Here is a 72,089-nt window from a genome sequence, read left to right as displayed (position 1 = left end):
TATAAGTATTAGTACCTTTTTCTGTAACGAAGTTTGTGAGGAGAATTTTCAGTGACAACGAGAAATATACTTCTTATGTACCTCAGTAAAAAATCCAGTCAGCAGTCAGAGAAAGTTCCCGACTTTCAACCCACAGTGAATTGCCATTTTGAACTGATATTACCTCAGGGTAGTGAATAAAGAGAACAGTGCATAGAATCATTGGAGTGGGGCAGAACTCCCTCTTTAGTAGCGATAAGAGACTCCCAAGAAGCCTCTTAGGAATCCTTCAGTTGAGTTGAAATAGGAGCAATGACACGAGGAGGAATGAGAAAAGAAAAACATGGTAGCAGCATTCAATAAGTAGAAGAAGAAGAAGAACTCCCCAACCAGAATCCAGTTAGAGGCGCCGTCAGTGGTATCTAGGGTAAGCGAGTCTGTAGAAGCAAGAAATAAAAGCCTAGTGGAGGGAGAGAGAGTAGGGTAACTAAGAGAGATCATTTGTATTGCAGAAAAAACTACACCACAAGGCGACACCACCACCACACAACAGAAGAGGAGCATCGGTCACTAAAAGTTAGGGTGGGTATAACCTAGGAAAAGTCACTTAGGGCAGAGTAGAAATGAGAGTAGAGTAGAGCGCTTAATTAACGATTATTCTTTTCCTCACAGTACATCCACTTCAATCACAGCAGTGGAAGATAGGAAGAGCGACAACACTCAAGAAAGAAAAAGACGTAGTGACTGTCTCTTCTCTGTCCAATTCCCCTTTCCCCCCACCGGTTCACTTGGGCTTACTTGTATCAATCGGCGAGTGGCCCGGAGAGCTGGGAAGGGGCGTTGGGAACATTCTGCTCCCGAGCGAAAACGAAGAGCCTGACAGAGTGAAGTGCCCACGTTTTTTATTCGCTCTTGAGCAGAATGGCTGAAGGTTTGGACTTGAAAAAATTAGGAGAGGTTTTAGAAGGAATCCAAAGAGAGTTAATTTCCGTTAGAGAGGAGAATAGGGAATTGCGGAAGGAAACCACAGATTTAAACTTAAAAATGAGTGGCATAGCCTCGGACCCAAGTTTTAGGTACCCAGTTAATTCAGAAGGAGCTTCCAGTGAGTCTTCGGGCACTCAGCCTAAAGTTACGACACAAGTAATTCATTCCTTGTCACCTGTAATCCCCTTGGCGCCCCCAGAGCGTTTTAGTGGAGATCCCCAGAAGGCACAGGTATTTTTGACCCAATGCACGTTACATTTTATGTGTCGTTCGGCATTATTTCCCGATGCGCAGTCTAGAGTGGCCTTCATATTGTCGTACTTAAGTGGAGATGCGGCGTCGTGGTCAATGCCTCTGGTCACCTGCAACGCTCCATTGTTATATGATCTGGATGAATTCAAGAAAGAATTCCTTCGCATTTTTGACAGAAGAAGAGTATCCCAGGCCACAGACAATGAACTATTGGAAATTAGACAGGGAAGCAGAGACCTAGTAGCTTACTTGGCTCAATTTAATAAGTTGGTGGTAGAAACGGACTGGCCAGAGAACAAGAGAGCTGCTGTGTTTTATCGAGGCCTAAAGGACGAGTTGAAGGACGCATTAGCACAAGTACCCAATCGACCCACGGAGATATCAGCATTGATCGATCTAGTTTTAGAAATTGACTTCCGTCAAGGAGAGAGAAGAGGAGAAAGGAGGCGAGATTATCGTCCAAGTGTGCCTCGGTTTGATCGGGTGAGAACAGAAGGCAGTAAGGAAGGTGACGTTGCCCGTGGGGGAGAGCCCATGCAGATTGGGACAATTCGAGGTCCACTTTCCAAGGAAGAGAAGGAAAGAAGGAGGCTGAACAAGCAATGTTTATATTGTGGAGGATCTGGGCATTTTGTTCGGGATTGCCAGAAGAAGCCCAAGCAGAAGCCGGCGGGAAACGCCTTGCACCACCAGTAAGCGGAGTTGGACTGGTGGTTGCAGATGAAGAAACAGCTCCAAATGCTCATACCCTGGCGAATACCTTGCAGTCTGCAGCTCCCCACTTAATCTTAATGATGACGCTGCGTTACCGGGAACAAACATTACGGCGAGTCGCAGTGATGTTAGATTCGGGAGCAACAGGCAATTTCTGTGACCTGAAGTTTGCGGAAAAAATTGGATTGAGGGCCATCAAAAAGGAAAGAAGTGAGGCTGTTCGAGCAGTAGATGGCACGAATCTTTCATCTGGACCCATAGTGAGTCATACTGAAATCGTGGAGTTGGAATCTGAAGAAGGTCATCGAGAAGATATCCAATTCAATTTAATCGATGCTCCGCAGTTCCAATTAATCCTGGGGTTACCTTGGCTAACCGAACACAACCCAACGATAGACTGGGGAGCTCGAACGGTGTCCTTGAACTCAGAGTATTGCAAGGAACACTGTTATTTGGGAGGTCTCGGACATCCAGAAAAAACCCAGGCCCTTCTTTTAAGCGAAGGAAAATCCACAATCTGTGTGATCAACACCGTAGAACTACCTGAGGAATATGAAGAGTACCAAGATGTATTTAGTGAAATGGAGGCGGAAAGACTTCCTCCGCATCGAAACTTCGATTGCAAGATAGAATTGGAACCCGGATCCAATCTTCCATGTAGTAGAATCTATGCTCTAACTGAGAAGGAGGATGAGCACTTGAAGGAGTATCTGCACAAATATCTGGAGAACGGTTTCATAAGACCGTCGCAGTCCCCCGTGTCATCGCCACTTTTTTTTATTCCAAAAAAGAATGGGGAATTAAGAACCTGCATTGACTACAGGGCAATAAACAGAATAACGGTTAAGAATCGGTATCCCTTGCCCTTGATTTCTGTATTACTGGATCAGGTGAAGGAGGCAAAAATTTATACAAAATTGGACTTGAGAGGGGCCTACCACCTGGTCCGAATTCGGGAAGGGGATGAGTGGAAGACGGCATTTCGGACAAAACATGGCCTATTTGAATATCAAGTGATGCCGTATGGCCTATGTAATGCCCCAGCAGCTTTTCAGCATTTCATCAATGATGTCTTGAAGGAGTTTATCGATCGGCATGCATTGGTGTATATAGATGACATCCTCATTTATTCGAGCAATGTGGAAGAACATGAAGAGCATGTCAAGAAGGTGTTGCGGAAACTGCGAGAGCACCGTCTTTATGTCAAGCTGGAAAAATGCGCCTTTGGAGTATCATCCGTGGAATTCTTGGGTTTTGTGCTCGCCCCCAGTGGGGTGACTATGGACGATAGTAAAATCAAGGCAGTTCTGGAGTGGGAATCTCCGAAATCTGTGAAGGAAATCCAAAGCTTTATCGGATTTGCCAATTTTTACAGGAGGTTCATTCAAAATTTCTCTCAGAAGTTAATTCCAATGACAAGGCTGCTAAGGAAAGGTGTCAAATTTGAGTGGTCAGAGGAGGCAGAAGAGTCATTCAAACAGTTAAAAAGAGATTTTACTTCCGCCCCAATTCTATTGCATCCAGATCCATCAGAGCCATTTTTTGTAGAGACAGATGCCTCCAATTGGGCCTTAGGAGGAGTGCTATCACAGAGACACAAATCAACTGGTCAACTGCACCCAGTGGCCTATCGTTCGAGGAAGTTGACGGCACCAGAAGTTCATTATACCATCACTGAGAAGGAGTTGTTGGCCATTAAGGATGCCTTCAAGGACTGGAGACACTACCTAATGGGGGCCAGACATGTGGTAACCGTCTACACAGATCACCGAAATCTGAAATTCTTGAAGTCTGCGAGAACTTTGACACCAAGACAGTTGAGATGGTCATTATATTTTGCGGACTATGACTTCATAATTACTTACCGTCCAGGGGCTCAGAATGGTAAGGCGGATGCCCTATCTAGGAGAGGAACTGAAGAAGTCATGGAGGAGGTGAAGGATCAGACCATCATCCCATCCGAGAAAATAATTGGAGCAGTTTTACGAGAATCACAGGACAAGAAGAAGCAATTCTCTATGACCAAAGAGGAATTGGAAGAATGGGTGAGAGAAGATTCTGGTCGAGAGGTGCGGGAAGGTTTACCATATCATCATGGGGTCCTTTACTTGCCGACAACAGAAATGCAGCAACAGGCCTTGAAGGAAAGTCACGATGATCTGTTGGCAGGCCATAAAGGAATAACTAAGACCGAAGATCTAGTGAGGCGACGCTTTTGGTGGCCCAGTTTGGCAAAGGATGTGCGACAATATGTGGCCACTTGTGACATTTGCGCTAGGGGAAAGCCGGAAAGGCAAGCTCCGCAAGGGTTACTTCAACCTTTGCCTACACCACCACACCCATGGCACACGATAACCTTGGATTTAATAGTAGATTTACCATCCAGTAAGGGTTATGATACTATTTTGGTGTGTGTAGACGCATTTACGAAGATGGCACATTTTGTACCATTGAAGGGAGTACCCACGGCAGTAATTCTGGCGCATGCCTTTAGCCAACACATAGTTCGAGCCCATGGCATACCCAGGGTGGTGATATCCGATAGGGGATCCCAATTTTTATCCCATTTCTGGAAGGCCTTCACTAAAAAATTAAGTATTGACTCTAGGTACACGACTAGTTATCACCCAGAGACAGATGGCCAAACGGAGCGCACAAACCAAGAGTTAGAGCAGTATCTAAGGCTCTGCTTATTAGAACAGGAAGGAGATTGGCCGGATTATCTGTGGGCAGCGGAGTTTGCCCACAATAATGCAAAAAACATGTCCACAGGTTATTCCCCCTTTTATTTAAATACAGGAAGACATCCCCATCAAGCTGTAGATTTTCAAGAGGTAGATGTTCCAGCAGTAACAAATTTAGTTGATCACATGACGAGAGTGCATTCACTAGCCACAGACAATTTAACCAAGGCAAAGGCGACTTACAAATTCCATTCTGATAAAAGAAGAAGGAAGGAACCTGATTTACTAGTTGGAGAGAAGGTTTGGCTAAACACAAAAAACCTTAGGCTCAAGGGGGTTAGGAAGTTTCAACCCAGATTTGTAGGGCCTTATGAGATTGAGAAAAAACTAAGTACAGTAAACTATCAGTTGAAGTTACCCAAAGGATTGCGGGTGCATCCCGTTTTTCATGTTTCCTTATTGAAAAAGGTTTCAAGAGACCTACGAGTTAAAATACCCCCAAAACCAATCCAAACTGAATTGGGGGAAGAATTTGAGGTACAGCGAGTCTTGGACTCCAAGATACGAAATGGCCAAATGTACTATTTATTGGATTGGAAAGGTTATGGGCCCGAAGAAAGAGCGTGGGAAGTTTCTTCAAACATCCATGCTCCTCGTTTAATTAGGGAATTTCACAGGAGATTTCCTAATAAGCCCAGGATGGTAGGACGCCCTTTGAGAGGGGGTACTGTCAGGATCAGCAGAGCAGGCGCTACAGTGATCCCCAAGCTAAAAGGAGTAAGACTGGAATCTAAGATGGCCGCCGCTGTTGGAACGCTTGAGCAGCAAGTTAGCGCTCTAGCGTTCCAGGACAATTAGTAGGATCCAGGTGTCAGCCCGGTGGAGAGGCGCACTTCACCGGAGTCGTGAGGAGAAAGAGTCGTTATTTGTGCCACGCGTCAGAGAAGAGAATTCATCGTCGAGTTTTGAGAGGAAATCAAGTCCAAGTTTCCAGAGCACTAAGTAAGACTGTTCCGTAACTCCCTTCGGAGTATATTAGTGAGAGTTACTTGCCTACAAAAAACGAACTTAGCGGAAGAAGACAAAACTCATGTTGTATCTCGTCATCCTAGGATAATATGTTATAAGTATTAGTACCTTTTTCTGTAACGAAGTTTGTGAGGAGAATTTTCAGTGACAACGAGAAATATACTTCTTATGTACCTCAGTAAAAAATCCAGTCAGCAGTCAGAGAAAGTTCCCGACTTTCAACCCACAGTGAATTGCCATTTTGAACTGATATTACCTCAGGGTAGTGAATAAAGAGAACAGTGCATAGAATCATTGGAGTGGGGCAGAACTCCCTCTTTAGTAGCGATAAGAGACTCCCAAGAAGCCTCTTAGGAATCCTTCAGTTGAGTTGAAATAGGAGCAATGACACGAGGAGGAATGAGAAAAGAAAAACATGGTAGCAGCATTCAATAAGTAGAAGAAGAAGAAGAACTCCCCAACCAGAATCCAGTTAGAGGCGCTGTCAGTGGTATCTAGGGTAAGCGAGTCTGTAGAAGCAAGAAATAAAAGCCTAGTGGAGGGAGAGAGAGTAGGGTAACTAAGAGAGATCATTTGTATTGCAGAAAAAACTACACCACAAGGCGACACCACCACCACACAACAGAAGAGGAGCATCAGTCACTAAAAGTTAGGGTGGGTATAACCTAGGAAAAGTCACTTAGGGCAGAGTAGAAATGAGAGTAGAGTAGAGCGCTTAATTAACGATTATTCTTTTCCTCACAGTACATCCACTTCAATCACAGCAGTGGAAGATAGGAAGAGCGACAACACTCAAGAAAGAAAAAGACGTAGTGACTGTCTCTTCTCTGTCCAATTCCCCTTTCCCCCCACCGGTTCACTTGGGCTTACTTGTATCAATCGGCGAGTGGCCCAGAGAGCTGGGAAGGGGCGTTGGGAACATTCTGCTCCCGAGCGAAAACGAAGAGCCTGACACTCTTTGAACTACAATTCACATTTGTACGTGGAAAATCACTTTTAAAGATAAAATGAGATGTTTAAAGTGATTTTCATGCTTCCAGGGGCCTTAAACACAAGATTTGAGGAATGGGTAGAAGTGAATGAAAATGGCCAATTTACTCATTTTGAGGCCTTAAAAAGTGTTTCTCCTCCACGGGAAGTGAATTAAATAACATTTGTAGGCCTTTATTGTTCAAGCGAATATGCCCGATTTTTGACGAAAGAGATAACCACCCCCCCTTACGACATGCTTCAGAAACTAAAAAAATGGTCCGTTTTCAAATGTTGCCTCTTTGAACTACAATTCACATTTGTACGTGGAAATCGTATTTTAAAGATAAAATGAGATGTTTAAAGTGATTTTCAAGCTTCCAGGGGACCTAATTACAAGATTTGAGAAATGGGTAAACGTGAATGAAAATGGCCAATTTATTCACTCTGAGGCCTTAAAAAGTTTTTCTCCACCCAAGAAAGTGAATTAAATGACATTTGTAGGCTTTATTGTTCAATCAAAAACGCCCGATTTTTGATGAAAGAGATAACCACCCTCCCTTACGACATGCTTCAGAAACGAAAAAAATGGTCGATTTTCAAATGTTGCCTCTTTGAACTACAATTCACATTTGTACGTGGAAAATCACTTTTAAAGATAAAAATGAGATGTTTAAAGTGATTTTCATGCTTCCAGGGGCCTTAAACACAAGATTTGAGGAATGGGTAAAAGTGAATGAAAATGGCCAATTTACTCACTCTGCGGCCTTAAAAAGTGTTTCTCCTCCACGGGAAGTGAATAAAATACCATTTGGAGGCCTTTATTGTTCAATCAAAAACGACTGTTTTTTGGAGAAAGAGATAACCACCCCCCTTACGACATGCTTCAGAAACTAAAAAAATGGTCCATTTTCAAATGTTGCGTCTTTGAACGACAATTCACATTTGTACGTGGATAATCACTTTTAGAGATAAAATTAGATGTTTAAAGTGATTTTCAAGCTTCCAGGGGCCCTAAACACAAGAATTGAGAAATGGGTAAACGTGAATGAAAATGGCCAATTTACTCACTCTGTGGCCTTAAAAAGTGTTTCTCCTCCACGGGAAGTGAATAAAATAACATTTGGAGGCTGTTATTGTTCAAGTGAAAACGCCTGATTTTTGATGAAAGAGATAACCACCCCCCCTTACGAGATGCTTCTGAAACTAAAAAAATGGTTCATTTTCAAATGTTGCGTCTTTGAACTACAATTAACATTGTACTTGGATAATCATTTTTGAGATAAAATGAGATGTTTAAAGGGATTTTCAAGCTTCCAGGGGACCTAAACACAAGATTTGAGAAATGGGTAAACGTGAATGAAAATGGCCAATTTATTCACTCTGAGGCCTTAAAAAGTTTTTCTCCACCCAAGAAAGTGAATTAAATGACATTTGTAGGCTTTTATTGTTCAATCAAAAACGCCCGATTTTTGATGAAAGAGATAACCACCCTCCCTTACGACATGCTTCAGAAACGAAAAAAATGGTCGATTTTCAAATGTTGCCTCTTTGAACTACAATTCACATTTGTACGTGGATAATCACTTTTAGAGATAAAATTAGATGTTTAAAGTGATTTTCAAGCTTCCAGGGGCCCTAAACACAAGATTTAAGAAATGGGTAAATGTGAATGAAAATGGCCAATTTATTCACTCTGAGGCCTTAAAAAGTTTTTCTCCACCCAAGAAAGTGAATTAAATACCATTTGTAGGCCTTTATTGTTCAATCAAAAACGCCCGATTTTTGATGAAAGAGATAACCACCCCCCCTTACGACATGCTTCAGAAACTAAAAAAATGGTCAGTTTTCAAATGTTGCCTCTTTGAACTACAATTCACATTTGTACGTGGAAAATCACTTTTAAAGATAAAATGAGATGTTTAAAGTGATTTTCATGCTTCCAGGGGCCTTAAACACAAGATTTGAGGAATGGGTAAAAGTGAATGAAAATGGCCAATTTACTCACTCTGCGGCCTTAAAAAGTGTTTCTCCTCCACGGGAAGTGAATAAAATACCATTTGGAGGCCTTTATTGTTCAATCAAAAACGACTGTTTTTTGGAGAAAGAGATAACCACCCCCCCTTACGACATGCTTCAGAAACTAAAAAAATGGTCCGTTTTCAAATGTTGCCTCTTTGAACTACAATTCACATTTGTACGTGGAAAATCACTTTTAAAGATAAAATGAGATGTTTAAAGTGATTTTCATGCTTCCAGGGGCCTTAAACACAAGATTTGAGGAATGGGTAGAAGTGAATGAAAATGGCCAATTTACTCATTCTGAGGCCTTAAAAAGTGTTTCTCCTCCACGGGAAGTGAATTAAATAACATTTGTAGGCCTTTATTGTTCAAGCGAAAACGCCCGATTTTTGACGAAAGAGATAACCACCCCCCCTTACGATATGCTTCAGAAACTAAAAAAATGGTCCGTTTTCAAATGTTGCCTCTTTGAACTACAATTCACATTTGTACGTGGAAAATCACTTTTAAAGATAAAATGAGATGTTTAAAGTGATTTTCATGCTTCCAGGGGCCTTAAACACAAGATTTGAGGAATGGGTAGAAGTGAAAGAAAATGGCCAATTTACTCATTCTGAGGCCTTAAAAAGTGTTTCTCCTCCACGGAAAGTGAATTAAATAACATTTGTAGGCCTTTATTGTTCAAGCGAAAACGCCTGATTTTTTACGAAAGAGATAACCACCCCCCCTTACGACATGCTTCAGAAACTAAAAAAATGGTCAGTTTTCAAATGTTGCCTCTTTGAACTACAATTCACATTTGTACGTGGAAAATCACTTTTAAAGATTAAATGAGATGTTTAAAGTGATTTTCATGCTTCCAGTGGCCTTAAACACAAGATTTGAGGAATGGGTAGAAGTGAATGAAAATGGCCAATTTACTCATTCTGAGGCCTTAAAAAATGTTTCTCCACCACGGGAAGTGAATTAAATAACATTTGTAGGCCTTTATTGTTCAAGCGAAAATGCCCGATCCGATTTTTGACGAAAGAGATAACCACCCCCCCTTACGACATGCTTCAGAAACTAAAAAAATGGTCAGTTTTCAAATGTTGCCTCTTTGTCAGGATCAGCAGAGCAGGCGCTACAGTGATCCCCAAGCTAAAAGGAGTAAGACTGGAATCTAAGATGGCCGCCGCTGTTGGAACGCTTGAGCAGCAAGTTAGCGCTCTAGCGTTCCAGGACAATTAGTAGGATCCAGGTGTCAGCCCGGTGGAGAGGCGCACTTCACCGAAGTCGTGAAGAGAAAGAGTCGTTATTTGTGCCACGCGTCAGAGAAGAGAATTCATCGTCGAGTTTTGAGAGGAAATCAAGTCCAAGTTTCCAGAGCACTAAGTAAGACTGTTCCGTAACTCCCTTCGGAGTATATTAGTGAGAGTTACTTGCCTACAAAAAACGAACTTAGCGGAAGAAGACAAAACTCATGTTGTATCTCGTCATCCTAGAATAATATGTTATAAGTATTAGTACCTTTTTCTGTAACGAAGTTTGTGAGGAGAATTTTCAGTGACAACGAGAAATATACTTCTTATGTACCTCAGTAAAAAATCCAGTCAGCAGTCAGAGAAAGTTCCCGACTTTCAACCCACAGTGAATTGCCATTTTGAACTGATATTACCTCAGGGTAGTGAATAAAGAGAACAGTGCATAGAATCATTGGAGTGGGGCAGAACTCCCTCTTTAGTAGCGATAAGAGACTCCCAAGAAGCCTCTTAGGAATCCTTCAGTTGAGTTGAAATAGGAGCAATGACACGAGGAGGAATGAGAAAAGAAAAACATGGTAGCAGCATTCAATAAGTAGAAGAAGAAGAAGAACTCCCCAACCAGAATCCAGTTAGAGGCGCCGTCAGTGGTATCTAGGGTAAGCGAGTCTGTAGAAGCAAGAAATAAAAGCCTAGTGGAGGGAGAGAGAGTAGGGTAACTAAGAGAGATCATTTGTATTGCAGAAAAAACTACACCACAAGGCGACACCACCACCACACAACAGAAGAGGAGCATCGGTCACTAAAAGTTAGGGTGGGTATAACCTAGGAAAAGTCACTTAGGGCAGAGTAGAAATGAGAGTAGAGTAGAGCGCTTAATTAACGATTATTCTTTTCCTCACAGTACATCCACTTCAATCACAGCAGTGGAAGATAGGAAGAGCGACAACACTCAAGAAAGAAAAAGACGTAGTGACTGTCTCTTCTCTGTCCAATTCCCCTTTCCCCCCACCGGTTCACTTGGGCTTCCTTGTATCAATCGGCGAGTGGCCCGGAGAGCTGGGAAGGGGCGTTGGGAACATTCTGCTCCCGAGCGAAAACGAAGAGCCTGACAGAGTGAAGTGCCCACGTTTTTTATTCGCTCTTGAGCAGAATGGCTGAAGGTTTGGACTTGAAAAAATTAGGAGAGGTTTTAGAAGGAATCCAAAGAGAGTTAATTTCCGTTAGAGAGGAGAATAGGGAATTGCGGAAGGAAACCACAGATTTAAACTTAAAAATGAGCGGCATAGCCTCGGACCCAAGTTTTAGGTACCCAGTTAATTCAGAAGGAGCTTCCAGTGAGTCTTCGGGCACTCAGCCTAAAGTTACGACACAAGTAATTCATTCCTTGTCACCTGTAATCCCCTTGGCGCCCCCAGAGCGTTTTAGTGGAGATCCCCAGAAGGCACAGGTATTTTTGACCCAATGCACGTTACATTTTATGTGTCGTCCGGCATTATTTCCCGATGCGCAGTCTAGAGTGGCCTTCATATTGTCGTACTTAAGTGGAGATGCGGCGTCGTGGTCAATGCCTTTGGTCACCTGCAACGCTCCATTGTTATATGATCTGGATGAATTCAAGAAAGAATTCCTTCGCATTTTTGACAGAAGAAGAGTATCCCAGGCCACAGACAATGAACTATTGGAAATTAGACAGGGAAGCAGAGACCTAGTAGCTTACTTGGCTCAATTTAATAAGTTGGTGGTAGAAACGGACTGGCCAGAGAACAAGAGAGCTGCTGTGTTTTATCGAGGCCTAAAGGACGAGTTGAAGGACGCATTAGCACAAGTACCCAATCGACCCACGGAGATATCAGCATTGATCGATCTAGTTTTAGAAATTGACTTCCGTCAAGGAGAGAGAAGAGGAGAAAGGAGGCGAGATTATCGTCCAAGTGTGCCTCGGTTTGATCGGGTGAGAACAGAAGGCAGTAAGGAAGGTGACGTTGCCCGTGGGGGAGAGCCCATGCAGATTGGGACAATTCGAGGTCCACTTTCCAAGGAGGAGAAGGAAAGAAGGAGGCTGAACAAGCAATGTTTATATTGTGGAGGATCTGGGCATTTTGTTCGGGATTGCCAGAAGAAGCCCAAGCAGAAACCGGCGGGAAACGCCTTGCACCACCAGTAAGCGGAGTTGGACTGGTGGTTGCAGATGAAGAAACAGCTCCAAATGCTCATACCCTGGCGAATACCTTGCAGTCTGCAGCTCCCCACTTAATCTTAATGATGACGCTGCGTTACCGGGAACAAACATTACGGCGAGTCGCAGTGATGTTAGATTCGGGAGCAACAGGCAATTTCTGTGACCTGAAGTTCGCGGAAAAAATTGGATTGAGGGCCATCAAAAAGGAAAGAAGTGAGGCTGTTCGAGCAGTAGATGGCACGAATCTTTCATCTGGACCCATAGTGAGTCATACTGAAATCGTGGAGTTGGAATCTGAAGAAGGTCATCGAGAAGATATCCAATTCAATTTAATCGATGCTCCGCAGTTCCAATTAATCCTAGGGTTACCTTGGCTAACCGAACACAACCCAACGATAGACTGGGGAGCTCGAACGGTGTCCTTGAACTCAGAGTATTGCAAGGAACACTGTTATTTGGGAGGTCTCGGACATCCAGAAAAAACCCAGGCCCTTCTTTTAAGCGAAGGAAAATCCACAATCTGTGTGATCAACACCGTAGAACTACCTGAGGAATATGAAGAGTACCAAGATGTATTTAGTAAAATGGAGGCGGAAAGACTTCCTCCGCATCGAAACTTCGATTGCAAGATAGAATTGGAACCCGGATCCAATCTTCCATGTAGTAGAATCTATGCTCTAACTGAGAAGGAGGATGAGCACTTGAAGGAGTATCTGCACAAATATCTGGAGAACGGTTTCATAAGACCATCGCAGTCCCCCGTGTCATCGCCACTTTTTTTTATTCCAAAAAAGAATGGGGAATTAAGAACCTGCATTGACTACAGGGCAATAAACAGAATAACGGTTAAGAATCGGTATCCCTTGCCCTTGATTTCTGTATTACTGGATCAGGTGAAGGAGGCAAAAATTTATACAAAATTGGACTTGAGAGGGGCCTACCACCTGGTCCGAATTCGGGAAGGGGATGAGTGGAAGACGGCATTTCGGACAAAACATGGCCTATTTGAATATCAAGTGATGCCGTATGGCCTATGTAATGCCCCAGCAGCTTTTCAGCATTTCATCAATGATGTCTTGAAGGAGTTTATCGATCGGCATGCATTGGTGTATATAGATGACATCCTCATTTATTCGAGCAATGTGGAAGAACATGAAGAGCATGTCAAGAAGGTGTTGCGGAAACTGCGAGAGCACCGTCTTTATGTCAAGCTGGAAAAATGCGCCTTTGGAGTATCATCCGTGGAATTCTTGGGTTTTGTGCTCGCCCCCAGTGGGGTGACTATGGACGATAGTAAAATCAAGGCAGTTCTGGAGTGGGAATCTCCGAAATCTGTGAAGGAAATCCAAAGCTTTATCGGATTTGCCAATTTTTACAGGAGGTTCATTCAAAATTTCTCTCAGAAGTTAATTCCAATGACAAGGCTGCTAAGGAAAGGTGTCAAATTTGAGTGGTCAGAGGAGGCAGAAGAGTCATTCAAACAGTTAAAAAGAGATTTTACTTCCGCCCCAATTCTATTGCATCCAGATCCATCAGAGCCATTTTTTGTAGAGACAGATGCCTCCAATTGGGCCTTAGGAGGAGTGCTATCACAGAGACACAAATCAACTGGTCAACTGCACCCAGTGGCCTATCGTTCGAGGAAGTTGACGGCACCAGAAGTTAATTATACCATCACTGAGAAGGAGTTGTTGGCCATTAAGGATGCCTTCAAGGACTGGAGACACTACCTAATGGGGGCCAGACATGTGGTAACCGTCTACACAGATCACCGAAATCTGAAATTCTTGAAGTCTGTGAGAACTTTGACACCAAGACAGTTGAGATGGTCATTATATTTTGCGGACTATGACTTCATAATTACTTACCGTCCAGGGGCTCAGAATGGTAAGGCGGATGCCCTATCTAGGAGAGGAACTGAAGAAGTCATGGAGGAGGTGAAGGATCAGACCATCATCCCATCCGAGAAAATAATTGGAGCAGTTTTACGAGAATCACAGGACAAGAAGAAGCAATTCTCTATAACCAAAGAGGAATTGGAAGAATGGGTGAGAGAAGATTCTGGTCGAGAGGTGCGGGAAGGTTTACCATATCATCATGGGGTCCTTTACTTGCCGACAACAGAAATGCAGCAACAGGCCTTGAAGGAAAGTCACGATGATCTGTTGGCAGGCCATAAAGGAATAACTAAGACCGAAGATCTAGTGAGGCGACGCTTTTGGTGGCCCAGTTTGGCAAAGGATGTGCGACAATATGTGGCCACTTGTGACATTTGCGCTAGGGGAAAGCCGGAAAGGCAAGCTCCGCAAGGGTTACTTCAACCTTTGCCTACACCACCACACCCATGGCACACGATAACCTTGGATTTAATAGTAGATTTACCATCCAGTAAGGGTTATGATACTATTTTGGTGTGTGTAGACGCATTTACGAAGATGGCACATTTTGTACCATTGAAGGGAGTACCCACGGCAGTAATTATGGCGCATGCCTTTAGCCAACACATAGTTCGAGCCCATGGCATACCCAGGGTGGTGATATCCGATAGGGGATCCCAATTTTTATCCCATTTCTGGAAGGCCTTCACTAAAAAATTAAGTATTGACTCTAGGTACACGACTAGTTATCACCCAGAGACAGATGGCCAAACGGAGCGCACAAACCAAGAGTTAGAGCAGTATCTAAGGCTCTGCTTATTAGAACAGGAAGGAGATTGGCCGGATTATCTGTGGGCAGCGGAGTTTGCCCACAATAATGCAAAAAACATGTCCACAGGTTATTCCCCCTTTTATTTAAATACAGGAAGACATCCCCATCAAGCTGTAGATTTTCAAGAGGTAGATGTTCCAGCAGTAACAAATTTAGTTGATCACATGACGAGAGTGCATTCACTAGCCACAGACAATTTAACCAAGGCAAAGGCGACTTACAAATTCCATTCTGATAAAAGAAGAAGGAAGGAACCTGATTTACTAGTTGGAGAGAAGGTTTGGCTAAACACAAAAAACCTTAGGCTCAAGGGGGTTAGGAAGTTTCAACCCAGATTTGTAGGGCCTTATGAGATTGAGAAAAAACTAAGTACAGTAAACTATCAGTTGAAGTTACCCAAAGGATTGCGGGTGCATCCCGTTTTTCATGTTTCCTTATTGAAAAAGGTTTCAAGAGACCTACGAGTTAAAATACCCCCAAAACCAATCCAAACTGAATTGGGGGAAGAATTTGAGGTACAGCGAGTCTTGGACTCCAAGATACGAAATGGCCAAATGTACTATTTATTGGATTGGAAAGGTTATGGGCCCGAAGAAAGAGCGTGGGAAGTTTCTTCAAACATCCATGCTCCTCGTTTAATTAGGGAATTTCACAGGAGATTTCCTAATAAGCCCAGGATGGTAGGACGCCCTTTGAGAGGGGGTACTGTCAGGATCAGCAGAGCAGGCGCTACAGTGATCCCCAAGCTAAAAGGAGTAAGACTGGAATCTAAGATGGCCGCCGCTGTTGGAACGCTTGAGCAGCAAGTTAGCGCTCTAGCGTTCCAGGACAATTAGTAGGATCCAGGTGTCAGCCCGGTGGAGAGGCGCACTTCACCGGAGTCGTGAGGAGAAAGAGTCGTTATTTGTGCCACGCGTCAGAGAAGAGAATTCATCGTCGAGTTTTGAGAGGAAATCAAGTCCAAGTTTCCAGAGCACTAAGTAAGACTGTTCCGTAACTCCCTTCGGAGTATATTAGTGAGAGTTACTTGCCTACAAAAAACGAACTTAGCGGAAGAAGACAAAACTCATGTTGTATCTCGTCATCCTAGAATAATATGTTATAAGTATTAGTACCTTTTTCTGTAACGAAGTTTGTGAGGAGAATTTTCAGTGACAACGAGAAATATACTTCTTATGTACCTCAGTAAAAAATCCAGTCAGCAGTCAGAGAAAGTTCCCGACTTTCAACCCACAGTGAATTGCCATTTTGAACTGATATTACCTCAGGGTAGTGAATAAAGAGAACAGTGCATAGAATCATTGGAGTGGGGCAGAACTCCCTCTTTAGTAGCGATAAGAGACTCCCAAGAAGCCTCTTAGGAATCCTTCAGTTGAGTTGAAATAGGAGCAATGACACGAGGAGGAATGAGAAAAGAAAAACATGGTAGCAGCATTCAATAAGTAGAAGAAGAAGAAGAACTCCCCAACCAGAATCCAGTTAGAGGCGCCGTCAGTGGTATCTAGGGTAAGCGAGTCTGTAGAAGCAAGAAATAAAAGCCTAGTGGAGGGAGAGAGAGTAGGGTAACTAAGAGAGATCATTTGTATTGCAGAAAAAACTACACCACAAGGCGACACCACCACCACACAACAGAAGAGGAGCATCGGTCACTAAAAGTTAGGGTGGGTATAACCTAGGAAAAGTCACTTAGGGCAGAGTAGAAATGAGAGTAGAGTAGAGCGCTTAATTAACGATTATTCTTTTCCTCACAGTACATCCACTTCAATCACAGCAGTGGAAGATAGGAAGAGCGACAACACTCAAGAAAGAAAAAGACGTAGTGACTGTCTCTTCTCTGTCCAATTCCCCTTTCCCCCCACCGGTTCACTTGGGCTTACTTGTATCAATCGGCGAGTGGCCCGGAGAGCTGGGAAGGGGCGTTGGGAACATTCTGCTCCCGAGCGAAAACGAAGAGCCTGATACTCTTTGAACTACAATTCACATTTGTACGTGGAAAATCACTTTTAAAGATAAAATGAGATGTTTAAAGTGATTTTCATGCTTCCAGGGGCCTTAAACACAAGATTTGAGGAATGGGTAGAAGTGAATGAAAATGGCCAATTTACTCATTTTGAGGCCTTAAAAAGTGTTTCTCCTCCACGGGAAGTGAATTAAATAACATTTGTAGGCCTTTATTGTTCAAGCGAATATGCCCGATTTTTGACGAAAGAGACAACCACCCCCCCTTACGACATGCTTCAGAAACTAAAAAAATGGTCCGTTTTCAAATGTTGCCTCTTTGAACTACAATTCACATTTGTACGTGGAAAATCGTATTTTAAAGATAAAATGAGATGTTTAAAGTGATTTTCAAGCTTCCAGGGGACCTAATTACAAGATTTGAGAAATGGGTAAACGTGAATGAAAATGGCCAATTTATTCACTCTGAGGCCTTAAAAAGTTTTTCTCCACCCAAGAAAGTGAATTAAATGACATTTGTAGGCTTTATTGTTCAATCAAAAACGCCCGATTTTTGATGAAAGAGATAACCACCCTCCCTTACGACATGCTTCAGAAACGAAAAAAATGGTCGATTTTCAAATGTTGCCTCTTTGAACTACAATTCACATTTGTACGTGGATAATCACTTTTAGAGATAAAATTAGATGTTTAAAGTGATTCTCATGCTTCCAGGGGCCTTAAACACAAGATTTGAGGAATGGGTAAAAGTGAATGAAAATGGCCAATTTACTCACTCTGCGGTCTTAAAAAGTGTTTCTCCTCCACGGGAAGTGAATAAAATACCATTTGGAGGCCTTTATTGTTCAATCAAAAATGACTGTTTTTTGGAGAAAGAGATAACCCCCCCCCCCTTACGACATGCTTCAGAAACGAAAAAAATGGTCCATTTTCAAATGTTGCGTCGTTGAACGACAATTCACATTTGTACGTGGATAATCACTTTTAGAGATAAATTTAGATGTTTAAAGTGATTTTCAAGCTTCCAGGGGCCCTAAACACAAGATTTGAGAAATGGGTAAAAATGAATGAAAATGGCCAATTTACTCATTCTGAGGCCTTAAAAGTGTTTCTCCACCCAAGAAAGTGAATTAAATAACATTTGTAGGACTTTATTGTTCAAGTGAAAACGCCTGATTTTTGATGAAAGAGATAACCACCCCCCCTTACGACATGCTTCTGAAACTAAAAAAATGGTTCATTTTCAAATGTTGCGTCTTTGAACTACAATTAACATTGTACTTGGATAATCATTTTTGAGATAAAATTAGATGTTTAAAGTGATTTTCAAGCTTCCAGGGGCCCTAAACACAAGATTTGAGAAATGGGTAAATGTGAATGAAAATGGCCAATTTATTCACTCTGAGGCCTTAAAAAGTTTTTCTCCACCCAAGAAAGTGAATTAAATGACATTTGTAGGCTTTTATTGTTCAATCAAAAACGCCCGATTTTTGATGAAAGAGATAACCACCCTCCCTTACGACATGCCTCAGAAACGAAAAAAATGGTCGATTTTCAAATGTTGCCTCTTTGAACTACAATTCACATTTGTACGTGGATAATCACTTTTAGAGATAAAATTAGATGTTTAAAGTGATTTTCAAGCTTCCAGGGGCCCTAAACACAAGATTTAAGAAATGGGTAAATGTGAATGAAAATGGCCAATTTCTTCACTCTGAGGCCTTAAAAAGTTTTTCTCCACCCAAGAAAGTGAATTAAATACCATTTGTAGGCCTTTATTGTTCAATCAAAAACGCCCGATTTTTGATGAATGAGATAACCACCCCCCCTTACGACATGCTTCAGAAACTAAAAAAATGGTCAGTTTTCAAATGTTGCCTCTTTGAACTATAATTCACATTTGTACGTGGAAAATCACTTTTAAAGATAAAATGAGATGTTTAAAGTGATTTTCATGCTTCCAGGGGCCTTAAACACAAGATTTGAGGAATGGGTAGAAGTGAATGAAAATGGCCAATTTACTCATTCTGAGGCCTTAAAAAGTGTTTCTCCTCCACGGGAAGTGAATTAAATAACATTTGTAGGCCTTTATTGTTCAAGCGAAAACGCACGATTTTTGACGAAAGAGATAACCACCCCCCCTTACGACATGCTTCAGAAACTAAATAAATGGTCCGTTTTCAAATGTTGCCTCTTTGAACTACAATTCACATTTGTACGTGGAAAATCACTTTTAAAGTTAAATGAGATGTTTAAAGTGATTTTCATGCTTCCAGGGGCCTTAAACATAAGATTTGAGGAATGGGTAAAAGTGAATGAAAATGGCCAATTTACTCACTCTGCGGCCCTAAAAAGTGTTTCTCCTCCACGGGAAGTGAATAAAATAAAATTTGGAGGCCTTTATTGTTCAATCAAAAACGACTGTTTTTTGGAGAAAGAGATAACCACCCCCCCTTACGACATGCTTCAGAAACTAAAAAAATGGTCCATTTTCAAATGTTGCGTCTTTGAACGACAATTCACATTTGTACGTGGATAATCACTTTTAGAGATAAAATTAGATGTTTAAAGTGATTTTCAAGCTTCCAGGGGCCCTAAACACAAGATTTGAGAAATGGGTAAAAATGAATGAAAATGGGCAATTTACTCATTCGGAGGCCTTAAAAGTGTTTCTCCTCCATGGGAAGTGAATTAAATACCATTTGGAGGCTGTTATTGTTCAAGTGAAAACGCCTGATTTTTGATGAAAGAGATAACCACCCCCCCTTACGACATGCTTCTGAAACTAAAAAAATGGTTCATTTTCAAATGTTGCGTCTTTGAACTACAATTAACATTGTACTTGGATAATCATTTTTGAGATAAAATGAGATGTTTAAAGTGATTTTCAAGCTTCCAGGGGACCTAATTACAAGATTTGAGAAATGGGTAAACGTGAATGAAAATGGCCAATTTATTCACTCTGAGGCCTTAAAAAGTTTTTCTCCACCCAAGAAAGTGAATTAAATGACATTTGTAGGCTTTTATTGTTCAATCAAAAACGCCCGATTTTTGATGAAAGAGATAACCACCCTCCCTTACGACATGCTTCAGAAACGAAAAAAATGATCGATTTTCAAATGTTGCCTCTTTGAACTACAATTCACATTTGTACGTGGATAACCACTTTTAGAGATAAAATTAGATGTTTAAAGTGATTTTCAAGCTTCCAGGGGCCCTAAACACAAGATTTGAGAAATGGGTAAATGTGAATGAAAATGGCCAATTTACTCACTCTGAGGCCTTAAAAAGTTTTTCTCCACCCAAGAAAGTGAATTAAATAACATTTGTAGGACTTTATTGTTCAATCAAAAACGCCCGATTTTTGATGAAAGAGATAACCACCCCCCCTTACGACATGCTTCAGAAACTAAAAAAATGGTCCGTTTTCAAATGTTGCCTCTTTGAACTACAATTCACATTTGTACGTGGAAAATCGTATTTTAAAGATAAAATGAGATGTTTAAAGTGATTTTCATGCTTCCAGGGGCCTTAAACACAAGTTTTGAGGAATGGGTAAAAGTGAATGAAAATGGCCAATTTACTCACTCTGCGGCCTTAAAAAGTGTTTCTCCTCCACGGGAAGTGAATAAAATACCATTTGGAGGCCTTTATTGTTCAATCAAAAACGACTGTTTTTTGGAGAAAGAGGTAACCACCCCCCCTTACGACATGCTTCAGAAACTAAAAAAATGGTCCGTTTTCAAATGTTGCCTCTTTGAACTACAATTCACATTTGTACGTGGAAAATCGTATTTTAAAGATAAAATGAGATGTTTAAAGTGATTTTCAAGCTTCCAGGGGACCTAATTACAAGATTTGAGAAATGGGTAAACGTGAATGAAAATGGCCAATTTATTCACTCTGAGGCCTTAAAAAGTTTTTCTCCACCCAAGAAAGTGAATTAAATAACATTTGTAGGCTTTTATTGTTCAATCAAAAACGCCCGATTTTTGATGAAAGAGATAACCACCCTCCCTTACGACATGCTTCAGAAACGAAAAAAATGGTCGATTTTCAAATGTTGCCTCTTTGAACTACAATTCACATTTGTACGTGGATAATCACTTTTAGAGATAAAATTAGATGTTTAAAGTGATTCTCATGCTTCCAGGGGCCTTAAACACAAGATTTGAGGAATGGGTAAAAGTGAATGAAAATGGCCAATTTACTCACTCTGCGGCCTTAAAAAGTGTTTCTCCTCCACGGGAAGTGAATAAAATACCATTTGGAGGCCTTTATTGTTCAATCAAAAACGACTGTTTTTTGGAGAAAGAGATAACCCCCCCCCTTACGACATGCTTCAGAAACGAAAAAAATGGTCCATTTTCAAATGTTGCGTCTTTGAACGACAATTCACATTTGTACGTGGATAATCACTTTTAGAGATAAATTTAGATGTTTAAAGTGATTTTCAAGCTTCCAGGGGCCCTAAACACAAGATTTGAGAAATGGGTAAAAATGAATGAAAATGGCCAATTTACTCATTCTGAGGCCTTAAAAGTGTTTCTCCTCCATGGGAAGTGCATTAAATAACATTTGGAGGCTGTTATTGTTCAAGCGAAAACGCCTGATTTTTGATGAAAGAGATAACCACCCCCCCTTACGACATGCTTCTGAAACTAAAAAAATGGTTCATTTTCAAATGTTGCGTCTTTGAACTACAATTAACATTGTACTTGGATAATCATTTTTGAGATAAAATGAGATGTTTAAAGTGATTTTCAAGCTTCCAGGGGACCTAATTACAAGATTTGAGAAATGGGTAAACGTGAATGAAAATGGCCAATTTATTCACTCTGAGGCCTTAGAAAGTTTTTCTCCACCCAAGAAAGTGAATTAAATGACATTTGTAGGCTTTTATTGTTCAATCAAAAACGCCCGATTTTTGATGAAAGAGATAACCACCCTCCCTTACGACATGCTTCAGAAACGAAAAAAATGGTCGATTTTCAAATGTTGCCTCTTTGAACTACAATTCACATTTGTACGTGGATAATCACTTTTAGAGACAAAATTAGATGTTTAAAGTGATTTTCAAGCTTCCAGGGGCCCTAAACACAAGATTTGAGAAATGGGTAAATGTGAATGAAAATGGCCAATTTATTCACTCTGAGGCCTTAAAAAGTTTTTCTCCACCCAAGAAAGTGAATTAAATAACATTTGTAGGACTTTATTGTTCAAGTGAAAACGCCTGATTTTTGATGAAAGAGATAACCACCCCCCCTTACGACATGCTTCTGAAACTAAAAAAATGGTTCATTTTCAAATGTTGCGTCTTTGAACTACAATTAACATTGTACTTGGATAATCATTTTTGAGATAAAATGAGATGTTTGAAGTGATTTTCAAGCTTCCAGGGGACCAAAACACAAGATTTGAGAAATGGGTAAACGTGAATGAAAATAGCCAATTTATTCACTCTGAGGCCTTAAAAAGTTTTTCTCCACCCAAGAAAGTGAATTAAATGACATTTGTAGGCTTTTATTGTTCAATCAAAAACGCCCGATTTTTGATGAAAGAGATAACCACCCTCCCTTACGACATGCCTCAGAAACGAAAAAAATGGTCGATTTTCAAATGTTGCCTCTTTGAACTACAATTCACATTTGTACGTGGATAATCACTTTTAGAGATAAAATTAGATGTTTAAAGTGATTTTCAAGCTTCCAGGGGCCCTAAACACAAGATTTAAGAAATGGGTAAATGTGAATGAAAATGGCCAATTTATTCACTCTGAGGCCTTAAAAAGTTTTTCTCCACCCAAGAAAGTGAATTAAATACCATTTGTAGGCCTTTATTGTTCAATCAAAAACGCCCGATTTTTGATGAATGAGATAACCACCCCCCCTTACGACATGCTTCAGAAACTAAAAAAATGGTCAGTTTTCAAATGTTGCCTCTTTGAACTATAATTCACATTTGTACGTGGAAAATCACTTTTAAAGATAAAATGAGATGTTTAAAGTGATTTTCATGCTTCCAGGGGCCTTAAACACAAGATTTGAGGAATGGGTAAAAGTGAATGAAAATGGCCAATTTACTCACTCTGCGGCCTTAAAAAGTGTTTCTCCTCCACGGGAAGTGAATAAAATACCATTTGGAGGCCTTTATTGTTCAATCAAAAACGACTGTTTTTTGGAGAAAGAGATAACCACCCCCCCTTACGACATGCTTCAGAAACTAAAAAAATGGTCCGTTTTCAAATGTTGCCTCTTTGAACTACAATTCACATTTGTACGTGGAAAATCACTTTTAAAGATAAAATGAGATGTTTAAAGTGATTTTCATGCTTCCAGGGGCCTTAAACACAAGATTTGAGGAATGGGTAGAAGTGAATGAAAATGGCCAATTTACTCATTCTGAGGCGTTAAAAAGTGTTTCTCCTCCACGGGAAGTGAATTAAATAACATTTGTAGGCCTTTATTGTTCAAGCGAAAACGCACGATTTTTGACGAAAGAGATAACCACCCCCCCTTACGACATGCTTCAGAAACTAAAAAAATGGTCCGTTTTCAAATGTTGCCTCTTTGAACTACAATTCACATTTGTACGTGGAAAATCACTTTTAAAGATAAAATGAGATGTTTAAAGTGATTTTCATGCTTCCAGGGGCCTTAAACACAAGATTTGAGGAATGGGTAGAAGTGAATGAAAATGGCCAATTTACTCATTCTGAGGCCTTAAAAAGTGTTTCTCCTCCACGGAAAGTGAATTAAATAACATTTGTAGGCCTTTATTGTTCAAGCGAAAACGCCCGATTTATGACGAAAGAGATAACCACCCCCCCCTTACGACATGCTTCAGAAACTAAATAAATGGTCCGTTTTCAAATGTTGCCTCTTTGAACTACAATTCACATTTGTACGTGGAAAATCACTTTTAAAGTTAAATGAGATGTTTAAAGTGATTTTCATGCTTCCAGGGGCCTTAAACACAAGATTTGAGGAATGGGTAAAAGTGAATGAAAATGGCCAATTTACTCACTCTGCGGCCCTAAAAAGTGTTTCTCCTCCACGGGAAGTGAATAAAATAAAATTTGGAGGCCTTTATTGTTCAATCAAAAACGACTGTTTTTTGGAGAAAGAGATAACCACCCCCCCTTACGACATGCTTCAGAAACTAAAAAAATGGTCCATTTTCAAATGTTGCGTCTTTGAACGACAATTCACATTTGTACGTGGATAATCACTTTTAGAGATAAAATTAGATGTTTAAAGTGATTTTCAAGCTTCCAGGGGCCCTAAACACAAGATTTGAGAAATGGGTAAAAATGAATGAAAATGGGCAATTTACTCATTCGGAGGCCTTAAAAGTGTTTCTCCTCCATGGGAAGTGAATTAAATAACATTTGGAGGCTGTTTTTGTTCAAGTGAAAACGCCTGATTTTTGATGAAAGAGATAACCACCCCCCCTTACGACATGCTTCTGAAACTAAAAAAATGGTTCATTTTCAAATGTTGCGTCTTTGAACTACAATTAACATTGTACTTGGATAATCATTTTTGAGATAAAATGAGATGTTTAAAGTGATTTTCAAGCTTCCAGGGGACCTAATTACAAGATTTGAGAAATGGGTAAACGTGAATGAAAATGGCCAATTTATTCACTCTGAGGCCTTAGAAAGTTTTTCTCCACCCAAGAAAGTGAATTAAATGACATTTGTAGGCTTTTATTGTTCAATCAAAAACGCCCGATTTTTGATGAAAGAGATAACCACCCTCCCTTACGACATGCTTCAGAAACGAAAAAAATGGTCGATTTTCAAATGTTGCCTCTTTGAACTACAATTCACATTTGTACGTGGATAATCACTTTTAGAGATAAAATTAGATGTTTAAAGTGATTTTCAAGCTTCCAGGGGCCCTAAACACAAGATTTGAGAAATGGGTAAATGTGAATGAAAATGGCCAATTTATTCACTCTGAGGCCTTAAAAAGTTTTTCTCCACCCAAGAAAGTGAATTAAATACCATTTGTAGGCCTTTATTGTTCAATCAAAAACGCCCGATTTTTGATGAAAGAGATAACCACCCCCCCTTACGACATGCTTCAGAAACTAAAAAAATGGTCCGTTTTCAAATGTTGCCTCTTTGAACTACATTCACATTTGTACATGGAAAATCACTTTTAAAGATAAAATGAGATGTTTAAAGTGATTTTCATGCTTCCAGGGGCCTTAAACACAAGATTTGAGGAATGGGTAGAAGTGAATGAAAATGGCCAATTTACTCATTCTGAGGCCTTAAAAAGTGTTTCTCCTCCACGGAAAGTGAATTAAATAACATTTGTAGGCCTTTATTGTTCAAGCGAAAACGCCCGATTTTTGACGAAAGAGATAACCACCCCCCCTTACGACATGCTTCAGAAACTAAATAAATGGTCCGTTTTCAAATGTTGCCTCTTTGAACTACAATTCACATTTGTACGTGGAAAATCACTTTTAAAGTTAAATGAGATGTTTAAAGTGATTTTCATGCTTCCAGGGGCCTTAAACACAAGATTTGAGGAATGGGTAAAAGTGAATGAAAATGGCCAATTTACTCACTCTGCGGCCCTAAAAAGTGTTTCTCCTCCACGGGAAGTGAATAAAATAAAATTTGGAGGCCTTTATTGTTCAATCAAAAACGACTGTTTTTTGGAGAAAGAGATAACCACCCCCCCTTACGACATGCTTCAGAAACTAAAAAAATGGTCCATTTTCAAATGTTGCGTCTTTGAACGACAATTCACATTTGTACGTGGATAATCACTTTTAGAGATAAAATTAGATGTTTAAAGTGATTTTCAAGCTTCCAGGGGCCCTAAACACAAGATTTGAGAAATGGGTAAAAATGAATGAAAATGGGCAATTTACTCATTCGGAGGCCTTAAAAGTGTTTCTCCTCCATGGGAAGTGAATTAAATAACATTTGGAGGCTGTTATTGTTCAAGTGAAAACGCCTGATTTTTGATGAAAGAGATAACCACCCCCCCTTACGACATGCTTCTGAAACTAAAAAAATGGTTCATTTTCAAATGTTGCGTCTTTGAACTACAATTAACATTGGACTTGGATAATCATTTTTGAGATAAAATGAGATGTTTAAAGTGATTTTCAAGCTTCCAGGGGACCTAATTACAAGATTTGAGAAATGGGTAAACGTGAATGAAAATGGCCAATTTATTCACTCTGAGGCCTTAAAAAGTTTTTCTCCACCCAAGAAAGTGAATTAAATGACATTTGTAGGCTTTTATTGTTCAATCAAAAACGCCCGATTTTTGATGAAAGAGATAACCACCCTCCCTTACGACATGCTTCAGAAACGAAAAAAATGGTCGATTTTCAAATGTTGCCTCTTTGAACTACAATTCACATTTGTACGTGGATAACCACTTTTAGAGATAAAATTAGATGTTTAAAGTGATTTTCAAGCTTCCAGGGGCCCTAAACACAAGATTTGAGAAATGGGTAAATGTGAATGAAAATGGCCAATTTATTCACTCTGAGGCCTTAAAAAGTTTTTCTCCACCCAAGAAAGTGAATTAAATAACATTTGTAGGACTTTATTGTTCAATCAAAAACGCCCGATTTTTGATGAAAGAGATAACCACCCCCCCTTACGACATGCTTCAGAAACGAAAAAAATGGTCCGTTTTCAAATGTTGCCTCTTTGAACTACAATTCACATTTGTACGTGGAAAATCACTTTCAAAGATAAAATGAGATGTTTAAAGTGATTTTCATGCTTCCAGGGGCCTTAAACACAAGATTTGAGGAATGGGTAGAAGTGAATGAAAATGGCCAATTTACTCATTCTGAGGCCTTAAAAAGTGTTTCTCCTCCACGGGAAGTGAATTAAATAACAATTGTAGGCCTTTATTGTTCAAGCGAAAACGCCCGATTTTTGACGAAAGAGATAACCACCCCCCCCTTACGACATGCTTCAGAAACTAAAAAAATGGTCCGTTTTCAAATGTTGCCTCTTTGAACTACAATTCACATTTGTACGTGGAAAATCACTTTTTAAAGATAAAATGAGATGTTTAAAGTGATTTTCATGCTTCCAGGGGCCTTAAACACAAGATTTGAGGAATGGGTAGAAGTGAATTAAAATGGCCAATTTACTCATTCTGAGGCCTTAAAAAGTGTTTCTCCTCCACGGGAAGTGAATAAAATACCATTTGGAGGCCTTTATTGTTCAATCAAAAACGACTGTTTTTTGGAGAAAGAGATAACCACCCCCCCTTACGACATGCTTCAGAAACGAAAAAAATGGTCCATTTTCAAATGTTGCGTCTTTGATCGACAATTCACATTTGTACATGGATAATCACTTTTAGAGATAAAATTAGATGTTTAAAGTGATTTTCAAGCTTCCAGGGGCCCTAAACACAAGATTTGAGAAATGGGTAAATGTGAATGAAAATGGCCAATTTATTCACTCTGAGGCCTTAAAAAGTTTTTCTCCACCCAAGAAAGTGAATTAAATAACATTTGTAGGTCTTTATTGTTCAATCAAAAACGCTTGTTTTTTGGTGAAAGAGATAACCACACCCCCTTACGACATGCTTCAGAAACGAAAAAAAATGGTCCATTTTCAAATGTTGCCTCTTTGAACTACAATTCACATTTGTATGTGGATAATCACTTTTAGAGATAAAATTAGATGTTTAAAGTGATTTTCAAGCTTCCAGGGGCCCTAAACACAAGATTTGAGAAATGGGTAAAAATGAATGAAAATGGCCAATTTACTCATTCTGAGGCCTTAAAAGTGTTTCTCCTCCATGGGAAGTGAATTAAATACCATTTGGAGGCCGTTATTGTTCAAGCGAAAACGCCTGATTTTTGATGAAAGAGATAACCACCCCCCCTTACGACATGCTTCTGAAACTAAAAAAATGGTTCATTTTCAAATGTTGCGTCTTTGAACTACAATTAACATTGTACTTGGATAATCATTTTTGAGATAAAATGAGATGTTTAAAATGATTTTCAAGCTTCCAGGGGACCTAATTACAAGATTTGAGAAATGTGTAAACGTGAATGAAAATGGCCAATTTACTCACTCTTCGGCCTTAAGAAGTGTTTCTCCTCCACGGGAAGTGAATAAAATACCATTTGGAGGCCTTTATTGTTCAATCAAAAACGACTGTTTTTTGGAGAAAGAGATAACCACCCCCCCTTACGACATGCTTCAGAAACGAAAAAAATGGTCCATTTTCAAATGTTGCGTCTTTGAACGACAATTCACATTTGTACGTGGATAATCACTTTTAGAGATAAAATTAGATGTTTAAAGTGATTTTCAAGCTTCCAGGGGCCCTAAACACAAGATTTGAGAAATGGGTAAATGTGAATGAAAATGGCCAATTTATTCACTCTGAGGCCTTAAAAAGTTTTTCTCCACCCAAGAAAGTGAATTAAATAACATTTGTAGGACTTTATTGTTCAATCAAAAACGCCCGATTTTTGATGAAAGAGATAACCACCCCCCCCTTACGACATGCTTCAGAAACGAAAAAAATGGTCCATTTTCAAATGTTGCCTCTTTGAACTACAATTCACATTTGTACGTGGAAAATCGTATTTTAAAGATAAAATGAGATGTTTAAAGTGATTTTCATGCTTCCAGGGGCCTTAAACACAAGATTTGAGGAATGGGTAAAAGTGAATGAAAATGGCCAATTTACTCACTCTGCGGCCTTAAAAAGTGTTTCTCCTCCACGGGAAGTGAATAAAATACCATTTGGAGGCCTTTATTGTTCAATCAAAAACGACTGTTTTTTGGAGAAAGAGATAACCACCCCCCCTTACGACATGCTTCAGAAACGAAAAAAATGGTCCATTTTCAAATGTTGCGTCTTTGAACGACAATTCACATTTGTACGTGGATAATCACTTTTAGAGATAAAATTAGATGTTTAAAGTGATTTTCAAGCTTCCAGGGGCCCTAAACACAAGATTTGAGAAATGGGTAAATGTGAATGAAAATGGCCAATTTATTCACTCTGAGGCCTTAAAAAGTTTTTCTCCACCCAAGAAAGTGAATTAAATAACATTTGTAGGACTTTATTGTTCAATCAAAAACGCCCGATTTTTGATGAAAGAGATAACCACCCCCCCCTTACGACATGCTTCAGAAACGAAAAAAATGGTCCATTTTCAAATGTTGCCTCTTTGAACTACAATTCACATTTGTACGTGGAAAATCGTATTTTAAAGATAAAATGAGATGTTTAAAGTGATTTTCATGCTTCCAGGGGCCTTAAACACAAGATTTGAGGAATGGGTAAAAGTGAATGAAAATGGCCAATTTACTCACTCTGCGGCCTTAAAAAGTGTTTCTCCTCCACGGGAAGTGAATAAAATACCATTTGGAGGTCTTTATTGTTCAATCAAAAACGACTGTTTTTTGGAGAAAGAGATAACCACCCCCCCTTACGACATGCTTCAGAAACGAAAAAAATGGCCCATTTTCAAATGTTGCGTCTTTGAACGACAATTCACATTTGTACGTGGATAATCACTTTTAGAGATAAATTTAGATGTTTAAAGTGATTTTCAAGCTTCCAGGGGCCCTAAACACAAGATTTGAGAAATGGGTAAAAATGAATGAAAATGGCCAATTTACTCATTCTGAGGCCTTAAAAGTTTTTCTCCTCCATGGGAAGTGCATTAAATAACATTTGGAGGCTGTTATTGTTCAAGCAAAAACGCCTGATTTTTGATGAAAGAGATAACCACCCCCCCTTACGACATGCTTCTGAAACTAAAAAAATGGTTCATTTTCAAATGTTGCGTCTTTGAACTACAATTAACATTGTACTTGGATAATCATTTTTGAGATAAAATGAGATGTTTGAAGTGATTTTCAAGCTTCCAGGGGACCAAAACACAAGATTTGAGAAATGGGTAAACGTGAATGAAAATAGCCAATTTATTCACTCTGAGGCCTTAAAAAGTTTTTCTCCACCCAAGAAAGTGAATTAAATGACATTTGTAGGCTTTTATTGTTCAATCAAAAACGCCCGATTTTTGATGAAAGAGATAACCACCCCCCCTTACGACATGCTTCAGAAACGAAAAAAATGGTCCATTTTCAAATGTTGCGTCTTTGAACGACAATTCACATTTGTACGTGGATAATCACTTTTAGAGATAAAATTAGATGTTTAAAGGGATTTTCAAGCTTCCAGGGGCCCTAAACACAAGATTTGAGAAATGGGTAAATGTGAATGAAAATGGCCAATTTATTCACTCTGAGGCCTTAAAAAGTTTTTCTCCACCCAAGAAAGTGAATTAAATAACATTTGTAGGCCTTTATTGTTCAATCAAAAACGCCCGATTTTTGATGAAAGAGATAACCACCCCCCCTTACGACATGCTTCAGAAACTAAAAAAATGGTCCGTTTTCAAATGTTGCCTCTTTGAACTACAATTCACATTTGTACATGGAAAATCACTTTTAAAGATAAAATGAGATGTTTAAAGTGATTTTCATGCTTTCAGGGGCCTTAAACACAAGATTTGAGGAATGGGTAGAAGTGAATGAAAATGGCCAATTTACTCATTCTGAGGCCTTAAAAAGTGTTTCTCCTCCACGGGAAGTGAATTAAGTAACATTTGGAGGCCTTTATTGTTCAAGCGAAAACGCCCGCTTTTTGACGAAAGAGATAACCACCCCCCCTTACGACATGCTTCAGAAACTAAAAAAATGGTCCGTTTTCAAATGTTGCCTCTTTGAACTACAATATACATTTGTACGTGGAAAATCACTTTTAAAGATAAAAGGAGATGTTTAAAGTGATTTTCATGCTTTCAGGGGCCTGAAACACAAGATGTGAGGAATGGGTAGAAGTGAATGAAAATGGCCAATTTACTCATTCTGAGGCCTTAAAAAGTGTTTCTCCTCCACGGGAAGTGAATAAAATACCATTTGGAAGCCTTTATTGTTCAATCAAAAACGACTGTTTTTTGGAGAAAGAGATAACCACCCCCCCTTACGACATGCTTCAGAAACTAAAAAAATGGTCCGTTTTCAAATGTTGCCTCTTTGAACTACAATTCACATTTGTACGTGGAAAATCACTTTTAAAGATAAAATGAGATGTTTAAAGTGATTTTCATGCTTCCAGGGGCCTTAAACACAAGATTTGAGGAATGGGTAGAAGTGAATGAAAATGGCCAATTTACTCATTCTGAGGCCTTAAAAAGTGTTTCTCCTCCACGGGAAGTGAATTAAATAACATTTGTATGCCTTTATTGTTCAAGCGAAAACGCCCGATTTTTGACGAAAGAGATAACCACCCCCCCTTACGACATGCTTCAGAAACTAAAAAAATGGTCCGTTTTCAAATGTTGCCTCTTTGAACTACAATTCACATTTGTACATGGAAAATCACTTTTAAAGATAAAATGAGATGTTTAAAGTGATTTTCATGCTTTCAGGGGCCTTAAACACAAGATTTGAGGAATGGGTAGAAGTGAATGAAAATGGCCAATTTACTCATTCTGAGGCCTTAAAAAGTGTTTCTCCTCCACGGGAAGTGAATTAAGTAACATTTGGAGGCCTTTATTGTTCAAGCGAAAACGCCCGATTTTTGACGAAAGAGATAACCACCCCCCCTTACGACATGCTTCAGAAACTAAAAAAATGGTCCGTTTTCAAATGTTGCCTCTTTGAACTACAATATACATTTGTACGTGGAAAATCACTTTTAAAGATAAAAGGAGATGTTTAAAGTGATTTTCATGCTTTCAGGGGCCTGAAACACAAGATTTGAGGAATGGGTAGAAGTGAATGAAAATGGCCAATTTACTCATTCTGAGGCCTTAAAAAGTGTTTCTCCTCCACGGGAAGTGAATAAAATACCATATGGAGGCCTTTATTGTTCAATCAAAAACGACTGTTTTTTGGAGAAAGAGATAACCACCCCCCCTTACGACATGCTTCAGAAACTAAAAAAATGGTCCGTTTTACAAATGTTGCCTCTTTGAACTACAATTCACATTTGTACGTGGAAAATCACTTTTAAAGATAAAATGAGATGTTTAAAGTGATTTTCATGCTTCCAGGGGCCTTAAACACAAGATTTGAGGAATGGGTAAAAGTGAATGAAAATGGCCAATTTACTCACTCTGCGGCCTTAAAAAGTGTTTCTCCTCCACGGGAAGTGAATAAAATACCATTTGGAGGCCTTTATTGTTCAATCAAAGACGACGGTTTTTTGGAGAAAGAGATAACCACCCCCCCTTACGACATGCTTCAGAAACTAAAAAAATGGTCCATTTTCAAATGTTGCGTCTTTGAACGACAATTCACATTTGTACGTGGATAATCACTTTTAGAGATAAAATTAGATGTTTAAAGTGATTTTCAAGCTTCCAGGGGCCCTAAACACAAGATTTGAGAAATGGGTAAACGTGAATGAAAATGGCCAATTTACTCACTCTGCGGCCTTAAAAAGTGTTTCTCCTCCACGGGAAGTGAATAAAATAACATTTGGAGGCCTTTATTGTTCAATCAAAAACGCCCGATTTTTGATGAAAGAGATAACCACCCCCCCTTACGACATGCTTCAGAAACTAAAAAAATGGTCAGTTTGCCTCTTTGAACTACAATTCACATTTGTACGTGGAAAATCACTTTTAAAGATAAAATGAGATGTTTAAAGTGATTTTCATGCTTTCAGGGGCCTTAAACACAAGATTTGAGGAATGGGTAGAAGTGAATGAAAATGGCCAATTTACTCATTCTGAGGCCTTAAAAAGTGTTTCTCCTCCACGGGAAGTGAATTAAGTAACATTTGGAGGCCTTTATTGTTCAAGCGAAAACGCCCGATTTTTGACGAAAGAGATAACCACCCCCCCTTACGACATGCTTCAGAAACTAAAAAAATGGTCCGTTTTCAAATGTTGCCTCTTTGAACTACAATATACATTTGTACGTGGAAAATCACTTTTAAAGATAAAAGGAGATGTTTAAAGTGATTTTCATGCTTTCAGGGGCCTGAAACACAAGATTTGAGGAATGGGTAGAAGTGAATGAAAATGGCCAATTTACTCATTCTGAGGCCTTAAAAAGTGTTTCTCCTCCACGGGAAGTGAATAAAATACCATATGGAGGCCTTTATTGTTCAATCAAAAACGACTGTTTTTTGGAGAAAGAGATAACCACCCCCCCTTACGACATGCTTCAGAAACTAAAAAAATGGTCCGTTTTACAAATGTTGCCTCTTTGAACTACAATTCACATTTGTATGTGGAAAATCACTTTTAAAGATAAAATGAGATGTTTAAAGTGATTTTCATGCTTCCAGGGGCCTTAAACACAAGATTTGAGGAATGGGTAAAAGTGAATGAAAATGGCCAATTTACTCACTCTGCGGCCTTAAAAAGTGTTTCTCCTCCACGGGAAGTGAATAAAATACCATTTGGAGGCCTTTATTGTTCAATCAAAGACGACGGTTTTTTGGAGAAAGAGATAACCACCCCCCCTTACGACATGCTTCAGAAACTAAAAAAATGGTCCATTTTCAAATGTTGCGTCTTTGAACGACAATTCACATTTGTACGTGGATAATCACTTTTAGAGATAAAATTAGATGTTTAAAGTGATTTTCAAGCTTCCAGGGGCCCTAAACACAAGATTTGAGAAATGGGTAAACGTGAATGAAAATGGCCAATTTACTCACTCTGCGGCCTTAAAAAGTGTTTCTCCTCCACGGGAAGTGAATAAAATAACATTTGGAGGCCTTTATTGTTCAATCAAAAACGCCCGATTTTTGATGAAAGAGATAACCACCCCCCCTTACGACATGCTTCAGAAACTAAAAAAATGGTCAGTTTGCCTCTTTGAACTACAATTCACATTTGTACGTGGAAAATCACTTTTAAAGATTAAATGAGATGTTTAAAGTGATTTTCATGCTTCCAGTGGCCTTAAACACAAGATTTGAGGAATGGGTAGAAGTGAATGAAAATGGCCAATTTACTCATTCTGAGGCCTTAAAAAGTGTTTCTCCTCCACGGGAAGTGAATTAAATAACATTTGTATGCCTTTATTGTTCAAGCGAAAACGCCCGATTTTTGACGAAAGAGATAACCACCCCCCCTTACGACATGCTTCAGAAACTAAAAAAATGGTCCGTTTTCAAATGTTGCCTCTTTGAACTACAATTCACATTTGTACATGGAAAATCACTTTTAAAGATAAAATGAGATGTTTAAAGTGATTTTCATGCTTTCAGGGGCCTTAAACACAAGATTTGAGGAATGGGTAGAAGTGAATGAAAATGGCCAATTTACTCATTCTGAGGCCTTAAAAAGTGTTTCTCCTCCACGGGAAGTGAATTAAGTAACATTTGGAGGCCTTTATTGTTCAAGCGAAAACGCCCGATTTTTGACGAAAGAGATAACCACCCCCCCTTACGACATGCTTCAGAAACTAAAAAAATGGTCCGTTTTCAAATGTTGCCTCTTTGAACTACAATATACATTTGTACGTGGAAAATCACTTTTAAAGATAAAAGGAGATGTTTAAAGTGATTTTCATGCTTTCAGGGGCCTGAAACACAAGATTTGAGGAATGGGTAGAAGTGAATGAAAATGGCCAATTTACTCATTCTGAGGCCTTAAAAAGTGTTTCTCCTCCACGGGAAGTGAATAAAATACCATTTGGAGGCCTTTATTGTTCAATCAAAAACGACTGTTTTTTGGAGAAAGAGATAACCACCCCCCCTTACGACATGCTTCAGAAACTAAAAAAATGGTCCGTTTTCAAATGTTGCCTCTTTGAACTACAATTCACATTTGTACGTGGAAAATCACTTTTAAAGATAAAATGAGATGTTTAAAGTGATTTTCATGCTTCCAGGGGCCTTAAACACAAGATTTGAGGAATGGGTAGAAGTGAATGAAAATGGCCAATTTACTCATTCTGAGGCCTTAAAAAGTGTTTCTCCTCCACGGGAAGTGAATTAAATAACATTTGTATGCCTTTATTGTTCAAGCGAAAACGCCCGATTTTTGACGAAAGAGATAACCACCCCCCCTTACGACATGCTTCAGAAACTAAAAAAATGGTCCGTTTTCAAATGTTGCCTCTTTGAACTACAATTCACATTTGTACATGGAAAATCACTTTTAAAGATAAAATGAGATGTTTAAAGTGATTTTCATGCTTTCAGGGGCCTTAAACACAAGATTTGAGGAATGGGTAGAAGTGAATGAAAATGGCCAATTTACTCATTCTGAGGCCTTAAAAAGTGTTTCTCCTCCACGGGAAGTGAATTAAGTAACATTTGGAGGCCTTTATTGTTCAAGCGAAAACGCCCGATTTTTGACGAAAGAGATAACCACCCCCCCTTACGACATGCTTCAGAAACTAAAAAAATGGTCCGTTTTCAAATGTTGCCTCTTTGAACTACAATATACATTTGTACGTGGAAAATCACTTTTAAAGATAAAAGGAGATGTTTAAAGTGATTTTCATGCTTTCAGGGGCCTGAAACACAAGATTTGAGGAATGGGTAGAAGTGAATGAAAATGGCCAATTTACTCATTCTGAGGCCTTAAAAAGTGTTTCTCCTCCACGGGAAGTGAATAAAATACCATATGGAGGCCTTTATTGTTCAATCAAAAACGACTGTTTTTTGGAGAAAGAGATAACCACCCCCCCTTACGACATGCTTCAGAAACTAAAAAAATGGTCTGTTTTACAAATGTTGCCTCTTTGAACTACAATTCACATTTGTACGTGGAAAATCACTTTTAAAGATAAAATTAGATGTTTAAAGTGATTTTCATGCTTCCAGGGGCCTTAAACACAAGATTTGAGGAATGGGTAAAAGTGAATGAAAATGGCCAATTTACTCACTCTGCGGCCTTAAAAAGTGTTTCTCCTCCACGGGAAGTGAATAAAATACCATTTGGAGGCCTTTATTGTTCAATCAAAGACGACGGTTTTTTGGAGAAAGAGATAACCACCCCCCCTTACGACATGCTTCAGAAACTAAAAAAATGGTCCATTTTCAAATGTTGCGTCTTTGAACGACAATTCACATTTGTACGTGGATAATCACTTTTAGAGATAAAATTAGATGTTTAAAGTGATTTTCAAGCTTCCAGGGGCCCTAAACACAAGATTTGAGAAATGGGTAAACGTGAATGAAAATGGCCAATTTACTCACTCTGCGGCCTTAAAAAGTGTTTCTCCTCCACGGGAAGTGAATAAAATAACATTTGGAGGCCTTTATTGTTCAATCAAAAACGCCCGATTTTTGATGAAAGAGATAACCACCCCCCCTTACGACATGCTTCAGAAACTAAAAAAAGGGTCAGTTTGCCTCTTTGAACTACAATTCACATTTGTACGTGGAAAATCACTTTTAAAGATTAAATGAGATGTTTAAAGTGATTTTCATGCTTCCAGTGGCCTTAAACACAAGATTTGAGGAATGGGTAGAAGTGAATGAAAATGGCCAATTTACTCATTCTGAGGCCTTAAAAAATGTTTCTCCACCACGGGACGTGAATTAAATAACATTTGTAGGCCTTTATTGTTCAAGCGAAAACGCCCGATCCGATTTTTGATGAAAGAGATAACCACCCCCCCATACAACATGCTTCAGAAACTAAAAAAATGGTCAGTTTTCAAATGTTGCCTCTTTGAACTACAATTCACATTTGTACGTGGAAAATTGTATTTTAAAGATAAAATGAGATGTTTAAAGTGATTTTCAAGCTTCCAGGGGCCCTAAACACAAGATTTGAGAAATGGGTAAATGTGAATGAAAATGGCCAATTTATTCACTCTGAGGCCTTAAAAAGTTTTTCTCCACCCAAGAAAGTGAATTAAATAACATTTGTAGGCCTTTATTGTTCAATCAAAAACGCCCGATTTTTGATGAAAGAGATAACCACCCCCCCTTACGACATGCTTCAGAAACTAAAAAAATGGTCCGTTTTCAAATGTTGCCTCTTTGAACTACAATTCACATTTGTACGTGGAAAATCACTTTTCAAGATAAAATGAGATGTTTAAAGTGATTTTCATGCTTCCAGGGGCCTTAAACACAAGATTTGAGGAATGGGTAGAAGTGAATGAAAATGGCCAATTTACTCATTCTGAGGCCTTAAAAAGTGTTTCTCCTCCACGGGAAGTGAATTAAATAACATTTGTATGCCTTTATTGTTCAAGCGAAAACGCCCGATTTTTGACGAAAGAGATAACCACCCCCCCTTACGACATGCTTCAGAAACTAAAAAAATGGTCCGTTTTCAAATGTTGCCTCTTTGAACTACAATTCACATTTGTACATGGAAAATCACTTTTAAAGATAAAATGAGATGTTTAAAGTGATTTTCATGCTTTCAGGGGCCTTAAACACAAGATTTGAGGAATGGGTAGAAGTGAATGAAAATGGCCAATTTACTCATTCTGAGGCCTTAAAAAGTGTTTCTCCTCCACGGGAAGTGAATTAAGTAACATTTGGAGGCCTTTATTGTTCAAGCGAAAACGCCCGATTTTTGACGAAAGAGATAACCACCCCCCCTTACGACATGCTTCAGAAACTAAAAAAATGGTCCGTTTTCAAATGTTGCCTCTTTGAACTACAATATACATTTGTACGTGGAAAATCACTTTTAAAGATAAAAGGAGATGTTTAAAGTGATTTTCATGCTTTCAGGGGCCTGAAACACAAGATTTGAGGAATGGGTAGAAGTGAATGAAAATGGCCAATTTACTCACTCTGCGGCCTTAAAAAGTGTTTCTCCTCCACGGGAAGTGAATAAAATACCATTTGGAGGCCTTTATTGTTCAATCAAAAACGACGGTTTTTTGGAGAAAGAGATAACCACCCCCCCTTACGACATGCTTCAGAAACTAAAAAAATGGTCCATTTTCAAATGTTGCGTCTTTGAACGACAATTCACATTTGTACGTGGATAATCACTTTTAGAGATAAAATTAGATGTTTAAAGTGATTTTCAAGCTTCCAGGGGCCCTAAACACAAGATTTGAGAAATGGGTAAACGTGAATGAAAATGGCCAATTTACTCACTCTGCGGCCTTAAAAAGTGTTTCTCCTCCACGGGAAGTGAATAAAATAACATTTGGAGGCCTTTATTGTTCAATCAAAAACGCCCGATTTTTGATGAAAGAGATAACCACCCCCCTTACGACATGCTTCAGAAACTAAAAAAATGGTCAGTTTGCCTCTTTGAACTACAATTCACATTTGTACGTGGAAAATCACTTTTAAAGATAAAATGAGATGTTTAAAGTGATTTTCATGCTTCCAGTGGCCTTAAACACAAGATTTGAGGAATGGGTAGAAGTGAATGAAAATGGCCAATTTACTCATTCTGAGGCCTTAAAAAATGTTTCTCCACCACGGGACGTGAATTAAATAACATTTGTAGGCCTTTATTGTTCAAGCGAAAACGCCCGATCCGATTTTTGATGAAAGAGATAACCACCCCCCCATACAACATGCTTCAGAAACTAAAAAAATGGTCAGTTTTCAAATGTTGCCTCTTTGAACTACAATTCACATTTGTACGTGGAAAATTGTATTTTAAAGATAAAATGAGATGTTTAAAGTGATTTTCAAGCTTCCAGGGGCCCTAAACACAAGATTTGAGAAATGGGTAAATGTGAATGAAAATGGCCAATTTATTCACTCTGAGGCCTTAAAAAGTTTTTCTCCACCCAAGAAAGTGAATTAAATAACATTTGTAGGACTTTATTGTTCAATTAAAAACGCCCGATTTTTGATGAAAGAGATAACCACCCCCCCTTACGACATGCTTCAGAAACGAAAAAAATGGTCCGTTTTCAAATGTTGCCTCTTTGAACTACAATTCACATTTGTACGTGGAAAATCGTATTTTAAAGATAAAATGAGATGTTTAAAGTGATTTTCATGCTTCCAGTGGCCTTAAACACAAGATTTGAGGAATGGGTAGAAGTGAATGAAAATGGCCAATTTACTCATTCTGAGGCCTTAAAAAATGTTTCTCCACCACGGGACGTGAATTAAATAACATTTGTAGGCCTTTATTGTTCAAGCGAAAACGCCCGATCCGATTTTTGATGAAAGAGATAACCACCCCCCCATACAACATGCTTCAGAAACTAAAAAAATGGTCAGTTTTCAAATGTTGCCTCTTTGAACTACAATTCACATTTGTACGTGGAAAATTGTATTTTAAAGATAAAATGAGATGTTTAAAGTGATTTTCAAGCTTCCAGGGGCCCTAAACACAAGATTTGAGAAATGGGTAAATGTGAATGAAAATGGCCAATTTATTCACTCTGAGGCCTTAAAAAGTTTTTCTCCACCCAAGAAAGTGAATTAAATAACATTTGTAGGACTTTATTGTTCAATTAAAAACGCCCGATTTTTGATGAAAGAGATAACCACCCCCCCTTACGACATGCTTCAGAAACGAAAAAAATGGTCCGTTTTCAAATGTTGCCTCTTTGAACTACAATTCACATTTGTACGTGGAAAATCGTATTTTAAAGATAAAATGAGATGTTTAAAGTGATTTTCATGCTTCCAGGGGCCTTAAACACAAGATTTGAGGAATGGGTAAAAGTGAATGAAAATGGCCAATTTACTCACTCTGCGGCCTTAAAAAGTGTTTCTCCTCCACGGGAAGTGAATAAAATACCATTTGGAGGCCTTTATTGTTCAATCAAAAACGACTGTTTTTTGGAGAAAGAGATAACCACCCCCCCTTACGACATGCTTCAGAAACGAAAAAAATGGTCCATTTTCAAATGTTGCGTCTTTGAACGACAATTCACATTTGTACATGGATAATCACTTTTAGAGATAAATTTAGATGTTTAAAGTGATTTTCAAGCTTCCAGGGGCCCTAAACACAAGATTTGAGAAATGGGTAAAAATGAATGAAAATGGCCAATTTACTCATTCTGAGGCCTTAAAAGTGTTTCTCCTCCATGGGAAGTGCATTAAATAACATTTGAAGGCTGTTATTGTTCAAGCGAAAACGCCTGATTTTTGATGAAAGAGATAATCACCCCCCCTTACGACATGCTTCTGAAACTAAAAAAATGGTTCATTTTCAAATGTTGCGTCTTTGAACTACAATTAACATTTGTACGTGGATAATCACTTTTAGAGATAAAATTAGATGTTTAAAGTGATTTTCAAGCTTCCAGGGGCCCTAAACACAAGATTTGAGAAATGGGTAAACGTGAATGAAAATGGCCAATTTATTCACTCTGAGGCCTTAAAAAGTTTTTCTCCACCCAAGAAAGTTAATTAAATGACATTTGTAGGCTTTTATTGTTCAATCAAAAACGCCCGATTTTTGATGAAAGAGATAACCACCCCCCCTTACGACATGCTTCAGAAACGAAAAAAATGGTCCATTTTCAAATGTTGCGTCTTTGAACGACAATTCACATTTGTACGTGGATAATCACTTTTAGAGATAAAATTAGATGTTTAAAGTGATTTTCAAGCTTCCAGGGGCCCTAAACACAAGATTTGAGAAATGGGTAAATGTGAATGAAAATGGCCAATTTATTCACTCTGAGGCCTTAAAAAGTTTTTCTCCACCCAAGAAAGTGAATTAAATAACATTTGAAGGCCTTTATTGTTCAATCAAAAACGCCCGTTTTTTGATGAAAGAGATAACCACCCCCCCTTACGACATGCTTCAGAAACTAAAAAAATGGTCCGTTTTCAAATGTTGCCTCTTTGAACTACAATTCACATTTGTACGTGGAAAATCACTTTTAAAGATAAAATGAGATGTTTAAAGTGATTTTCATGCTTCCAGGGGCCTTAAACACAAGATTTGAGGAATGGGTAGAAGTGAATGAAAATGGCCAATTTACTCATTCTGAGGCCTTAAAAAGTGTTTCTCCTCCACGGGAAGTGAATAAAATACCATTTGGAGGCCTTTATTGTTCAATCAAAAACAACTGTTTTTTGGAGAAAGAGATAACCACCCCCCCTTACGACATGCTTCAGAAACGAAAAAAATGGTCCATTTTCAAATGTTGCGTCTTTGAACGACAATTCACATTTGTACGTGGATAATCACTTTTAGAGATAAAATTAGATGTTTAAAGTGATTTTCAAGCTTCCAGGGGCCATAAACACAAGATTTGAGAAATGGGTAAATGTGAATGAAAATGGCCAATTTACTCACTCTGCGGCCTTAAAAAGTGTTTCTCCTCCACGGGAAGTGAATAAAATACCATTTGGAGGCCTTTATTGTGCAATCAAAAACGACTGTTTTTTAGAGAAAGAGATAACCACCCCCCCTTACGACATGCTTCAGAAACTAAAAAAATGGTCCGTTTTCAAATGTTGCCTCTTTGAACTACAATTCACATTTGTACGTGGAAAATCACTTTTAAAGATAAAATGAGATGTTTAAAGTGATTTTCATGCTTCCAGGGGCCGTAAACACAAGATTTGAGGAATGGGTAGAAGTGAATGAAAATGGCCAATTTACTCATTCTGAGGCTTTAAAAAGTGTTTCTCCTCCACGGGAAGTGAATTAAATAACATTTGTAGGCCTTTATTGTTCAAGCGAAAACGCCCGATTTTTGACGAAAGAGATAACCACCCCCCCTTACGACATGCTTCAGAAACTAAAAAAATGGTCCGTTTTCAAATGTTGCCTCTTTGAACTACAATTCACATTTGTACGTGGAAAATCACTTTTAAAGATAAAATGAGATGTTTAAAGTGATTTTCATGCTTTCAGGGGCCTTAAACACAAGATGTGAGGAATGGGTAGAAGTGAATGAAAATGGCCAATTTACTCATTCTGAGGCCTTAAAAAATGTTTCTCCTCCACGGGACGTGAATTAAATAACATTTGTAGGCCTTTATTGTTCAAGCGAAAACGCCCGATCCGATTTTTGATGAAAGAGATAACCACCCCCCCTTACAACATGCTTCAGAAACTAAAAAAATGGTCAGTTTTCAAATGTTGCCTCTTTGAACTACAATTCACATTTGTACGTGGAAAATTGTATTTTAAAGATAAAATGAGATGTTTAAAGTGATTTTCAAGCTTCCAGGGGACCTAAACACAAGATTTGAGAAATGGGTAAATGTGAATGAAAATGGCCAATTTATTCACTCTGAGGCCTTAAAAAGATTTTCTCCACCCAAGAAAGTGAATTAAATGACATTTGTAGGCTTTTATTGTTCAATCAAAAACGCCTGATTTTTGATGAAAGAGATAACCACCCCCCTTACGACATGCTTCAGAAACGAAAAAAATGGTCCATTTTCAAATGTTGCGTCTTTGAACGACAATTCACATTTGTACGTGGATAATCACTTTTAGAGATAAAATTAGATGTTTAAAGTGATTTTCAAGCTTCCAGGGGCCCTAAACACAAGATTTGAGAAATGGGTAAATGTGAATAAAAATGGCCAATTTATTCACTCTGAGGCCTTAAAAAGTTTTTCTCCACCCAAGAAAGTGAATTAAATAACATTTGTAGGCCTTTATTGTTCAATCAAAAACGCCCGATTTTTGATGAAAGAGATAACCACCCCCCTTACGACATGCTTCAGAAACTAAAAAAATGGTCCGTTTTCAAATGTTGCCTCTTTGAACTACAATTCACATTTGTACGTGGAAAATCACTTTTAAAGATAAAATGAGATGTTTAAAGTGATTTTCATGCTTTCAGGGGCCTTAAACACAAGATGTGAGGAATGGGTAGAAGTGAATGAAAATGGCCAATTTACTCATTCTGAGGCCTTAAAAAATGTTTCTCCTCCACGGGACGTGAATTAAATAACATTTGTAGGCCTTTATTGTTCAAGCGAAAACGCCCGATCCGATTTTTGATGAAAGAGATAACCACCCCCCCTTACAACATGCTTCAGAAACTAAAAAAATGGTAAAAAATTTTATCTTTAAAAGTGATTTTCATGCTTCCAGGGGCCTTAAACACAAGATTTGAGGAATGGGTAGAAGTGAATGAAAATGGCCAATTTACTCATTCTGAGGCCTTAAAAAGTGTTTCTCCTCCACGGGAAGTGTATTAAATAACATTTGTAGGCCTTTACTGTTCAAGCGAAAACGCCCGATTTTTGACGAAAGAGATAACCACCCCCCCTTACGACATGCTTCAGAAACTAAAAAAATGGTCCGTTTTCAAATGTTGCCTCTTTGAACTACAATTCACATTTGTACGTGGAAAATATCTTTTAAAGATAAAATGAGATGTTTAAAGTGATTTTCATGCTTTCAGGGGCCTTAAACACAAGATTTGAGGAATGGGTAGAAGTGAATGAAAATGGCTAATTTACTCATTCTGAGGCCTTAAAAGGTGTTTCTCCTCCACGGGAAGTGAATTAAGTAACATTTGGAGGCCTTTATTGCTCAAGCGAAAACGCCCGATTTTTGACGAAAGAGATAACCACCCCCCCTTACGACATGCTTCAGAAACTAAAAAAATGGTCCCTTTTCAAATGTTGCCTCTTTGAACTACAATATACATTTGTACGTGGAAAATCACTTTTAAAGATAAAAGGAGATGTTTAAAGTGATTTTCATGCTTTCAGGGGCCTTAAACACAAGATTTGAGGAATGGGTAGAAGTGAATGAAAATGGCCAATTTACTCATTCTGAGGCCTTAAAAAGTGTTTCTCCTCCACGGGAAGTGAATAAAATACCATTTGGAGGCCTTTATTGTTCAATCAAAAACAACTGTTTTTTGGAGAAAGAGATAACCACCCCCCCTTACGACATGCTTCAGAAACGAAAAAAATGGTCCATTTTCAAATGTTGCGTCTTTGAACGACAATTCACATTTGTACGTGGATAATCACTTTTAGAGATAAAATTAGATGTTTAAAGTGATTTTCAAGCTTCCAGGGGCCATAAACACAAGATTTGAGAAATGGGTAAATGTGAATGAAAATGGCCAATTTACTCACTCTGCGGCCTTAAAAAGTGTTTCTCCTCCACGGGAAGTGAATAAAATACCATTTGGAGGCCTTTATTGTTCAATCAAAAACGACTGTTTTTCGGAGAAAGAGATAACCACCCCCCCTTACGACATGCTTCAGAAACTAAAAAAATGGTCCGTTTTCAAATGTTGCCTCTTTGAACTACAATTCACATTTGTACGTGGAAAATCACTTTTAAAGATAAAATGAGATGTTTAAAGTGATTTTCATGCTTTCAGGGGCCTTAAACACAAGATTTGAGGAATGGGTAGAAGTGAATGAAAATGGCCAATTTACTCATTCTGAGGCCTTAAAAAGTGTTTCTCCTCCAAGGGAAGTGAATTAAGTAACATTGGAGGCCCTTATTGTTCAAGCGAAAACGCCCGATTTTTGACGAAAGAGATAACCATCCCCCCTTACGACATGCTTCAGAAACTAAAAAAATGGTCCATTTTCAAATGTTGCGTCTTTGAACGACAATTCACATTTGTACGTGGATAATCACTTTTAGAGATAAAATTAGATGTTTAAAGTGATTTTCAAGCTTCCAGGGGCCCTAAACACAAGATTTGAGAAATGGGTAAACGTGAATGAAAATGGCCAATTTACTCACTCTGCGGCCTTAAAAAGTGTTTCTCCTCCACGGGAAGTGAATAAAATAACATTTGGAGGCCTTTATTGTTCAATCAAAAACGCCCGATTTTTGATGAAAGAGATAACCACCCCCCCTTACGACATGCTTCAGAAACTAAAAAAATGGTCAGTTTTCAAATGTTGCCTCTTTGAACTACAATTCACATTTGTACGTGGAAAATCACTTTTAAAGATTAAATGAGATGTTTAAAGTGATTTTCATGCTTCCAGTGGCCTTAAACACAAGATTTGAGGAATGGGTAGAAGTGAATGAAAATGGCCAATTTACTCATTCTGAGGCCTTAAAAAATGTTTCTCCTACACGGGACGTGAATTAAATAACATTTGTAGGCCTTTATTGTTCAAGCGAAAATGCCCGATCCGATTTTTGATGAAAGAGATAACCACCCCCCCTTACAACATGCTTCAGAAACTAAAAAAATGGTCAGTTTTCAAATGTTGCCTCTTTGAACTACAATTCACATTTGTACGTGGAAAATCGTATTTTAAAGATAAAATGAGATGTTTAAAGTGATTTTCATGCTTCTAGGTGCCTTAAACACAAGATTTGAGGAATGGGTAAAAGTGAATGAAAATGGCCAATTTACTCACTCTGCGGCCTTAAAAAGTGTTTCTCCTCCACGGGAAGTGAATAAAATACCATTTGGAGGCCTTTATTGTTCAATCAAAAACGACTGTTTTTTGGAGAAAGAGATAACCACCCCCCCTTACGACATGCTTCAGAAACGAAAAAAATGGTCGATTTTCAAATGTTGCCTCTTTGAACGACAATTCACATTTGTACGTGGATAATCACTTTTAGAGATAAATTTAGATGTTTAAAGTGATTTTCAAGCTTCCAGGGGCCCTAAACACAAGATTTGAGAAATGGGTAAAAATGAATGAAAATGGCCAATTTACTGATTCTGAGGCCTTAAAAGTGTTTCTCCTCCATGGGAAGTGCATTAAATAACATTTGGAGGCTGTTATTGTTCAAGCGAAAACGCCTGATTTTTGATGAAAGAGATAACCACCCCCCCTTACGACATGCTTCTGAAACTAAAAAAATGGTTCATTTTCAAATGTTGCGTCTTTGAACTACAATTAACATTGTACTTGGATAATCATTTTTGAGATAAAATGAGATGTTTAAAGTGATTTTCAAGCTTCCAGGGGACCTAATTACAAGATTTGAAAAATGGGTAAACGTGAATGAAAATGGCCAATTTATTCACTCTGAGGCCTTAGAAAGTTTTTCTCCACCCAAGAAAGTGAATTAAATGACATTTGTAGGCTTTTATTGTTCAATCAAAAACGCCCGATTTTTGATGAAAGAGATAACCACCCTCCCTTACGACATGCTTCAGAAACGAAAAAAATGGTCGATTTTCAAATGTTGCCTCTTTGAACTACAATTCACATTTGTACGTGGATAATCACTTTTAGAGATAAAATTAGATGTTTAAAGTGATTTTCAAGCTTCCAGGGGCCCTAAACACAAGATTTGAGAAATGGGTAAATGTGAATGAAAATGGCCAATTTATTCACTCTGAGGCCTTAAAAAGTTTTTCTCCACCCAAGAAAGTGAATTAAATAACATTTGTAGGACTTTATTGTTCAATCAAAAACGCCCGATTTTTGATGAAAGAGATAACCACCCCCCCTTACGACATGCTTCAGAAACGAAAAAAATGGTCCATTTTCAAATGTTGCGTCTTTGAACGACAATTCACATTTGTACGTGGATAATCACTTTTAGAGATAAAATTAGATGTTTAAAGTGATTTTCAAGCTTCCAGGGGCCATAAACACAAGATTTGAGAAATGGGTAAATGTGAATGAAAATGGCCAATTTACTCACTCTGCGGCCTTAAAAAGTGTTTCTCCTCCACGGGAAGTGAATAAAATACCATTTGGAGGCCTTTATTGTTCAATCAAAAACGACTGTTTTTCGGAGAAAGAGATAACCACCCCCCCTTACGACATGCTTCAGAAACTAAAAAAATGGTCCGTTTTCAAATGTTGCCTCTTTGAACTACAATTCACATTTGTACGTGGAAAATCACTTTTAAAGATAAAATGAGATGTTTAAAGTGATTTTCATGCTTTCAGGGGCCTTAAACACAAGATTTGAGGAATGGGTAGAAGTGAATGAAAATGGCCAATTTACTCATTCTGAGGCCTTAAAAAGTGTTTCTCCTCCAAGGGAAGTGAATTAAGTAACATTGGAGGCCTTTATTGTTCAAGCGAAAACGCCCGATTTTTGACGAAAGAGATAACCATCCCCCCTTACGACATGCTTCAGAAACTAAAAAAATGGTCCATTTTCAAATGTTGCGTCTTTGAACGACAATTCACATTTGTACGTGGATAATCACTTTTAGAGATAAAATTAGATGTTTAAAGTGATTTTCAAGCTTCCAGGGGCCCTAAACACAAGATTTGAGAAATGGGTAAACGTGAATGAAAATGGCCAATTTACTCACTCTGCGGCCTTAAAAAGTGTTTCTCCTCCACGGGAAGTGAATAAAATAACATTTGGAGGCCTTTATTGTTCAATCAAAAACGCCCGATTTTTGATGAAAGAGATAACCACCCCCCCTTACGACATGCTTCAGAAACTAAAAAAATGGTCAGTTTTCAAATGTTGCCTCTTTGAACTACAATTCACATTTGTACGTGGAAAATCACTTTTAAAGATTAAATGAGATGTTTAAAGTGATTTTCATGCTTCCAGTGGCCTTAAACACAAGATTTGAGGAATGGGTAGAAGTGAATGAAAATGGCCAATTTACTCATTCTGAGGCCTTAAAAAATGTTTCTCCTACACGGGACGTGAATTAAATAACATTTGTAGGCCTTTATTGTTCAAGCGAAAACGCCCGATCCGATTTTTGATGAAAGAGATAACCACCCCCCCTTACAACATGCTTCAGAAACTAAAAAAATGGTCAGTTTTCAAATGTTGCCTCTTTGAACTACAATTCACATTTGTACGTGGAAAATCGTATTTTAAAGATAAAATGAGATGTTTAAAGTGATTTTCATGCTTCTAGGGGCCTTAAACACAAGATTTGAGGAATGGGTAAAAGTGAATGAAAATGGCCAATTTACTCACTCTGCGGCCTTAAAAAGTGTTTCTCCTCCACGGGAAGTGAATAAAATACCATTTGGAGGCCTTTATTGTTCAATCAAAAACGACTGTTTTTTGGAGAAAGAGATAACCACCCCCCCTTACGACATGCTTCAGAAACGAAAAAAATGGTCGATTTTCAAATGTTGCCTCTTTGAACGACAATTCACATTTGTACGTGGATAATCACTTTTAGAGATAAATTTAGATGTTTAAAGTGATTTTCAAGCTTCCAGGGGCCCTAAACACAAGATTTGAGAAATGGGTAAAAATGAATGAAAATGGCCAATTTACTCATTCTGAGGCCTTAAAAGTGTTTCTCCTCCATGGGAAGTGCATTAAATAACATTTGGAGGCTGTTATTGTTCAAGCGAAAACGCCTGATTTTTGATGAAAGAGATAACCACCCCCCCTTACGACATGCTTCTGAAACTAAAAAAATGGTTCATTTTCAAATGTTGCGTCTTTGAACTACAATTAACATTGTACTTGGATAATCATTTTTGAGATAAAATGAGATGTTTAAAGTGATTTTCAAGCTTCCAGGGGACCTAATTACAAGATTTGAAAAATGGGTAAACGTGAATGAAAATGGCCAATTTATTCACTCTGAGGCCTTAGAAAGTTTTTCTCCACCCAAGAAAGTGAATTAAATGACATTTGTAGGCTTTTATTGTTCAATCAAAAACGCCCGATTTTTGATGAAAGAGATAACCACCCTCCCTTACGACATGCTTCAGAAACGAAAAAAATGGTCGATTTTCAAATGTTGCCTCTTTGAACTACAATTCACATTTGTACATGGATAATCACTTTTAGAGATAAAATTAGATGTTTAAAGTGATTTTCAAGCTTCCAGGGGCCCTAAACACAAGATTTGAGAAATGGGTAAATGTGAATGAAAATGGCCAATTTATTCACTCTGAGGCCTTAAAAAGTTTTTCTCCACCCAAGAAAGTGAATTAAATAACATTTGTAGGACTTTATTGTTCAATCAAAAACGCCCGATTTTTGATGAAAGAGATAACCACCCCCCCTTACGACATGCTTCAGAAACGAAAAAAATGGTCCGTTTTCAAATGTTGCCTCTTTGAACTACAATTCACATTTGTACGTGGAAAATCGTATTTTAAAGATAAAATGAGATGTTTAAAGTGATTTTCATGCTTCCAGGGGCCTTAAACACAAGATTTGAGGAATGGGTAAAAGTGAATGAAAATGGCCAATTTACTCACTCTGTGGCCTTAAAAAGTGTTTCTCCTCCACGGGAAGTGAATAAAATACCATTTGGAGGCCTTTATTGTTCAATCAAAAACGACTGTTTTTTGGAGAAAGAGATAACCACCCCCCCTTACGACATGCTTCAGAAACGAAAAAAATGGTCCATTTTCAAATGTTGCGTCTTTGAACGACAATTCACATTCGTACGTGGATAACCACTTTTAGAGATAAATTTAGATGTTTAAAGTGATTTTCAAGCTTCCAGGGGCCCTAAACACAAGATTTGAGAAATGGGTAAAAATGAATGAAAATGGCCAATTTACTCATTCTGAGGCCTTAAAAATGTTTCTCCTCCATGGGAAGTGCAATAAATAACATTTGAAGGCTGTTATTGTTCAAGCGAAAACGCCTGATTTTTGATGAAAGAGATAACCACCCCCCCTTACGACATGCTTCTGAAACTAAAAAAATGGTTCATTTTCAAATGTTGCGTCTTTGAACTACAATTAACATTTGTACGTGGATAATCACTTTTAGAGATAAAATTAGATGTTTAAAGTGATTTTCAAGCTTCCAGGGGCCCTAAACACAAGATTTGAGAAATGGGTAAACGTGAATGAAAATGGCCAATTTATTCACTCTGAGGCCTTAAAAAGTTTTTCTCCACCCAAGAAAGTGAATTAAATGACATTTGTAGGCTTTTATTGTTCAATCAAAAACGCCCGATTTTTGATGAAAGAGATAACCACCCCCCCTTACGACATGCTTCAGAAACGAAAAAAATGGTCCATTTTCAAATGTTGCGTCTTTGAACGCCAATTCACATTTGTACGTGGATAATCACTTTTAGAGATAAAATTAGATGTTTAAAGTGATTTTCAAGCTTCCAGGGGCCCTAAACACAAGATTTGAGAAATGGGTAAATGTGAATGAAAATGGCCAATTTATTCACTCTGAGGCCTTAAAAAGTTTTTCTCCACCCAAGAAAGTGAATTAAATAACATTTGTAGGCCTTTATTGTTCAATCAAAAACGCCCGATTTTTGATGAAAGAGATAACCACCCCCCCCTTACGACATGCTTCAGAAACTAAAAAAATGGTCCGTTTTCAAATGTTGCCTCTTTGAACTACAATTCACATTTGTACGTGGAAAATCACTTTTAAAGATAAAATGAGATGTTTAAAGTGATTTTCATGCTTCCAGGGGCCTTAAACACAAGATTTGAGGAATGGTTAGAAGTGAATGAAAATGGCCAATTTACTCATTCTGAGGCCTTAAAAAGTGTTTCTCCTCCACGGGAAGTGAATTAAATAACATTTGTAGGCCTTTATTGTTCAAGCGAAAACGCCCGATTTTTGACGAAAGAGATAACCACCCCCCCTTACGACATGCTTCAGAAACTAAAAAAATGGTCCGTTTTCAAATGTTGCCTCTTTGAACTACAATTCACATTTGTACGTGGAAAATCACTTTTAAAGATAAAATGAGATGTTTAAAGTGATTTTCATGCTTTCAGGGGCCTTAAACACAAGATTTGAGGAATGGGTAGAAGTGAATGAAAATGGCCAATTTACTCATTCTGAGGCCTTAAAAAGTGTTTCTCCTCCACGGGAAGTGAATTAAATAACATTTGTAGGCCTTTATTGTTCAAGCGAAAACGCCCGATTTTTGACGAAAGAGATAACCACCCCCCCTTACGACATGCTTCAGAAACTAAAAAAATGGTCCGTTTTCAAATGTTGCCTCTTTGAACTACAATTCACATTTGTACGTGGAAAATCGTATTTTAAAGATAAAATGAGATGTTTAAAGTGATTTTCATGCTTCCAGGGGCCTTAAACACAAGATTTGAGGAATGGGTAAAAGTGAATGAAAATGGCCAATTTACTCACTCTGCGGCCTTAAAAAGTGTTTCTCCTCCACGGGAAGTGAATAAAATACCATTTGGAGGCCTTTATTGTTCAATCAAAAACGACTTTTTTTGGAGAAAGAGATAACCACCCCCCCTTACGACATGCTTCAGAAACGAAAAAAATGGTCCATTTTCAAATGTTGCGTCTTTGAACGACAATTCACATTCGTACGTGGATAATCACTTTTAGAGATAAATTTAGATGTTTAAAGTGATTTTCATGCTTCCAGGGGCCTTAAACACAAGATTTGAGGAATGGGTAGAAGTGAATGAAAATGGCCAATTTACTCATTCTGAGGCCTTAAAAAGTGTTTCTCCTCCACGGGAAGTGAATAAAATACCATTTGGAGGCCTTTATTGTTCAATCAAAAACGACTGTTTTTTGGAGAAAGAGATAACCACCCCCCCTTACGACATGCTTCAGAAACTAAAAAAATGGTCCATTTTCAAATGTTGCGTCTTTGAACGACAATTCACATTTGTACGTGGATAATCACTTTTAGAGATAAAATTAGATGTTTAAAGTGATTTTCAAGCTTCCAGGGGCCGTAAACACAAGATTTGAGAAATGGGTAAACGTGAATGAAAATGGCCAATTTACTCACTCTGCGGCCTTAAAAAGTGTTTCTCCTCCACGGGAAGTGAATAAAATAACATTTGGAGGCCTTTATTGTTCAATCAAAAACGCCCGATTTTTGATGAAAGAGATAACCACCCCCCCTTACGACATGCTTCAGAAACTAAAAAAATGGTCAGTTTTCAAATGTTGCCTATTTGAACTACAATTCACATTTGTACGTGGAAAATCACTTTTAAAGATTAAATGAGATGTTTAAAGTGATTTTCATGCTTCCAGTGGCCTTAAACACAAGATTTGAGGAATGGGTAGAAGTGAATGAAAATGGCCAATTTACTCATTCTGAGGCCTTAAAAAATGTTTCTCCACCATGGGAAGTGAATTAAATAACATTTGTAGGCCTTTATTGTTCAAGCGAAAACTCCCGATCCGATTTTTGACGAAAGAGATAACCACCCCCCCTTACGACATGCTTCAGAAACTAAAAAAATGGTCAGTTTTCAAATGTTGCCTCTTTGAACTACAATTCACATTTGTACGTGGAAAATCACTTTTAAAGATAAAATGAGATGTTTAAAGTGATTTTCATGCTTCCAGGGGCCTTAAACACAAGATTTGAGGAATGGGTAGAAGTGAATGAAAATGGCCAATTTACTCATTCTGAGGCCTTAAAAAGTGTTTCTCCTCCACGGGAAGTGAATTAAATAACATTTGTAGGCCTTTATTGTTCAAGCGAAAACGCCCGATTTTTGACGAAAGAGATAACCACCCCCCCTTACGACATGCTTCAGAAACTAAAAAAATGGTCCGTTTTCAAATGTTGCCTCTTTGAACTACAATTCACATTTGTACGTGGAAAATCACTTTTAAAGATAAAATGAGATGTTTAAAGTGATTTTCGTGCTTTCAGGGGCCTTAAACACAAGATTTGAGGAATGGGTAGAAGTGAATGAAAATGGCCAATTTACTCATTCTGAGGCCTTAAAAAGTGTTTCTCCTCCACGGGAAGTGAATTAAGTAACATTTGGAGGCCTTTATTGCTCAAGCGAAAACGCCCGATTTTTGACGAAAGAGATAACCACCCCCCCTTACGACATGCTTCAGAAACTAAAAAAATGGTCCGTTTTCAAATGTTGCCTCCTTGAACTACAATATACATTTGTACGTGGAAAATCACTTTTAAAGATAAAAGGAGATGTTTAAAGTGATTTTCATGCTTTCAGGGGCCTTAAACACAAGATTTGAGGAATGGGTAGAAGTGAATGAAAATGGCCAATTTACTCATTCTGAGGCCTTAAAAAGTGTTTCTCCTCCACGGGAAGTGAATAAAATACCATTTGGAGGCCTTTATTGTTCAATCAAAAACGACTGTTTTTTGGAGAAAGAGATAACCACCCCCCCTTACGACATGCTTCAGAAACGAAAAAAATGGTCCATTTTCAAAAGTTGCGTCTTTGAACGACAATTCACATTTGTACGTGGAAAATCACTGTTAAAGATAAAATGAGATGTTTAAAGTGATTTTCATGCTTCCAGTGGCCTTAAACACAAGATTTGAGAAATGGGTAGAAGTGAATGAAAATGGCCAATTTACTCATTCTGAGGCCTTAAAAAATGTTTCTTCACCACGGGAAGTGAATTAAATAACATTTGGAGGCCTTTATTGCTCAAGCGAAAACGCCCGATTTTTGACGAAAGAGATAACCACCCCCCCTTACGACATGCTTCAGAAACTAAAAAAATGGTCCGTTTTCAAATGTTGCCTCTTTGAACTACAATATACATTTGTACGTGGAAAATCACTTTTAAAGATAAAATGAGATGTTTAAAGTGATTTTCATGCTTCCAGGGGCCTTAAACACAAGATTTGAGGAATGGGTAGAAGTGAATGAAAATGGCCAATTTACTCATTCTGAGGCCTTAAAAAGTGTTTCTCCTCCACGGGAAGTAAATTAAATAACATTTGTAGGCCTTTATTGTTCAAGCGAAAACGCCCGATTTTTGACGAAAGAGATAACCACCCCCCCTTACGACATGCTTCAGAAACTAAAAAAATGGTCCGTTTTCAAATGTTGCCTCTTTGAACTACAATTCACATTTGTACGTGGAAAATCACTTTTAAAGATAAAAGGAGATGTTTAAAGTGATTTTCATGCTTTCAGGGGCCTTAAACACAAGATTTGAGGAATGGGTAGAAGTGAATGAAAATGGCCAATTTACTCATTCTGAGGCCTTAAAAAGTGTTTCTCCTCCACGGGAAGTGAATAAAATACCATTTGGAGGCCTTTATTGTTCAATCAAAAACGACTGTTTTTTGGAGAAAGAGATAACCACCCCCCCTTACGACATGCTTCAGAAACGAAAAAAATGGTCCATTTTCAAAAGTTGCGTCTTTGAACGACAATTCACATTTGTACGTGGATAATCACTTTTAGAGATAAAATTAGATGTTTAAAGTGATTTTCAAGCTTCCAGGGGCCCTAAACACAAGATTTGAGAAATGGGTAAATGTGAATGAAAATGGCCAATTTACTCACTCTGCGGCCTTAAAAAGTGTTTCTCCTCCACGGGAAGTGAATAAAATACCATTTGGAGGCCTTTATTGTTCAATCAAAAACGACTGTTTTTTGGAGAAAGAGATAACCACCCCCCCTTACGACATGCTTCAGAAACTAAAAAAATGGTCCGTTTTCAAATGTTGCCTCTTTGAACTACAATTCACATTTGTACGTGGAAAATCACTTTTAAAGATAAAATGAGATGTTTAAAGTGATTTTCATGCTTTCAGGGGCCTTAAACACAAGATTTGAGGAATGGGTAGAAGTGAATGAAAATGGCCAATTTACTCATTCTGAGGCCTTAAAAAGTGTTTCTCCTCCACGGCAAGTGAATAAAATACCATTTGGAGGCCTTTATTGTTCAATCAAAAACGACTGTTTTTTGGAGAAAGAGATAACCACCCCCCCTTATGACATGCTTCAGAAACTAAAAAAATGGTCCGTTTTACAAATGTTGCCTCTTTGAACTACAATTCACATTTGTACGTGGAAAATCACTGTTAAAGATAAAATGAGATGTTTAAAGTGATTTTCATGCTTCCAGGGGCCTTAAACACAAGATTTGAGGAATGGGTAAAAGTGAATGAAAATGGCCAATTTACTCACTCTGCGGCCTTAAAAAGTGTTTCTCCTCCACGGGAAGTGAATAAAATACCATTTGGAGGCCTTTATTGTTCAATCAAAAACTACTGTTTTTTGGAGAAAGAGATAACCACCCCCCCTTACGACATGCTTCAGAAACTAAAAAAATGGTCCATTTTCAAATGTTGCGTCTTTGAACGACAATTCACATTTGTACGTGGATAATCACTTTTAGAGATAAAATTAGATGTTTAAAGTGATTTTCAAGCTTTCAGGGGCCCTAAACACAAGATTTGAGAAATGGGTAAACGTGAATGAAAATGGCCAATTTACTCACTCTGCGGCCTTAAAAAGTGTTTCTCCTCCACGGGAAGTGAATAAAATAACATTTGGAGGCCTTTATTGTTCAATCAAAAACGCCCGATTTTTGATGAAAGAGATAACCACCCCCCCTTACGACATGCTTCAGAAACTAAAAAAATGGTCAGTTTTCAAATGTTGCCTATTTGAACTACAATTCACATTTGTACGTGGAAAATCACTTTTAAAGATTAAATGAGATGTTTAAAGTGATTTTCATGCTTCCAGTGGCCTTAAACACAAGATTTGAGAAATGGGTAGAAGTGAATGAAAATGGCCAATTTACTCATTCTGAGGCCTTAAAAAATGTTTCTTCACCACGGGAAGTGAATTAAATAACATTTGTAGGCCTTTATTGTTCAAGCGAAAACGCCCGATCCGATTTTTGACGAAAGAGATAACCACCCCCCCTTACGACATGCTTCAGAAACAAAAAAAATGGTCAGTTTTCAAATGTTGCCTCTTTGAACTACAATTCACATTTGTACGTGGAAAATCACTTTTAAAGATAAAATGATATGTTTAAAGTGATTTTCATGCTTCCAGGGGCCTTAAACACAAGATTTGAGGAATGGGTAGAAGTGAATGAAAATGGCCAATTTACTCATTCTGAGGCCTTAAAAAGTGTTTCTCCTCCACGGGAAGTGAATAAAATACCATTTGGAGGCCTTTATTGTTCAATCAAAAACGACTGTTTTTTGGAGAAAGAGATAACCACCCCCCCTTACGACATGCTTCAGAAACTAAAAAAATGGTCCATTTTCAAATGTTGCGTCTTTGAACGACAATTCACATTTGTACGTGGATAATCACTTTTAGAGATAAAATTAGATGTTTAAAGTGATTTTCAAGCTTCCAGGGGCCATAAACACAAGATTTGAGAAATGGGTAAATGTGAATGAAAATGGCCAATTTACTCACTCTGCGGCCTTAAAAAGTGTTTCTCCTCCACGGGAAGTGAATAAAATACCATTTGGAGGCCTTTATTGTTCAATCAAAAACGACTGTTTTTCGGAGAAAGAGATAACCACCCCCCCTTACGACATGCTTCAGAAACTAAAAAAATGGTCAGTTTTCAAATGTTGCCTCTTTGAACTACAATTCACATTTGTACGTGGAAAATCACTTTTAAAGATAAAATGAGATGTTTAAAGTGATTTTCATGCTTCCAGGGGCCGTAAACACAAGATTTGAGGAATGGGTAGAAGTGAATGAAAATGGCCAATTTACTCATTCTGAGGCTTTAAAAAGTGTTTCTCCTCCACGGGAAGTGAATTAAATAACATTTGTAGGCCTTTATTGTTCAAGCGAAAACGCCCGATTTTTGACGAAAGAGATCACCACCCCCCCTTACGACATGCTTCAGAAACTAAAAAAATGGTCCGTTTTCAAATGTTGCCTCTTTGAACTACAATTCACATTTGTACGTGGAAAATCACTTTTAAAGATAAAATGAGATGTTTAAAGTGATTTTCATGCTTTCAGGGGCCTTAAACACAAGATTTGAGGAATGGGTAGAAGTGAATGAAAATGGCCAATTTACTCATTCTGAGGCCTTAAAAAGTGTTTCTCCTCCAAGGGAAGTGAATTAAGTAACATTTGGAGGCCTTTATTGTTCAAGCGAAAACGCCCGATTTTTGACGAAAGAGATAACCATCCCCCCTTACGACATGCTTCAGAAACTAAAAAAATGGTCCATTTTCAAATGTTGCGTCTTTGAACGACAATTCACATTTGTACGTGGATAATCACTTTTAGAGATAAAATTAGATGTTTAAAGTGATTTTCAAGCTTCCAGGGGCCCTAAACACAAGATTTGAGAAATGGGTAAACGTGAATGAAAATGGCCAATTTACTCACTCTGCGGCCTTAAAAAGTGTTTCTCCTCCACGGGAAGTGAATAAAATAACATTTGGAGGCCTTTATTGTTCAATCAAAAACGCCCGATTTTTGATGAAAGAGATAACCACCCCCCCTTACAACATGCTTCAGAAACTAAAAAAATGGTCAGTTTTCAAATGTTGCCTCTTTGAACTACAATTCACATTTGTACGTGGAAAATCACTTTTAAAGATTAAATGAGATGTTTAAAGTGATTTTCATGCTTCCAGTGGCCTTAAACACAAGATTTGAGGAATGGGTAGAAGTGAATGAAAATGGCCAATTTACTCATTCTGAGGCCTTAAAAAATGTTTCTCCTGCACGGGACGTGAATTAAATAACATTTGTAGGCCTTTATTGTTCAAGCGAAAACGCCCGATCCGATTTTTGATGAAAGAGATAACCACCCCCCCTTACAACATGCTTCAGAAACTAAAAAAATGGTCAGTTTTCAAATGTTGCCTCTTTGAACTACAATTCACATTTGTACGTGGAAAATCGTATTTTAAAGATAAAATGAGATGTTTAAAGTGATTTTCATGCTTCTAGGGGCCTTAAACACAAGATTTGAGGAATGGGTAAAAGTGAATGAAAATGGCCAATTTACTCACTCTGCGGCCTTAAAAAGTGTTTCTCCTCCACGGGAAGTGAATAAAATACCATTTGGAGGCCTTTATTGTTCAATCAAAAACGACTGTTTTTTGGAGAAAGAGATAACCACCCCCCCTTACGACATGCTTCAGAAACGAAAAAAATGGTCGATTTTCAAATGTTGCCTCTTTGAACGACAATTCACATTTGTACGTGGATAATCACTTTTAGAGATGAAATTAGATGTTTAAAGTGATTTTCAAGCTTCCAGGGGCCCTAAACACAAGATTTGAGAAATGGGTAAAAATGAATGAAAATGGCCAATTTACTCATTCTGAGGCCTTAAAAGTGTTTCTCCTCCATGGGAAGTGCATTAAATAACATTTGGAGGCTGTTATTGTTCAAGCGAAAACGCCTGATTTTTGATGAAAGAGATAACCACCCCCCCTTACGACATACTTCTGAAACTAAAAAAATGGTTCATTTTCAAATGTTGCGTCTTTGAACTACAATTAACATTGTACTTGGATAATCATTTTTGAGATAAAATGAGATGTTTAAAGTGATTTTCAAGCTTCCAGGGGACCTAATTACAAGATTTGAAAAATGGGTAAACGTGAATGAACATGGCCAATTTATTCACTCTGAGGCCTTAGAAAGTTTTTCTCCACCCAAGAAAGTGAATTAAATGACATTTGTAGGCTTTTATTGTTCAATCAAAAACGCCCGATTTTTGATGAAAGAGATAACCACCCTCCCTTACGACATGCTTCAGAAACGAAAAAAATGGTCGATTTTCAAATGTTGCCTCTTTGAACTACAATTCACATTTGTACGTGGATAATCACTTTTAGAGATAAAATTAGATGTTTAAAGTGATTTTCAAGCTTCCAGGGGCCCTAAACACAAGATTTGAGAAATGGGTAAATGTGAATGAAAATGGCCAATTTATTCACTCTGAGGCCTTAAAAAGTTTTTCTCCACCCAAGAAAGTGAATGAAATAACATTTGTAGGACTTTATTGTTCAATTAAAAACGCCCGATTTTTGATGAAAGAGATAACCACCCCCCCTTACGACATGCTTCAGAAACGAAAAAAATGGTCCGTTTTCAAATGTTGCCTCTTTGAACTACAATTCACATTTGTACGTGGAAAATCGTATTTTAAAGATAAAATGAGATGTTTAAAGTGATTTTCATGCTTCCAGGGGCCTTAAACACAAGATTTGAGGAATGGGTAAAAGTGAATGAAAATGGCCAATTTACTCACTCTGTGGCCTTAAAAAGTGTTTCTCCTCCACGTGAAGTGAATAAAATACCATTTGGAGGCCTTTATTGTTCAATCAAAAACGACTGTTTTTTGGAGAAAGAGATAACCACCCCCCCTTACGACATGCTTCAGAAACGAAAAAAATGGTCCATTTTCAAATGTTGCGTCTTTGAACGACAATTCACATTCGTACGTGGATAATCACTTTTAGAGATAAATTTAGATGTTTAAAGTGATTTTCAAGCTTCCAGGGGCCCTAAACACAAGATTTGAGAAATGGGTAAAAATGAATGAAAATGGCCAATTTACTCATTCTGAGGCCTTAAAAGTGTTTCTCCTCCATGGGAAGTGCATTAAATAACATTTGAAGGCTGTTATTGTTCAAGCGAAAACGCCTGATTTTTGATGAAAGAGATAACCACCCCCCCTTACGACATGCTTCTGAAACTAAAAAAATGGTTCATTTTCAAATGTTGCGTCTTTGAACTACAATTAACATTTGTACGTGGATAATCACTTTTAGAGATAAAATTAGATGTTTAAAGTGATTTTCAAGCTTCCAGGGGCCCTAAACACAAGATTTGAGAAATGGGTAAACGTGAATGAAAATGGCCAATTTATTCACTCTGAGGCCTTAAAAAGTTTTTCTCCACCCAAGAAAGTGAATTAAATGACATTTGTAGGCTTTTATTGTTCAATCAAAAACGCCCGATTTTTGATGAAAGAGATAACCACCCCTCCTTACGACATGCTTCAGAAACGAAAAAAATGGTCCATTTTCAAATGTTGCGTCTTTGAACGCCAATTCACATTTGTACGTGGATAATCACTTTTAGAGATAAAATTAGATGTTTAAAGTGATTTTCAAGCTTCCAGGGGCCCTAAACACAAGATTTGAGAAATGGGTAAATGTGAATGAAAATGGCCAATTTATTCACTCTGAGGCCTTAAAAAGTTTTTCTCCACCCAAGAAAGTGAATTAAATAACATTTGTAGGCCTTTATTGTTCAATCAAAAACGCCCGATTTTTGATGAAAGAGATAACCACCCCCCCTTACGACATGCTTCAGAAACTAAAAAAATGGTCCGTTTTCAAATGTTGCCTCTTTGAACTACAATTCACATTTGTACGTGGAAAATCACTTTTAAAGATAAAATGAGATGTTTAAAGTGATTTTCATGCTTCCAGGGGCCTTAAACACAAGATTTGAGGAATGGTTAGAAGTGAATGAAAATGGCCAATTTACTCATTCTGAGGCCTTAAAAAGTGTTTCTCCTCCACGGGAAGTGAATTAAATAACATTTGTAGGCCTTTATTGTTCAAGCGAAAACGCCCGATTTTTGACGAAAGAGATAACCACCCCCCCTTACGACATGCTTCAGAAACTAAAAAAATGGTCTGTTTTCAAATGTTGCCTCTTTGAACTACAATTCACATTTGTACGTGGAAAATCACTTTTAAAGATAAAATGAGATGTTTAAAGTGATTTTCATGCTTTCAGGGGCCTTAAACACAAGATTTGAGGAATGGGTAGAAGTGAATGAAAATGGCCAATTTACTCATTCTGAGGCCTTAAAAAGTGTTTCTCCTCCACGGGAAGTGAATTAAATAACATTTGTAGGCCTTTATTGTTCAAGCGAAAACGCCCGATTTTTGACGAAAGAGATAACCACCCCCCCTTACGACATGCTTCAGAAACTAAAAAAATGGTCCGTTTTCAAATGTTGCCTCTTTGAACTACAATTCACATTTGTACGTGGAAAATCGTATTTTAAAGATAAAATGAGATGTTTAAAGTGATTTTCATGCTTCCAGGGGCCTTAAACACAAGATTTGAGGAATGGGTAAAAGTGAATGAAAATGGCCAATTTACTCACTCTGCGGCCTTAAAAAGTGTTTCTCCTCCACGGGAAGTGAATAAAATACCATTTGGAGGCCTTTATTGTTCAATCAAAAACGACTGTTTTTTGGAGAAAGAGATAACCACCCCCCCTTACGACATGCTTCAGAAACGAAAAAAATGGTCCATTTTCAAATGTTGCGTCTTTGAACGACAATTCACATTCGTACGTGGATAATCACTTTTAGAGATAAATTTAGATGTTTAAAGTGATTTTCATGCTTCCAGGGGCCTTAAACACAAGATTTGAGGAATGGGTAGAAGTGAATGAAAATGGCCAATTTACTCATTCTGAGGCCTTAAAAAGTGTTTCTCCTCCACGGGAAGTGAATAAAATACCATTTGGAGGCCTTTATTGTTCAATCAAAAACGACTGTTTTTTGGAGAAAGAGATAACCACCCCCCCTTACGACATGCTTCAGAAACTAAAAAAATTGTCAATTTTACAAATGTTGCCTCTTTGAACTACAATTCACATTTGTACGTGGAAAATCACTTTTAAAGATAAAATGAGATGTTTAAAGTGATTTTCATGCTTCCAGGGGCCTTAAACACAAGATTTGAGGAATGGGTAAAAGTGAATGAAAATGGCCAATTTACTCACTCTGCGGCCCTAAAAAGTGTTTCTCCTCCACGGGAAGTGAATAAAATACCATTTGGAGGCCTTTATTGTTCAATCAAAAACGACTGTTTTTTGGAGAAAGAGATAACCACCCCCCCTTACGACATGCTTCAGAAACTAAAAAAATGGTCCATTTTCAAATGTTGCGTCTTTGAACGACAATTCACATTTGTACGTGGATAATCACTTTTAGAGATAAAATTAGATGTTTAAAGTGATTTTCAAGCTTCCAGGGGCCGTAAACACAAGATTTGAGAAATGGGTAAACGTGAATGAAAATGGCCAATTTACTCACTCTGCGGCCTTAAAAAGTGTTTCTCCTCCACGGGAAGTGAATAAAATAACATTTGGAGGCCTTTATTGTTCAATCAAAAACGCCCGATTTTTGATGAAAGAGATAACCACCCCCCCTTACGACATGCTTCAGAAACTAAAAAAATGGTCAGTTTTCAAATGTTGCCTATTTGAACTACAATTCACATTTGTACGTGGAAAATCACTTTTAAAGATTAAATGAGATGTTTAAAGTGATTTTCATGCTTCCAGTGGCCTTAAACACAAGATTTGAGGAATGGGTAGAAGTGAATGAAAATGGCCAATTTACTCATTCTGAGGCCTTAAAAAATGTTTCTCCACCATGGGAAGTGAATTAAATAACATTTGTAGGCCTTTATTGTTCAAGCGAAAACTCCCGATCCGATTTTTGACGAAAGAGATAACCACCCCCCCTTACGACATGCTTCAGAAACTAAAAAAATGGTCAGTTTTCAAATGTTGCCTCTTTGAACTACAATTCACATTTGTACGTGGAAAATCACTTTTAAAGATAAAATGAGATGTTTAAAGTGATTTTCATGCTTCCAGGGGCCTTAAACACAAGATTTGAGGAATGGGTAGAAGTGAATGAAAATGGCCAATTTACTCATTCTGAGGCCTTAAAAAGTGTTTCTCCTCCACGGGAAGTGAATTAAGTAACATTTGGAGGCCTTTATTGCTCAAGCGAAAACGCCCGATTTTTGACGAAAGAGATAACCACCCCCCCTTACGACATGCTTCAGAAACTAAAAAAATGGTCCGTTTTCAAATGTTGCCTCTTTGAACTACAATATACCTTTGTACGTGGAAAATCACTTTTAAAGATAAAAGGAGATGTTTAAAGTGATTTTCATGCTTTCAGGGGCCTTAAACACAAGATTTGAGGAATGAGTAGAAGTGAATGAAAATGGCCAATTTACTCATTCTGAGGCCTTAAAAAGTGTTTCTCCTCCACGGGAAGTGAATAAAATACCATTTGGAGGCCTTTATTGTTCAATCAAAAACGACTGTTTTTTGGAGAAAGAGATAACCACCCCCCCTTACGACATGCTTCAGAAACGAAAAAAATGGTCCATTTTCAAAAGTTGCGTCTTTGAACGACAATTCACATTTGTACGTGGATAATCACTTTTAGAGATAAAATTAGATGTTTAAAGTGATTTTCAAGCTTCCAGGGGCCCTAAACACAAGATTTGAGAAATGGGTAAATGTGAATGAAAATGGCCAATTTACTCACTCTGCGGCCTTAAAAAGTGTTTCTCCTCCACGGGAAGTGAATAAAATACCATTTGGTGGCCTTTATTGTTCAATCAAAAACGACTGTTTTTTGGAGAAAGAGATAACCACCCCCCCTTACGACATGCTTCAGAAACTAAAAAAATGGTCCGTTTTCAAATGTTGCCTCTTTGAACTACAATTCACATTTGTACGTGGAAAATCACTTTTAAAGATAAAATGAGATGTTTAAAGTGATTTTCATGCTTTCAGGGGCCTTAAACACAAGATTTGAGGAATGGGTAGAAGTGAATGAAAATGGCCAATTTACTCATTCTGAGGCCTTAAAAAGTGTTTCTCCTCCACGGGAAGTGAATAAAATACCATTTGGAGGCCTTTATTGTTCAATCAAAAACGACTGTTTTTTGGAGAAAGAGATAACCACCCCCCCTTATGACATGCTTCAGAAACTAAAAAAATGGTCCGTTTTACAAATGTTGCCTCTTTGAACTACAATTCACATTTGTACGTGGAAAATCACTGTTAAAGATAAAATGAGATGTTTAAAGTGATTTTCATGCTTCCAGGGGCCTTAAACACAAGATTTGAGGAATGGGTAAAAGTGAATGAAAATGGCCAATTTACTCACTCTGCGGCCTTAAAAAGTGTTTCTCCTCCACGGGAAGTGAATAAAATACCATTTGGAGGCCTTTATTGTTCAATCAAAAACGACTTTTTTGGAGAAAGAGATAACCACCCCCCCCTTACGACATGCTTCAGAAACTAAAAAAATGGTCCATTTTCAAATGTTGCGTCTTTGAACGACAATTCACATTTGTACGTGGATAATCACTTTTAGAGATAAAATTAGATGTTTAAAGTGATTTTCAAGCTTTCAGGGGCCCTAAACACAAGATTTGAGAAATGGGTAAACGTGAATGAAAATGGCCAATTTACTCACTCTGCGGCCTTAAAAAGTGTTTCTCCTCCACGGGAAGTGAATAAAATAACATTTGGAGGCCTTTATTGTTCAATCAAAAACGCCCGATTTTTGATGAAAGAGATAACCACCCCCCCTTACGACATGCTTCAGAAACTAAAAAAATGGTCAGTTTTCAAATGTTGCCTATTTGAACTACAATTCACATTTGTACGTGGAAAATCACTTTTAAAGATTAAATGAGATGTTTAAAGTGATTTTCATGCTTCCAGTGGCCTTAAACACAAGATTTGAGAAATGGGTAGAAGTGAATGAAAATGGCCAATTTACTCATTCTGAGGCCTTAAAAAATGTTTCTTCACCACGGGAAGTGAATTAAATAACATTTGGAGGCCTTTATTGCTCAAGCGAAAACGCCCGATTTTTGACGAAAGAGATAACCACCCCCCCTTACGACATGCTTCAGAAACTAAAAAAATGGTCCGTTTTCAAATGTTGCCTCTTTGAACTACAATATACATTTGTACGTGGAAAATCACTTTTAAAGATAAAATGAGATGTTTAAAGTGATTTTCAGGCTTCCAGGGGCCTTAAACACAAGATTTGAGGAATGGGTAGAAGTGAATGAAAATGGCCAATTTACTCATTCTGAGGCCTTAAAAAGTGTTTCTCCTCCACGGGAAGTAAATTAAATAACATTTGTAGGCCTTTATTGTTCAAGCGAAAACGCCCGATTTTTGACGAAAGAGATAACCACCCCCCCTTACGACATGCTTCAGAAACTAAAAAAATGGTCCGTTTTCAAATGTTGCCTCTTTGAACTACAATTCACATTTGTACGTGGAAAATCACTTTTAAAGATAAAATGAGATGTTTAAAGTGATTTTCGTGCTTTCAGGGGCCTTAAACACAAGATTTGAGGAATGGGTAGAAGTGAATGAAAATGGCCAATTTACTCATTCTGAGGCCTTAAAAAGTGTTTCTACTCCACGGGAAGTGAATTAAGTAACATTTGGAGGCCTTTATTGCTCAAGCGAAAACGCCCGATTTTTGACGAAAGAGATAACCACCCCCCCTTACGACATGCTTCAGAAACTAAAAAAATGGTCCGTTTTCAAATGTTGCCTCTTTGAACTACAATATACATTTGTTCGTGGAAAATCACTTTTAAGGATAAAAGGAGATGTTTAAAGTGATTTTCATGCTTTCAGGGGCCTTAAACACAAGATTTGAGGAATGGGTAGAAGTGAATGAAAATGGCCAATTTACTCATTCTGAGGCCTTAAAAAGTGTTTCTCCTCCACGGGAAGTGAATTAAGTAACATTTGGAGGCCTTTATTGCTCAAGCGAAAACGCCCGATTTTTGACGAAAGAGATAACCACCCCCCCTTACGACATGCTTCAGAAACGAAAAAAATGGTCCATTTTCAAAAGTTGCGTCTTTGAACGACAATTCACATTTGTACGTGGATAATCACTTTTAGAGATGAAATTAGATGTTTAAAGTGATTTTCAAGCTTCCAGGGGCCCTAAACACAAGATTTGAGAAATGGGTAAATGTGAATGAAAATGGCCAATTTACTCACTCTGCGGCCTTAAAAAGTGTTTCTCCTCCACGGGAAGTGAATAAAATACCATTTGGAGGCCTTTATTGTTCAATCAAAAACGACTGTTTTTTGGAGAAAGAGATAACCACCCCCCCTTACGACATGCTTCAGAAACTAAAAAAATGGTCCGTTTTCAAATGTTGCCTCTTTGAACTACAATTCACATTTGTACGTGGAAAATCACTTTTAAAGATAAAATGAGATGTTTAAAGTGATTTTCATGCTTTCAGGGGCCTTAAACACAAGATTTGAGGAATGGGTAGAAGTGAATGAAAATGGCCAATTTACTCATTCTGAGGCCTTAAAAAGTGTTTCTCCTCCACGGGAAGTGAATAAAATACCATTTGGAGGCCTTTATTGTTCAATCAAAAACGACTGTTTTTTGGAGAAAGAGATAACCACCCCCCCTTATGACATGCTTCAGAAACTAAAAAAATGGTCCGTTTTACAAATGTTGCCTCTTTGAACTACAATTCACATTTGTACGTGGAAAATCACTGTTAAAGATAAAATGAGATGTTTAAAGTGATTTTCATGCTTCCAGGGGCCTTAAACACAAGATTTGAGGAATGGGTAGAAGTGAATGAAAATGGCCAATTTACTCATTCTGAGGCCTTAAAAAATGTTTCTTCACCACGGGAAGTGAATTAAATAACATTTGTAGGCCTTTATTGTTCAAGCGAAAACGCCCGATCCGATTTTTGACGAAAGAGATAACCACCCCCCCTTACGACATGCTTCAGAAACAAAAAAATGGTCAGTTTTCAAATGTTGCCTCTTTGAACTACAATTCACATTTGTACGTGGAAAATCACTTTTAAAGATAAAATGATATGTTTAAAGTGATTTTCATGCTTCCAGGGGCCTTAAACACAAGATTTGAGGAATGGGTAGAAGTGAATGAAAATGGCCAATTTACTCATTCTGAGGCCTTAAAAAGTGTTTCTCCTCCACGGGAAGTGAATTAAATAACATTTGTAGGCCTTTATTGTTCAAGCGAATACGCCCGATTTTTGACGAAAGAGATAACCACCCCCCTTACGACATGCTTCAGAAACTAAAAAAATGGTCCGTTTTCAAATGTTGCCTCTTTGAACTACAATTCACATTTGTACGTGGAAAATCGTATTTTAAAGATAAAATGAGATGTTTAAAGTGATTTTCATGCTTCCAGGGGCCTTAAACACAAGATTTGAGGAATGGGTAAAAGTGAATGAAAATGGCCAATTTACTCACTCTGCGGCCTTAAAAAGTGTTTCTCCTCCACGGGAAGTGAATAAAATACCATTTGGAGGCCTTTATTGTTCAATCAAAAACGACTGTTTTTTGGATAAAGAGATAACCACCCCCCCCTTACGACATGCTTCAGAAACGAAAAAAATGGTCCATTTTCAAATGTTGCGTCTTTGAACGACAATTCACAATTGTACGTGGATAATCACTTTTAGAGATAAAATTAGATGTTTAAAGTGATTTTCAAGCTTCCAGGGGCCCTAAACACAAGATTTGAGAAATGGGTAAAAATGAATGAAAATGGCCAATTTACTCATTCTGAGGCCTTAAAAGTGTTTCTCCTCCATGGGAAGTGAATTAAATAACATTTGTAGGCCTTTATTGTTCAAGCGAAAACGCCCGATCCGATTTTTGACGAAAGAGATAACCACCCCCCCTTACGACATGCTTCAGAAACTAAAAAAATGGTCAGTTTTCAAATGTTGCCTCTTTGAACTACAATTCACATTTGTACGTGGAAAATCACTTTTAAAGATAAAATGAGATGTTTAAAGTGATTTTCATGCTTCCAGGGGCCTTAAACACAAGATTTGAGGAATGGGTAGAAGTGAATGAAAATGGCCAATTTACTCATTCTGAGGCCTTAAAAAGTGTTTCTCCTCCACGGGAAGTGAATTAAATAACATTTGTAGGCCTTTATTGTTCAAGCGAATACGCCCGATTTTTGACGAAAGAGATAACCACAACCCCTTACGACATGCTTCAGAAACTAAAAAAATGGTCCGTTTTCAAATGTTGCCTCTTTGAACTACAATTCACATTTGTACGTGGAAAATCGTATTTTAAAGATAAAATGAGATGTTTAAAGTGATTTTCATGCTTCCAGGGGCCTTAAACACAAGATTTGAGGAATGGGTAAAAGTGAATGAAAATGGCCAATTTACTCACTCTGCGGCCTTAAAAAGTGTTTCTCCTCCACGGGAAGTGAATAAAATACCATTTGGAGGCCTTTATTGTTCAATCAAAAACGACTGTTTTTTGGAGAAAGAGATATCCACCCCCCCTTACGACATGCTTCAGAAACGAAAAAAATGGTCCATTTTCAAATGTTGCGTCTTTGAACGACAATTCACATTCGTACGTGGATAATCACTTTTAGAGATAAATTTAGATGTTTAAAGTGATTTTCATGCTTCCAGGGGCCTTAAACACAAGATTTGAGGAATGGGTAGAAGTGAATGAAAATGGCCAATTTACTCATTCTGAGGCCTTAAAAAGTGTTTCTCCTCCACGGGAAGTGAATAAAATACCATTTGGAGGCCTTTATTGTTCAATCAAAAACGACTGTTTTTTGGAGAAAGAGATAACCACCCCCCCTTACGACATGCTTCAGAAACGAAAAAAATGGTCCATTTTCAAATGTTGCGTCTTTGAACGACAATTCACATTTGTACGTGGATAATCACTTTTAGAGATAAAATTAGATGTTTAAAGTGATTTTCAAGCTTCCAGGGGCCCTAAACACAAGATTTGAGAAATGGGTAAAAATGAATGAAAATGGCCAATTTACTCATTCTGAGGCCTTAAAAGTGTTTCTCCTCCATGGGAAGTGAATTAAATAACATTTGGAGGTTGTTATTGTTCAAGCGAAAACGCCTGATTTTTGATGAAAGAGATAACCACCCCCCCTTACGTCATGCTTCTGAAACTAAAAAAATGGTTCATTTTCAAATGTTGCGTCTTTGAACTACAATTAACATTGTACTTGGATAATCATTTTTGAGATAAAATGAGATGTTTAAAGTGATTTTCAAGCTTCCAGGGGCCCTAAACACAAGATTTGAGAAATGGGTAAATGTGAATGAAAATGGCCAATTTATTCACTCTGAGGCCTTAAAAAGTTTTTCTTCACGCAAGAAAGTGAATTAAATAACATTTGTAGGCCTTTATTGTTCAATCAAAAACGCCCGATTTTTGATGAAAGAGATAACCACCCCCCCTTACGACATGCTTCAGAAACTAAAAAAATGGTCCGTTTTCAAATGTTGCCTCTTTGAACTACAATCCACATTTGTACGTGGAAAATCACTTTTAAAGATAAAATGAGATGTTTAAAGTGATTTTCATGCTTCCAGGGGCCTTAAACACAAGATTTGAGGAATGGGTAGAAGTGAATGAAAATGGCCAATTTACTCATTCTGAGGCCTTAAAAAGTGTTTCTCCTCCACGGGAAGTGAATTAAGTAATTTTTGGAGGCCTTTATTGTTCAAGCGAAAACGCCCGATTTTTGACGAAAGAGATAACCACCCGCCTTACGACATGCTTCAGAAACTAAAAAAATGGTCCGTTTTCAAATGTTGCCTCTTTGAACTACAATTCACATTGGTACGTGGAAAATCACTTTTAAAGATAAAATGATATGTTTAAAGTGATTTTCATGCTTCCAGGGGCCTTAAACACGAGATTTGAGGAATGGGTAAAAGTGAATGAAAATGGCCAATTTACTCACTTTGCGGCCTTAAAAAGTGTTTCTCCTCCACGGGAAGTGAATAAAATACCATTTGGAGGCCTTTATTGTTCAATCAAAAACGCCTGTTTTTTGGAGAAAGAGATAACCACCCCCCCTTACGACATGCTTCAGAAACGAAAAAAATGGTCCATTTTCGAATGTTGCGTCTTTGAACGACAATTCACATTTGTACGTGGATAATCACTTTTAGAGATGAAATTAGATGTTTAAAGTGATTTTCAAGCTTCCAGGGGCCCTAATCACAAGATTTGAGAAATGGGTAAATATGAATGAAAATGGCCAATTTATTCACTCTGAGGCCTTAAAACGTTTTTCTCCATGCAAGAAAGTGAATTAAATAACATTTGTAGGCCTTTATTGTTCAATCAAAAACGCCCGATTTTTGATGAAAGAAATAACCACCCCCCCTTACGACATGCTTCAGAAACTAAAAAAATGGTCAGTTTTCAAATGTTGCCTCTTTGAACTACAATTCACATTTTTACGTGGAAAATCACTTTTAAAGATAAAATGAGATGTTTAAAGTGATTTTCATGCTTCCAGGGGCCTTAAACACAAGATTTGAGGAATGGGTAGAAGTGAATGAAAATGGCCAATTTACTCATTCTGAGGCCTTAAAAAGTTTTTCTCCTCCACGGGAAGTGAATTAAATAACATTTGAAGGCCTTTATTGTTCAAGCGAAAATGCCCGATTTTTGACGAAAGAGATAACCACCCCCCCTTACGACATGCTTCAGAAACGAAAAAAATGGTCCATTTTCAAATGTTGCGTCTTTGAACTACAATTCACATTTGTACGTGGATAATCACTTTTAGAGATAAAATTAGATGTTTAAAGTGATTTTCAAGCTTCCAGGGGCCCTAAACACAAGATTTGAGAAATGGGTAAATGTGAATGAAAATGGCCAATTTATTCACTCTGAGGCCTTAAAAAGTTTTTCTTCACGCAAGAAAGTGAATTAAATAACATTTGTAGGCCTCTATTGTTCAATCAAAAACGCCCGATTTTTGATGAAAGAGATAACCACCCCCCCTTACGACATGCTTCAGAAACTAAAAAAATGGTCAGTTTTCAAATGTTGCCTCTTTGAACTACAATTCACATTTGTACGTGGAAAATCACTTTTAAAGATAAAATGAGATGTTTAAAGTGATTTTCATGCTTCCAGGGGCCTTAAACACAAGATTTGAGGAATGGGTAGAAGTGAATGAAAATGGCCAATTTACTCATTCTGAGGCCTTAAAAAGTTTTTCTCCTCCACGGGAAGTGAATTAAATAACATTTGAAGGCCTTTATTGTTCAAGCGAAAATGCCCGATTTTTGATGAAAGAGATAACCACCCCCCCTTACGACATGCTTCAGAAACTAAAAAAATGGTCAGTTTTCAAATGTTGCCTCTTTGAACTACAATTCACATTTTTACGTGGAAAATCACTTTTAAAGATAAAATGAGATGTTTAAAGTGATTTTCATGCTTCCAGGGGCCTTAAACACAAGATTTGAGGAATGGGTAGAAGTGAATGAAAATGGCCAATTTACTCATTCTGAGGCCTTAAAAGTGTTTCTCCTCCATGGGAAGTGAATTAAATAACATTTGTAGGCCTTTATTGTTCAAGCGAAAACGCCCGATCCGATTTTTGACGAAAGAGATAACCACCCCCCCTTACGACATGCTTCAGAAACTAAAAAAATGGTCAGTTTTCAAATGTTGCCTCTTTGAACTACAATTCACATTTGTACGTGGAAAATCACTTTTAAAGATAAAATGAGATGTTTAAAGTGATTTTCATGCTTCCAGGGGCCTTAAACACAAGATTTGAGGAATGGGTAGAAGTGAATGAAAATGGCCAATTTACTCATTCTGAGGCCTTAAAAAGTGTTTCTCCTCCACGGGAAGTGAATTAAATAACATTTGTAGGCCTTTATTGTTCAAGCGAATACGCCCGATTTTTGACGAAAGAGATAACCACCCCCCCTTACGACATGCTTCAGAAACTAAAAAAATGGTCCGTTTTCAAATGTTGCCTCTTTGAACTACAATTCACATTTGTACGTGGAAAATCGTATTTTAAAGATAAAATGAGATGTTTAAAGTGATTTTCATGCTTCCAGGGGCCTTAAACACAAGATTTGAGGAATGGGTAAAAGTGAATGAAAATGGCCAATTTACTCACTCTGCGGCCTTAAAAAGTGTTTCTCCTCCACGGGAAGTGAATAAAATACCATTTGGAGGCCTTTATTGTTCAATCAAAAACGACTGTTTTTTGGAGAAAGAGATATCCACCCCCCCTTACGACATGCTTCAGAAACGAAAAAAATGGTCCATTTTCAAATGTTGCGTCTTTGAACGACAATTCACATTCGTACGTGGATAATCACTTTTAGAGATAAATTTAGATGTTTAAAGTGATTTTCATGCTTCCAGGGGCCTTAAACACAAGATTTGAGGAATGGGTAGAAGTGAATGAAAATGGCCAATTTACTCATTCTGAGGCCTTAAAAAGTGTTTCTCCTCCACGGGAAGTGAATAAAATACCATTTGGAGGCCTTTATTGTTCAATCAAAAACGACTGTTTTTTGGAGAAAGAGATAACCACCCCCCCTTACGACATGCTTCAGAAACGAAAAAAATGGTCCATTTTCAAATGTTGCGTCTTTGAACGACAATTCACATTTGTACGTGGATAATCACTTTTAGAGATAAAATTAGATGTTTAAAGTGATTTTCAAGCTTCCAGGGGCCCTAAACACAAGATTTGAGAAATGGGTAAAAATGAATGAAAATGGCCAATTTCCTCATTCTGAGGCCTTAAAAGTGTTTCTCCTCCATGGGAAGTGAATTAAATAACATTTGGAGGTTGTTATTGTTCAAGCGAAAACGCCTGATTTTTGATGAAAGAGATAACCACCCCCCCTTACGTCATGCTTCTGAAACTAAAAAAATGGTTCATTTTCAAATGTTGCGTCTTTGAACTACAATTAACATTGTACTTGGATAATCATTTTTGAGATAAAATGAGATGTTTAAAGTGATTTTCAAGCTTCCAGGGGCCCTAAACACAAGATTTGAGAAATGGGTAAATGTGAATGAAAATGGCCAATTTATTCACTCTGAGGCCTTAAAAAGTTTTTCTTCACGCAAGAAAGTGAATTAAATAACATTTGTAGGCCTTTATTGTTCAATCAAAAACGCCCGATTTTTGATGAAAGAGATAACCACCCCCCCTTACGACATGCTTCAGAAACTAAAAAAATGGTCCGTTTTCAAATGTTGCCTCTTTGAACT

Source organism: Triturus cristatus, chromosome 8 (assembly GCF_964204655.1).
Source record: "Triturus cristatus chromosome 8, aTriCri1.1, whole genome shotgun sequence".
Taxonomy (NCBI): Eukaryota; Metazoa; Chordata; class Amphibia; order Caudata; family Salamandridae; genus Triturus; species Triturus cristatus.
This window is presented reverse-complemented; position numbering follows the sequence as displayed.